Raw genomic sequence first — 61,093 nt, 5'->3', positions numbered from 1 at the left:
TGATATCTTTATCATTAAAAAAAATTACTCTTTCTAATTTCGGTTCACTAAAAAAAGTGGGCAACTTTAAGGATACTATTTTCTTCATCAATTGGTAAAAATCATCTCCGATAATATCTCACATCATAATTTCTCTTTTATTGTATATATTGTGAAGACTTTTTTGAAAGAAGACGAAGATTAATATGAACAAATACTAATTTTTTTGCACGTTTAGACTTCAACTTGTTTTTTTATAGAAAATGAATAAAGGAATAAGTACTCCAATTCCTTTCACAACAAGAAAATGAAGATGGTTGTTCTAGTAGTCTAAGAACAATTGGTTGAATAAATTTTACTTTATCATCATGAATTAGCCACCAAAATTTTGCATCGACTATGCCTCTATCATTCAAGGAATAATAATCATAAATTCGTAATCATCAAAGACATCACTACCGTCAGAAAAGTTTGCAAATTCAATATTTTACTTTTTTCCTCTCTTCTTCATCTAGAAAATACCTTTTCAAGCATTTAACTCTCTCGTTAGTGATTTCAATATTTTAATGAGAGATTTATGTAGGGTCTTCTCTCAATCATTGATGACTATAATACCTATATAATTAATGATTAAAAAAATTAGTAAAAATTTAATTATCTTTACTTATAAATAAAAATTATAAATTATAAAAGTAATTAAACGGTTAGGTTACCTTATAATTTTGGATCCAATGAATATGTTAAACAATGAAGGGTGTGTTGTTTTTTTTTCCATTCTTAAACTAATATTAAGTGCACAATATTGTAGAAGAATGATGACTCTTGTTCATCTTTTATTTTATAGAGATATATAGCACTTTTTACCTTCTTGTTCATTGAATTCCACATCTCATGAACTAAATGATGAAGAGTAAATGCATCCATGTCTGTACTTCTTAAAACATCGTAAATAGGATTTGTGAAAACAAGAATATAATCAATTTTTTCCACTAATTTTCACTCAATTTTTTTTTAGCTATAACAAACTCAACTTTGTCAATATTATCTTCCTTATATGAAGACTACTTCTCACTTATAACCATCTTTTTGAATCGTTGCTTTAACAACCTAAATCTTTTGAGCATCACAATGGTGGAGGCAAAATCGAGTAGGAACAACATTAAGTAACTTCAATGAAAAAAATTTATTGAAAATAGATAACTTCGCTCATAAGGTGATTAACAATGAGGTTTTTTTTTTTATAAAAGAAACATCTTCGGCAATTTGAGTAATTCATATGCATTCTTCATAAACAAAATGATTCTTCTCTATATTCTTGGACAAGACACATATGAACACGAAAGATACGCGTAATGGACGAATGTCTATCTGCGTCATGTCTGAAATGCGTCCAACACATCGACACAACAACTCAATAAAATGTCCGTGTTTCATAGATTGTCCTACATGAATATATGGCATTATATTTATTCATGTATGTGTTATTGGTCAACGCGTTATTATTTTATTGCATCTAATTAAAATTTGATTTGGTAAATTTTTAAAAATAGCTCATGAAAATTAATTTTTAAAAGATAATTTTGTTAAAGTTATAATATTTATATTTGATAAACTAAATTAAAAATAATTTTTAATAAATATAAGTAATAATATTAAAATAATTTTTAATAGATACAAGTAATAATATTAAAATTATTTTTAAATTTTAAAATATTATAATAAATATAAATATAAAAATTAAATTAAAAATTAATTAATATACGATGTTATTATTTTTTTAAAATATATAAATATAAGTATATGATCTTTTTAATTAACTAGGTATAAAGTGAGAGAGTTTATGCTTTTAAAAAGTACAAATATTTTTAAAAAAAATTTTACCAACTACGGTTAAATTATAATGTGTCATATGATATTAATAGTCTATATCATCAAATATATTATGTGGTTCTATGTAGTTAACCAAGCATATCAGAGAAAAACAAATTAGGAATTGACTTAAATTATGTTGATTAATCTCAATGATGTTTGTAAATCAGTATGTCATTAACGAAAAAAGAATTTACATTTTTTTATGTCATGACAATTAAAAATTTGATAACTATTTTATTGCATTCAATGAATTATGTGATAGAAACTATAAATTCAACTGTGATAAACTATTTATTTTAACAAGTTATTATCCATTTTCATTTTTGTGGGCTTTGAATTTCTAAAAGATCGAAACTTCTGAAATAATGGTGGGTGTGTTGATCTTGCATAACCTCCACTGTAGAATTTGATTTAGGGATATCTATATAATTTTGAAATCGAGACTAAGAATGAGAGAAAGAGACTAAGCAATAGAAATTGAACTAAGTTTAAATATTATATTTGGTATAAAGTGTATCAAATTAGATTATATTTCAGTATTCTATTTAGTTTAAGATGAAATTAGAGACTGAAATTATTGAAGTTACTAAAATATTCTTATTTATACTTTAATGTTAAAATAAAACCCAAATCCCTATGATTTAATTTTCCTCCATTCCTTTTCTCCTTTACTATGTCCTGAAAATGGTTGTGCAGTGAAGACCACCTCCAATCAATTTAGCCACCAGCAGCACCGTAAAAGTCGACGTCAAAAACGACCCCCTCCAGCACAGCACATTACAATGGTTGTAACGCTTCTCAATTGCGTCGCTAGGGACACTCGGGGATCGTGATTTTTTGTGCCGTTTCTTCTTACGTCGTTGGAAGTCGCCATCCTCTTCACTCTCCTTATCCTTCTCCCTTTTCTTCGCCATCGCACAACTCCTCGACGAGTCCAAAGGCCTCACCATTTTTAAATCCTATCATTGACAACTCCTCTCAAGTCTATATGTCGTCACAAGTAGCATTCGCTGCCTTTGACCCCGTCCCCTAGTACCCACATTGCAATCGCAGCAATCCGTGCCGTCGCATCTTCGACGTTGGTGGCTCCTCTTTTTGCGCCACTATCTCCTCCTCCTCCTTCCTTCCTCTCCTTTCTTATCTTCTCTTTTCTCTCTGTTTTGATTTTGAGATATGTTTATGATGTTGTTGTTGTTTTTGGTATTATTATTGTTGTTAGTGGTAATGGATTGCAAGGAGGAATGATGGTAGAAGTATGATAGTAGGGGTGAGAAATTAACTGGAGTTAGATGGTGAGAGGTGGTGGTCCTGACAGCAACAATAGGGCAGAGGAGGTGGTAGAAAAACTGAATAAGCCCTAATTAAATTTGTAAAAAGGATAAACTTAAAATTATTAATTTGAAATGAGGGTATTTAAAAAAAATATTTGTTAAAATTTCAGTCTCTATTCTTAAAATTTTAGTCTCTTGTGTCTCTATTTTTAGAGGTACTAAAGGGATTGAAATTCTATTTTTTAGAACTGAAATTTTAGTTCCAATTTTTAGTCATCAAGTATAATATTAAGTCTTAATTTTCTAATTTTAGTCTCAGAATCCCAAACCAAATGCTACCTATTGTCTTGCTTAGAAAGTGCACTAGATTTTTTATTATTATTATTATTTTGGATCATACACTGAGTTTAAATTCTAATTGTGATTAGAAAATAGTTATATAGAACTCGAAAAAAATATAGAGAATGTATGTTATGGTGTGACAACAACAAACAACAACAACAAAATCTTATCCCACTAGGTGGGATCGGCTACATGAATCAAACGATGTCATTGAGCTCTGTCATGTATCATGTCTATAGAGAAATCGTTTATGTTAGAGAATCATTAGCATCAATTAGGATCAATTAGTATCGTCTATATTTATGTAGTATATCTGTATATTAATTATAGGATTCTATGCCTTTATTACTCTGATTCATTTAGCACCTATAAATACCTCTTGTATATTGTACTTTTCATCACAACTCAATAATACACTTTTCATATTATTCTCTCAGTCTCTTGTTTCTAACATGGTATCAAGAGCTTAGGTCCTTTTTTTTTTTCAATGAATATTAGTTCATAGCCCATTGTTTTTCCTTTCCGGCAGTGTTCTTTGGCCTCCTTTTTCGTTCTCTTTTCGACGCTTTGGTTCGTCACCCTCATAACCATCTTGTTCGTCTTGTCTCCGTGATTCCAACGCAACCAGAACCACCGCCATCTGCCGTCAGACGCGCCTCCACGCGCCGTCGAAATACGCTGCCACGACCAGGTTGCTCTTCCTTCTAGCTACCACCCGTGCCTCTTTGCTCGCCTTTTTCGACCTGTTTCCGACGCTTTGGTTTGTCACCTCCGGCACCGTTGTGATCCTCTCGTCGTCAGCTTTCCAACGCCGTCAAGATCGCCGCCAGACGCCCCCGGACACGCCGCCACGCGCCGCTGGAAGATCGTTGTCCACCTCCATTGATCCTCCCCCGAGATGCTTCAGTAGCCGTTGGATCTCGCTGTTGATCACACGATCCTGAAGCCGCCACGTGTCACGCCACCAGCCTTCCCTGCGACCCGCGCACCCGCTCCTGACCCGACCCGGCCCGCGCGCTGACCCGGCCGCCACCTCGACGCCAGCTCGTCCTCCTCATCCTCTCACGGGCTGCCACGTGTCTCCGTTGCCCTGACGTGGCGCTGACGTGGCTGCTGACGTGGCGCTGACGTGGCAGACAAGTGGGACCCTCCCTAAGGTTTTTTGGTGAGCTCTTTCCGATTTTGCCATCCGTTTCCTCATTTTCTGCTCCGAAATTGCAGTTTTTCTCTCCTCTCCTTGTTCTCTATGACTACTTTTATGGAAAAGTCAGATGTTTTTGCTGTCACAGACAGAAAGGGGGCCTTCTGTCGCAACTGTAACCGTTTCGGGCACCCGTTCTCCAGCTGTCCCTCTGTTGAATGTCGCACATGCCACCAGAAAGGGCATATTAGCTACCATTGTTCACAGTTGTTCTGCCGTTATTGCAAGCTCTCGGGACATTTGCTTACTACCTGTCCTACTCGTCCACCACGTCCTGCGCCTGCTTCTGCTGTTGCTGCTACTACTGAACCTACCACTGTCTCTCTATCTGATATTGTATCTCTTCTACAGCGTCTTCTCTCTGTTTCTGGTAATACCCCTGCTGCTTTATCGAGCCCTCCAGGTACTTCTAAATGGTACTTTGACTCGGGTTGCTTTAATCACATGTCTCCGTTGCGTAATATTTTCTCGTCTATGTCTGCAACTACAAATGGACCTTCTGTCAATACTGCAAATGGCTCCCTCTTGCATGCAACACACAAGGGTTCTATATCTCAGTCATCTCTTAATCTTCCTGATACTTACTACATTCCCAAATTAAACTTCAATCTTATTTCTGTTGGTCAACTTGTTGATCTGGGTTTTGACGTCACCTTTTCTGTTTCTGGTTGTCGTGTACAGGATCCTCGGACGGGACAGATCATCGGGACTGGACGTAAGGTCGGAAGGTTGTTTGAACTCGAAAGTCTTCATATTCCTCCTGTACCAAATCTCTGTGCTGCTTCTTCTCCCTCTACCCTTCACTTATGGCATCAACGTCTTGCCCACACCTCCTTAGGAAAACTGCGTCCTCTTGTATCTCAGGGTGTTTTAGGTCAGGTTCCGAATGAATCTTTTGACTGCATTTCTTGCCAAACTGCCAAACAACCTGCTTTATCTTTTCACAATAATTCATCCCTTGCTTGCTCTCCTTTTGATCTCATTCACTCTGATGTTTGGGGCCCCGCTCCCACTGCCTCTATGGGCGGAGCTCGATACTTTGTTGTTTTCATTGATGATTATTCCCGTTTTACTTGGGTTTATTTGATGACTAATCGCCATGAGTTACCTCGGATCTATATCAACTTTGCTACTATGATTAAAACTCAGTTTTCCAAGGCCATTAAGGTTTTCCGACGTGATAATGCTATGGAATACCGTGATTCCAAACTCTTAGCCTTTCTTGCAGAACAGGGTACTCTGTCTGAGTTTTCTTGTCCTGGTACATCTCAACAAAATGGTAGAGCTGAACGCAAACACCGTCACATTCTTGACTCCGTCCGTGCAATGCTCCTTTCCTCTTCGTGTCCTGAGCGTACTTGGGGTGAAGCTGTTCTTACTGCTGTTCATGTTATCAATAGACTCCCTTCTTCTGTTCTTGGTAATGTTACTCCCTTTGAGCGTCTTTATCATACCCCCCCAGATTACAGTTCTCTTCGAGTTTTCGGTTGTGTATGTTTTGTTCTTCTTCAGCCTCATGAACATAGTAAACTTGAACCTCGGGCTCGTATGTGTTGTTTTCTTGGTTATGGCACTGAACACAAGGGTTATCGTTGTTGGGATCCTCTTTCTAAACGTATTCGTATATCTCGTCATGTTGTCTTTTGGGAGCACCACATGTTTTCTCGGTTCTCATCCTTTGAGTCGATTCCTACTACTCAGTCACCTTTGTTTACTAATCCCAATGTTGATCTTTTTCCTAGTGATGATTCTACAGGTTCTATCTCGAGTGACCCTCCACAGCCTCCTGTTCCTCTACCTTCTCCATCTCCCGATGACTCCAGACCGGACGATGATCCTGCTCCTACCGTCATGCCTCCTCCTCCTGCTCGTTCTTCTAGGGTAAGGAATCCACCTCCTCATCTTCTTGATTACCATTGTTTTTCTACTATTCTTCATCAACATGAACCTAAGACATTCAGAGAAGCCTCCTCAAACCCAAATTGGCAACAAGCAATGCAAGAAGAATTACAGGCACTTGAAAAAGCACATACTTGGGATCTGGTTGATCCTCCTTCTGATCAGGAAGTTGTGGGCAGTAGATGGGTATACAAGATCAAGACTCGCTCTGATGGCTCTATTGACTGTTATAAGGCCCGCTTGGTTGCTCAAGGTTGTACGCAAGAGTATGGTATTGATTATGAAGAGACTTTTGCCCCTGTCGCTCGCCTTACGTCTGTTCGAGCTCTTCTTGCCATTGCCGCGGTTAAAAAATGGTCTCTCAGTCAAATGGATGTGAAGAATGCATTTCTTAATGGGGATTTGAAAAAGACAGTCTATATGAAACCCCCTCCGGGATATCCTTGTCCTTCTGATAAGGTTTGTCTCCTTCGCAAGGCACTTTATGGACTTAAGCAAGCTCCTCGTGAATGGTTTGACAAGTTCAGCACTACCATATGCAGTCTTGGTTTTACTTCTAGCCCTCATGAGAATGTGCTCTTCATTCGTAAAAGCGAACGTGGAGTTGTTCTTCTACTTTTGTATGTTGATGACATGATAATCACTGGGGATGATGTTGATGGTATCTCTGCTCTCAAGGCCTCACTTCACCGTACCTTTGAGATGAAAGATCTTGGTTCTCTCAGCTATTTTCTTGGTCTCGAGGTCATCTCCACCGATGATGGCATCTATCTCTCTCAGGCTAAGTATGCTTCAGATCTTCTTGCTCGTGCTGGGATTACAGATAGTCGCACTGAGTCTACTCTTCTTGAGCCTAATGTTCGATTTACCCCTATGGATGGCACTGTTTTGGATAATCCGACTCTCTATCGACAGTTAGTTGGCGGTCTGGTCTACTTGACTGTCACCCGTCCAGACATCGCCTATCCGGTTCATGTACTTAGCCAGTTCTTGTCAGCTCCTCGTACTACTCACTATGCGGCAGTTCTACGCATTCTTCGCTACATCAAAGGCACTCTCTTTCATGGTCTTTATTTTTCTGCCCATTCCTCTTTATCTCTTCAGGCTTACTCCGATGCTGATTGGGCTGGTGATCCCACTGATCGTCGTTCTACTACTGGTTACTGTTTGTTTCTTGGCGACGCTCTCATTTCTTGGCGTGCTAAGAAGCAAACGTTCACTGCTCGCTCAAGCACAGAAGCTGAGTACCGTGCCCTCGCTGACACCACTGCTGAAGTTGTCTCGGTTCGTTGGCTTCTCGAAGATTTGGGTGCTCCTCAGTCGTCCCCTACTGATGTTTTTTGTGATAATCGCAGTGCTATTCAGATCGCCCATAATGATGTCTTTCATGAACGCACCAAACACATTGAGCTTGATTGTCACTTTGTTCGGCAACGTATCCTTATTGATGCTATTCGTCTCATTGCTGTTGGAACACTAGCTCAGACTGCTGATATCTTCACGAAAGCTCATCACCCGACTCGTTTCCGGACTTTGTTATCCAAACTCAAGTTGGTATCCTTAGCTCCCACTTGAGTTTGAGGGGGGATGTTAGAGAATCATTAGCATCAATTAGGATCAATTAGTATCGTCTATATTTATGTAGTATATCTGTATATTAATTATAGGATTCTATGCCTTTATTACTCTGATTCATTTAGCACCTATAAATACCTCTTGTATATTGTACTTTTCATCACAACTCAATAATACACTTTTCATATTATTCTCTCAGTCTCTTGTTTCTAACAGTTTACATGTAGATCTCGTTTGACCACCTCATGGATGGTCTTCTTAGGTCTTCCTCTGTCTTTCACTCCTTGTCCATTTTCCATCTCATCCACCCTCCTGACTGAATGTTCTGTCGGTCTTCTTCTCACATGTCCAAACCATCTGAGATGCAATTCTACCATCTTTTCCACAATAGGTGCTACTCCAACTCTCTCCCTTATATCTTCGTTACTTATTTTATCCAATCGCGTATGACTACTCATCCATCTTAATATCTTCATTTCTGCCATACTCAACTTATGTTTGTGCTCCCCTTTGAACGCCCAACTAGGGGTGTCCATGGATCGGATCGTATCCGCAGATCCGCGGTAAATATCCGCATCCGATCCGAAAATTGCGGATACGATCCGATCCGCAAATTGATCGGATCGGATACGATCCGTACCCTTTGCGGATCGGATCGCGGATATCTGCTCTACATCCGCGTATCCGATCCGCGGATCCGGAGATTCGCACTATAATAATTAAAAAATAAATAAATAAATATATGTTTGGTATTATATTTACTTGCTTGTATGTTTTAGTTAGTAATTATTATTCATATATTGTATTATTTTATTTTTGTTATTTAGAGAGAGTTTGATTAAAAATATTTTAGGAATAAATAAGTTTAAAAGTATGAAAGAAATATTTTTATCGAATTCTTTTACATAGAAATATGATTAAAAAGAGAAGGTTTAATTATGCGAATATATCCGATATCCGATCCGATCCGATTCGCAAATGTGCGGATCGGATCCGGCACTAAAAAGTGCGGATATCATATCCGATCCGATCCGATGAAAATTGTGCGGATCGGATCGAATTTTTGGCCATATCCGATCCGATCCGATCCGCGGACACCCCTACGCCCAACACTCCGTACCATAAAGTATAGCCGGTCTTATAGCAGTGTGATAGAATTTACCTTTAAGTTTTAAAAACACTTTTGTCGCATATAAAACCAGGTGCACTCCACCATTTTGACCAACCTGCTTGGATCCTATGATTTACATCATATTCAATCTCTCCATTATCCTGTATGATACACCCAAGATACTTAAAACTTTTAACTTTTCGTAGGATGTTTTCTCCAATCTTCACCTCTATATTAGAATTTTCTCCGTCTAGATTACACTTGCGATACATAACCGGTTCTAAGTTCAGATAAAGGAGAAAAATTATGTTAGATTTTTTACAACCAATATAAAAACATAGTCGAATTCCCGCCACATGTATGTTATGGTATAACTTGAAAAGAAAAATTCAATCTTTGCATAACCTTCGGTTTTTATGTCCCCAATCCATTGGTCTTGATTGAAACTTCGGAAGTGGGAAAGAAGTGAAACAGTACAGTGACAAAAAAAAAAAAGTGGAACAGTGTTTCTTTTATATGGGCTTTGTCGATTTGCATTGTTTGACTTTTTGTTTCCTGTATTTGGTTGTTCGTGTTTGGGTGTTATTTGGTTGTTGGAATTTGGGGATGGGCCAGTGGATTTGAGCAAAATCTACTTAATTATGCTAAGCATGTAAATACAATGTCAAAAAAAAAGCACGTAAATACCAAAAATAAAATGTTAAGCATGTAATCAATTTAAGTTTATCAAATAGTTTCTTTGTTATTGGTCAACGACAAACCCTTAAATGAAATTTAATATTATAGAAAATTAATCTTCAACCTGTTAAATTGAGAGATACCATAAAAAAACAAAAAAAATAATTCCTTCACTTATTTAAATAAATATCAAAAATTCAAATTTTTTGTACATATAATAATTCATCAGTCAATAATTTATAATGTACGAATACTAACATTAACATAGACACATCACACATCAACACACAAATTTTAATAAAACTTTCATTAGTAAAATTTACTAAAAATTTGTCAATTAAATAAATTTTAATATTTTATTTACTATATTTTGTATTAATAACTTAGATTTAGAATATAGAATCTAGTACTTAAGGTATAAGAATTAGAATATAAAATTTATAATTTATAATTTAGTATTTATAATTTAAGATTTAAAATTTAAAATTTAAATTCAAAATTTAAATTTAAAAATTCAAAAATTATATATTTTTTACTTATTTTAAAATACATTAGCATTCGTTCTATATTTTTATTTAGACGGTCATATGTATTTTTTTATTTTATTAAAATTAAATTTATAAAATATTTAACATACAATTTCAAGATAACTAAATTAAACATTTAATTAATGTAAATTAATTGAAAATTAACAAGAAGCATATAAGTTTCAGCATCCTAAATTTGATTTCCGTTTTTAGGAAAGTATGATAGCGTTTACTTCAATGTGAGAAACGTGTATTCGTTCTTCCAAATCAAACAAGACGAGAAGAACAAAAAAAGAAAAAAAAGAGAAGATATTCGATAAACGGCTGCAACAAAGAGAAATGAACTCTCTCCAAATTCTTTAACGAACCCACAAAAAAAAAACACACACACACACACACACTGAAACTGAAACCGAACTGCTTCACCGTTCAACTCTTTCTCTCTCCCAAAAAAAGAAAAAGAAAAAGAAATTCCAAAACAATCACTTCGTATGTTGTGGAATACATGGAATCTCGAGTTGAAGTGAAACAACCAACACTGAAGTAAGATCTGGGTACATCAAATTTCCTTATTATTATTTTATTTGACCTTTTTCTTAGTGTATTTTTTTAGAAAGGGAAAAAAAAAACTAATTTTTTTTGGTCAATTACAATTTTTTTTTGGTCTCTTTCTCTAATTTTCAGTCTCCGCATTGCAGTACATCCGGATTTTCAGATGACTTGCCTGAGACTCGCAAGGTGTGTTCTTTAATTCATTCTGATTACGCCTTTGATTCCTTTTCTTATTTTTAGGAATTGGGATTGTAATTTTTTCCCCAAAATAGAAAATGAAAGAAAACTTAATTTTGTGGATATATTTTATATGAATACGGGGTAATATTTTTTTTGTGTTAGATACAGTAAGATTTTTGGATTTGTACCTTTTTTTTTTTTTAATGTGAGTTGCATAAAACAATGTGGGAGATCTGCAATGTTCATCATTAGGAAAATGATGGCTTTTATAGTACAATGATTCAAGTGCCAAAAGCAACATAGATTTAGTCATCTTTTTTCTTTTCTTTTCTTTTTCCTTTTTCTATTATTAGTAAAATGTTTTTCAAAAGTCAAGTTCAGAATTCCAAACTAGTGTGCTACTGGAACTTCTTTGCTCACAAACTTAGTGTTCATATGCAACATTCTTTCGATAATCGATCTAAAACTTGATGATACATTGTCCGAGTACCAGATGAATTCTTCGAATGGAAGACCAACAAACAAGTTTGAGGATCAAGTTCCTTTTAGCCCTGAAATAGCTTATCACCAGCCAGAATCTACTATGGCTGCACGTGGATCACATCCCGGAGAATCGCTCACTGTTCGCAGCGAAACATTGGGGGGCATTATTTACAGGAGCATACGGCTTGTGGTTTTCTCGAACAGACTCAACTTGCTTATGCCTTTTGGGCCTCTTGCGATTCTTGTTCAGAAATTGACTGGTCATCATGTGAGCTGTAGTTCACTAAATTCTTTACTTACCTGCATTTTCGGGTAAATATCAAATATTGATTTGTTTAGGTCAATTGCAGGGCTGGGTCTTCGGTCTTAGTTTACTGGGGATAATGCCTTTGGCAGAGCGGCTCGGTTATGCCACAGAGTAATATTATATTGTGCTCTTTTTTTCTGAAGTTTTTCTTAAATTTTTTTACTTTTTATGGTTGCTAATGATATGCTTTTCTTGGTCTTATATAGGCAACTTGCATTTTACACTGGAGATACAGGTATGCAATTTTGTAAACAGTTCCGATAAATAACATTTTACCTTTGATCTTCTTCTAAAATCAACCCAGTTTTGATGCTGAAATAACTTAAAACTGCACTATGCAATAAAATTATGAAACATTCATAACTTAATCTTGATACAAATTATATCTAGATACCTTGAACTATTAATGTAACAAGTTTCCAAAGTTTTTTGGCAGATATTTTGTAACATAGGGAATAATTATTAGGACAAGTCTCTCTTAATCTTGATTTAAATGGTATATTACATTTGAAAGTACTGATTCCTGTTATTCACTTTAATCATACAATGTGCATTTATTTTCTCTCTGTGATATCTAAGTTGTGGTATTTTATTTCCCACTTATTCCATTTTATCTTGCAGTTGGGGGTCTTTTAAATGCTACATTTGGAAATGCAACAGAATTAATAATCTCGTTATATGCTCTGAAAAGTGGATTGACACGAGTAGTCCAGCTCTCGCTGCTGGGTTCAATTTTGTCAAACATGTTGCTTGTGCTTGGATGTGCATTCTTAAGTGGTGGTATTGTTTTCAGCAAGAAGGAACAAGTATTTAACAAGGTAGACATGTTAACTGTCTGCCTCTTTGATTTTCTTCCCGATTTTCATTTCATAAAAAAAAAAAAACTGTAGCTGATTCAAATTAGCATTCAGGCAGCTGCTACGGTGAATTCAGGATTGCTGCTTATGGCAGTTATGGGCCTACTTTTTCCAGCTGTTCTTCATTATACACGAACTGAGGTGCATTTTGGGAAGTCAGAACTGGCGCTTTCAAGATTCAGCAGCTGTGTCATGCTTGTGGCCTATGCTGCATACTTATTTTTCCAGTTGAGAAGTCAAAGTGGTCTCTATATCTCTGCGAACGAGGTTGGTAGAATTGTTTGGCTTTTGCTTCCTCGGTCACTCTATTATATGTGCATGTACAGTATATGCTAATGGAGTGCCATGTGGTAGATTTGTTTGAATTAAAGTACGGGATTATGAGACAGGGACTATTTAGGATAATAATATATATCTTGAACAGAATGCAGATTAGCAGAGTCTATATATATGTTGCAGACTAGTAGAATTTGATTTGTTCAAAATAACTGTCTCCGTTTATCAATTTTTCACACTATTTGTAATATGTCCCAATAGATATGTCTGCCATTTCTGATCCCCTTAGGGATTAAAATTCACACCAAGATTTTTAAGTTTGGTTCATGTTTTTATTCCTGAGGAATTATTTTGGAGAAGTTTTCATCCAGGTTTTCCAGGGATATTAATATCTGAAAGACCAAAGAAACCTGTGGATGATTGGCTAGCTAGGATTTTTTTTCCCCCCATCACTTACTTGTACAAGTAAAGAGATTTTTCAGTTTTGCGATTTTCTTAAATCTTCTGCACTCACCAAGAGCTTTTGTAATATGTTCAATGTTCATTATTGGGATACAAGTCATGGCTTGGCTGGGTTTTGCTTCTTGTACTGACATAATAACATCTTGGCTAACCAATTTAGGAAGAGAGAGAGACAGGCGACAACTCAACTGACGATGAATCTCCTGAAATTTCTAAATGGGAATCAATAATCTGGCTTTCGGTTATGACTGCTTGGATATCAATTCTTTCCGAATATTTGGTTGGCGCTATAGAGGTGGATAATGTTTCATGTTCCTCTTTCACATAGCATTTATCTGTTTGAGGTTCTTGTGTTTCTTTTTTATTGCTACCCGAAATATAACACTCATACCCTTTCAGAGGTAGAGAAACTCAAGTAGATTCTCATTTGAGTTTATATGTTTGATTGAAATATAATTATTACTTCCTTGTCAAAGAAAAAAAAAAGGAAGATAATATAATCATTACTTAGCATATCATGTTTTATGTATGCATGTTTGTTAGCATATGATGCCATTGCATTGCCATTCATAGGTTTGATGTTTTTGAAGTAAAATCTTTTTCTCTATTTTAAACTTGAGTTGTCCTTAATCCATTCAAATCACTCTAAATGCTTGATTTGATTTTAATTGAAATGTCATTTTGTCTTGAGAATATTTTACAAGAAAATGACTTTTCTTAGATACCAAGTATTTAAATGAATGAAAATTTTCAGTACTTTTCTCTTTAGAAATTTGAGAAAAGGACAAATAGGTCCCTGACCTTTTGCTCTGCGGACATTTTTGTCCCTGACCATTGAAAAATACTTTTAAGTCCCTGACCTTCACAAAACTTGGACGGATCAGTCCCTGACGGAGTCATTTGGACGGATCAGTCCCTGACGGAGGCATTTGGACGGAGGGACTGATCCGTCCAAATTTTGTGAAAGTCAGGGACTTAAAAGTGTTTTTCAATGGTCAGGAACAAAAATGTCCGCGAGACAAAAGGTCAGGGACCTATTTGTCCTTTTCTCTATAATTTTTTATGAAATTTACATTTCTGTTTGATCAACTGTGTAACAGGGAGCATCTAATTCATGGAACATACCTGTAACATTCATTAGTGTCATATTGCTTCCACTGGTGGGGAATGCAGCAGAACATGCTAGTGCTATCATGTTTGCCATGAAAGATAAATTAGTGAGCTTTCTTCACTTCTTCTGCTCTTCCTCTAACATTAATATAACTTTTCAATTTTATAATTTTACTCCTTTCAGGACATCTCCTTGGGAGTAGCGATAGGGTCGTCCACACAGATATCTATGTTCGTTGTAAGTATTATTGTTGAATTGTTTGTCAGGGTAGCAAACATACATTGCTTTCTCTAAACTTTTGCCTGTGTTTGTGTGCTTCTGTTTTGTGGAAGATGCTGCAAGTTTTGCACTTGGATTAGGGTATTTGGAGAAAGATCTTATGATGTTGAATTTCTGTATTAATATGATTTCGAATATTCTTATGTTGTTTGGTTCCTTGAAGTTTTTCTCTGTTTAATTGTGCAGATACCATTTTGTGTTGTTATGGGGTGGATAATGGGGCAACCATTGGACCTGAACTTTCAACTTTTTGAGACAGCAGCACTATTTCTAACTGTTATAGTTGTTGCCTTCATGTTACAGGTTATTTTCTTCCTTCCAAGAGAATTTAATTTGTAAACATTGTCAGCCTAAAAAAGTTTTACACACGTCCAATCATATATCGCCACATAGTTTTGACTCACAGCCACTATGTCAAATTTGTATAAATGAAAGCATCTGATTGGACGACAGTGGAAAACTCTTTTGACACTACCAATGTAGAGAAATAAAACTATTTATGTGGCGTATCGTTATGATGTTCGGAGCTTACAACGACACATGGTAAATCATTATTGATTTTGCAGGAAGGAACTGCAAATTACTTCAAGGGGGTAATGCTTGTGCTTTGCTATCTGATAGTAGCAGCTAGTTTTTATGTACATGTAGATTCCAATTCTGAAGACCAGCCTGTTCCCTAACGAGATAAATTCCATTTTATATTACCTTATTATTATGATTATTATTAGTATTATTTTTCTTCCTTTTTTTTTTTGTGGTTTGGGAAATTAGGTTGTAAAGGTTTTTGTTCTGTTAAACCTGATGCAAATGTAATGAGTTAATTCAGTTCCTCTTTCCACCTTTTGGTTTTACTAAATAAATGCATAGTATATGAAAGTACAGGAGTAATTAAGAAATGAAGGTAGCATACACCATAAGCATTTTCTTTTCTGAACTTTACCGGCAATGTTCCATCTCACAAAAAACTTCGAGTTTTAGCTCTATGCATCGAAGAAGAAAAACGTTTCACTTAATTGAGTTATGGACTTATGGTGAGGATATTTTACTAGAGGTTTCTATTGGGAGTCTGCATTTCGCAACTCTTGTGGAGTTTGGATTTTTGGGTTCATTTCAAGAACCTAGGTTTTAGAAAATTTGTTTTATTTATCATTTGTTTATTGTAGGATGCTCGATTCGATTCACACTAAAATTGTCGGATCGGATTAGCGGTGGATCAAATTGGATCAGATATCGAATATATCCATAAAATATAAAAATATTTTAAAAATTTTATTTTTATTAAAAAGTATCAATAAATTTTCTTTTTTTCACTCTTTTAAGTATGTTACTCTTAAAATATTATTAAATATATTTTTTTAAATAATAAAAATAAAATAATACAAAATATATAATAATTATTAATTGAAATAAAACATAAGAAGAATATTTATTTATTTATTTATTTATTTTTGCAAATATACAGATATGTGGATATCTATTTAAAATCTACAATCCAAACTTTTTAGCATGCGAAAAACCTTGTGAATTAGATCAATATTCTTAATTTTCAGATTGGATTTGAATAAATATCACAGATATGTGAATTGAATTCGATCCATAAACATCCTTATGGGTACATTAAATAAAGCGAAAAATAGTAAGTTTTGGCTAAAAATTTTTGTTTTGGCTAAAAATTTTTGTTTTCTAAGACTTCTCGCTAGAAAATATGATTTAGTTGAGACTAACTCAATTCAAGCATGTCAAGTTGCTAGTGAGTAGTGACTTCTTTCCGAAAAACATGCAAGAGCCGAATGAAGGTTCCAAAATTTTGGCTTTTATTGCACTGTCCATGAACTATTTCTCTATCGTGCGTACTTTGAACCACAAAGAGAGAGAAATGAAGAAAATTGCATTCCTAGCGTTTGCGTGGAAGTTATAATGCTGAAATACTCCGTTGTTCTCACACATTTTAAAATTTAAAAGTGGTCAAGTCTTCAATAATAATTCAACTTATACAATTTAAAAAAAAAATTTGGGATATGAAGAATATATATATATATATATATATATATATATATATATATATATATATATATATATTTTTTTTCTTTTTGTTTGTTTGTTTTTTCTTTTCAGTTAGCCTCGGTCGTTTTCATCCTCAATGAGTTATTGCATTTTGCTTAGAAGAAAACATAGGTGGAAACTCAGGTGTAGTTAACTTTAGATAAAGTTGATAGCTGAGAGCTATTAGACGAAAATTTAATCAAATCAGTCAAACTATCTAACGGTTCTCAATTATTAACTTCACGTGAAGTCGATTCCACCTAAGTTTCTACCTTATTTTATCATATATATTGAGAATTTCCATCAAGAAAGTCGCATCCCCTGAAAATTCAAATCCAACATCATTCCCATTATAATAAAAGGAAAGATGCTGACCAAAAGAAAAAATAATAATAATAAAAGTGCTGATAGGTCCATATATATATATATAGGCTATTTAATTTAAGTTGAATAAGGTTTTCCGTTTTTGGTTAAAGGATTTGTAGAAACAATAATGGTGGTGGAGGGAGCAATTGATGATGAATCTCCATTGATTCAAAGCTTTTGTTCTGGTGATGTTTTAGGAGGACCTTCAAAGAGAACTGGTAAGTGTTGCTACCTTCTTCTATATATTCATTCTTCTCGAAAAAGCATATATAATTAATAATTTAATATCAATCAATATTAAATTTTGAAGGGAGTGTATGGAGTGCAGTGTCACACATAATAACAGGTGTAATAGGGGCAGGAGTGTTGTCTCTAGCATGGGCAGTGGCACAGTTAGGGTGGATCGCAGGTCCATTGTTGCTCATGCTCTTTGCACCCATCACCTTTGTTTCTTCATACATTCTATGTGATTGCTACAGATTTCCTCACCCTCAACTTGGTTCTATTAGGAACTCTTCCTACATGCTTGCTGTCAAGATGTTTCTTGGTCAAATCTCTTTCTCTCTCTCTCAACAAATTTAATATATTACTAAATTAATTATTATATATTTATATATAAATATATTAGTTAATTAATTTTTAATATATATTTTATATTTTAACATATATAAATTATCTACTGTTCATCATATAAAACAAACTTTTCATAAATGAATACTTTGATAAAAATAACTATACAATAACTAACACATTTTGAATGTCTTGTATTAAAAAAAATGAATATGAATATTCTCATAAAAAACATTTTATATAAAGATGATATTATAATTGTTAGATGATTCAGTAAAATATGTTAAATTATCTAACAATTTGCAATATTATTTTTATGTGAAGATATCTTTATAGAAATATTCATCTAAAAAAATGATCCAAAGTAAAAAAAATTGTAAAGTAACAAAATAGAATTAACCACATTAAATTTATAATTTTATGTATGAATTTTATGATCTTAATTCAAAGATAATTAGATTCCTAATTTCTTATTTTACCAATTTCCTCGGCATACTAATTAACATACATTGTTTAGAAAGAACTTATTACTTTATTAGTAGCCTCAATCGTTTGTCTACAACATTGACTTTGTAGATTGCATATTATGATTGATTGTAATTACTAATTACCAATTACTAATTACTAATTAGGAGATACAAAGGAAAAGATATGTGGAGTGCTGGTTCATGGAGGCTTATTTGGCACAAATATTGCTTACATCATTACAACTTCTAACAGCATCAAGTAAGCTACGCACTAAATTTACTTCTCTTTTTTTTTTGTGGTTAAGCTTTCTTTACTGCGTGTTATTGACAAAGGAAAATAGTATTCATTATTATTATTATCTATCTAAAAATATGTGAGAAAAAAAATTAATCTGATTTAAATTTGTTTTTAGTAATAGTGCCCAATACTTAATTAATTTTGATTTCTCCGATGAATATGTAGCACCTACAACAACAAACTAAAAAAACTAGCCACACTTTAATCTAATCTAGCATAACTAAATCCAAAAAAATCGTACGCTTTTGAAAATCGAACCGGACCGGCTAAACTCCAAGTCATCGCAACTCAAAAGTCAAAACCCAATTTCCAATTGATCGGATGTGAATCATTTTATTCCTAAATTCGCTGAGATTTTAACGGTTAGAGTACTTGTTTGTAAAAATGAGGGCATAAACATCAACAAGTATGTATTTTGTTTTTGGTTGATTTCCGAAACGGAAATAGAAACAAGAAAACAAAGACAAATGCAATATACCTTCCAATAACGTCACAAGGACAAAAGGGACTTAATTGATTCGGTGTGTTGAGACTGAAGCTTCACATTTTGGGATAGTGGAAGATGAAAGAGGCTAATCAAATTAAGAGATAGATTAGTCATCAAATCCCAAGATTAGAAATTGTCACATTGTTACAAGAATGAAATACAATTAAGGATTTACAATAGAAGGAAGCGCTTCAAAAACATTTCCTTCCATAAGGTAAGGTAATTAACCAACGATATCAAAGTCTTTCAATTCTCATATATAGAACAAACCATTATTATTGTTAACTTTCTTTGGTAGCTTTATAGTACACTGCGAAACTTGTTTGCATTTACTTTTCTTAAAAAAGATTGAGGTATTCATAATCAAAGACCGTGATTAATTTCTATTTGTTTGTAAATATTTCGACATATAGATATAGGTAATCGAGATAGTTGAGCACTTGAGCCGTTGTTTTGTTATACGCATATTAAGAACTATAGATGATAAGCCATGCAATTAATGCAAATGTTTCCATGCAGAAACAACTCCTTTTCCTTTTCTCTGGTCCCTAGCTATTTAGTTCCTGCAATATTCCCAGTTCGTTCATCTTGCAATGATCTATGAAATATGGCACTTTGCTAACTGCATTTACGTGTTAAATATATTTTAGATACAACATTTGTTTGATACGTATATTTTTTGTTCTTAATCATCTTAATAAAAAATAAAAAAAAATTATATACACTTAGACCCACTTAATAAAAAAATGTATATCTAAATATATTTTTGAAATAAGCTTAAAAATAATATATATTATTATTTATTAAAATAAAAAATATTTTAAATATTTTATATAATTAAAAATTTATGTGTATTTATATTGTGTCCTATCCTGTGTAAGTCACTAGGATGCACCTTGTAATGGGGATAGATACATCAAATCATGTTTTGTCATCGTTATTGCACATGTGGGGGATAGATACATTATTGTTCATTGCATTTGTTATGGTCGTCAAACTCAAAATGGACACAACTAAAAAGTGCTTGTTGATAAGCCGAAATATAACAAAACACTAAGGATGAAACTGATAATACTTATTCGAAAGATATTTATACTTTTAAAATTATAAGATAACACTTTATGTTTAATAGGTTGACAAGTTCATGTAGTTGTGGCCAATGAATTATAACTTAAATGGCATAATCTTCCTATACTCAACTAAGAGGTTGCGGGTTCGAGTCTCTTATCTTTGTTAAAAAAAAAAATTCATGTAGTTGTGTTTTTTATTTTCAAATCTTAGGATTCAGAAGTACTTTAAAAGAACTTATGAAAATATTGTATAAAAGTAATTAGTTTATATTTTTAAAATTAAAAAATTTAATATAATATTAAACATTAAAAAATAGGAAAATTAAAAATTAATTATTATTATATTTATTTCTCTTATAATTATTTCAAACTTTAAAAAGAATTTTAACAAATACTATTATAACTTAATTTTCATATACTGATAATATAAATTTTATATAAACATCTAGTCGTACATTGTCATATATCATCAAAAGTAATTCACTTTTAAATTCACCAATTAAAAAATCATCTAAACATATGAATTTAATTTGGTGATTTAGTAAAATTCTTTATACCGTCAATTATTATATCAGACAAATTAGTATTGTTTTTAAAAAAAAAATTGGATCCCTAATCTTTTATATATTAGACAAAGTTCTTAATAAAATAAAATTAAAGAACATATTAGTCTCTAATTTTATTTTAAAAAATGACAAATAAGTTTTTTATATTTTTTTTTAAAATATAAGTACGGTTGAGAGATTAAATTGCATAAAACTTTTAAAAATCAAGGGGTTAATTAATCTGTTTATTTATTTTGTTAAAAGTTAATTTGTATAATTTTATAAAAGAATTAAATAGTCACTTTGTTAAACCTTTTTGTTAGGGATTAATTTATCCGGTATAAAGGTTAATTGTTTTAGATTAATTTAAAGTATTGCTCTAATATTATTTATTCCAAAAGAAAAAAATGCATTATTTTCAAATAAATGCGCTTTTAAATAAAGGGTAAGCTAAGTCAAGGTAATTTAAATTCGAAACTTCCATAGCTTTTTCTTTAACAATACCCAATTGGACATTTTAAAGTTTTAACTTCGTAATCAAAATGTTTATTAAACTACTTTTCTACCTTAGTCCATGACATAAATAAAAAAGTCTCGTGACCTATAAATTCAGTCCAACATAATACATAAATTTAATTACAAGTTTAGTCTTTATTATTTTATCTTATCTTATCTTTAGTTGTTCTTATCTTATCTTTATTTGCGTTTATCTTTCTTAGGCCAATGCTCTATATATATTAGTTTTACTTTCATAATACAATTCAATTCAATCAATCAAAAAATACAAAGTATAATATTCTTCCTCTCTTCTTTTCTTATTCTTTCACAATTTTATCAATTTTCTTTATTAAAAATCATTAAGTGCTCTTAGCATAATGCAAAATAAATAAAGAGTAATACCTCAATTGGTCCCACAATTTAATTTTTCTTGTTGGTTTCTTATTATCATAATCTTTTTGGTTCATCAGCATAATTGATAATTAGCTTAATGACAAACCACCCCCATCATAATCTTTTTGGTTTCTTTATAACTTGAAAATAGTTTTTTATTGTATGCCAAAAACAATATTGTTTTATTGAATTGTTGGTTTCTGAATCATACTATCAGGAACTCAAATAAGCTTGATCTAATTCAATTGAGGTCCCATGCCATGAAAGCCGTGGGAGTTTCTCTACGAAGATTTTTCAGTTTCTAGTTTCTACAGCCTGAAATTTGATGTTTCCAAGGTACTTAGTTAATTACTTTTCTTTTTGGTAGAATGACCAATCTGAAGCTTTTTTTTTTTGGTCAAGAATCTAAAGCTTTTAGTAATTTTGATATTTTTAGCCTTTTTTGGATCCAATCTTTCAATCTTAGATTGTCCATAAAAAACTCTTTTTTGTTTTGCTATGTGACATAACATAATATTTAAACTTGGAGTTTAAAAGCATGTGGGCCAGGTTAACCTAAAATGGCCCAATAACTGTTTAGTCAATAGTCATAACTTCTTTGTAGTTGGATATGTCCCAAAAAGATACAGAAAGAAAAATAAAAAAGAGTTGGCAATTGTTTGTCCATATCTTTTCCTTGGGCTCGCTAAGAGCACACTAATGAATAAAAAACTAGGAACGGAAAATAGAGGAAGAAGAAGAAACTGAGAGCAAGTAGCGACACTTGTGTCACGGAAAATTTTAAAAAATTAGATTTAACAGTATTTGTATAGTTTTTTAGAGTGTTTGAGAATATTTTAGGTGATTTCGAAACGTTTTAGAATGTTCTAGAAAGTCTCGGAATATCTTAAAAGATTCTAGAAGATTTTGGAATGTCATAGAGTATTCTGAAAGAGTGTGGATGTATATAAAAGTATGAAAAGTAGTATGGAATAATCTAGAAGTATTTAGAGAAATGTGGTAGGATAGATATTTATAACGAAGGTTCTAGATGATCAATCTAGACCATTGATTATATTTAGTCCTAACCATCAATTGCGGAGGTGGATGACTATAAATAAGGAGTGAGAGTTAGAATGTATCTGTGTGAGTCATTTATAATAAACACTTGAGTAATAAAATATTTTTTTCACTAAAATTTTATTTCTCTTGTATTCTTAGCTTTCTTGCTAAATATTGAGAGTTACACTAATTTGATCTTAATTTAAGGGGTTAAGTAAGTCCAAATATCGATACAGTAGAATTAAAATATGTCCAAAACTATGACACTTAACTGGATAAATCTTATACAAATACAAATAACAAAGATTAAAACAAAAATAATCCATAAAAAAACAACAACAAAAAGTGATCATGTGAATTTTTAAACATTTAATCCAATCCCAACCGTTTATGTATATAGTAATTTGTGTATGTTTACAAGAATTCAAAAATTACAAACTAAATTAATTTAGGCAAGTGATTAATTCACTGAACTAATCTAATTAAATAAGTATTATAAATTTAAATATTACTTTACATATACAACAACCTATAAATTAATTCTTGGCTTATCAGAATAAAAATATCGACAATTTAACTGTGCTCTCTAATTGTTGTTATTTTAAAAACCACAAAGATTTAAGCTTGTTGCCTAGTGTCAGATGCTCTCATATCTATGTGACTGATGATGTGTTATTATTTGTACCATAAAATGTGTTTAGTGTCCTTAATTAGGTTAAATGTATATAATTGTTGACTTTTCTCAAATCTGCCACAAAATAAGTTCAAACATAAAAAGCAAAAACAGGTATCTTTCGTTCTCAATTTTAACAAGTACAAAAAATAAAAATATAAGAATAAACTATAATTTTAGCCTCTAATTTTTTAAATGAGCTTTATTTTAGTCTTTAACATTTTAATCGTTTTATTTTTATCCTAAAACATTTAAAATGATATCAATGTTATCTCATCAGCAAATCTCTTACTAACTTAATGAAATTGTTATACTATTAATAATACTTTTATTAAAACTACGTTTGTTCAATCTCCTCTCTCATTTTTATTTTTCAACAAATTTAAACCTCATTCTTTTACTTTTTTTTTCTTCCTTCTCAAACTCCAAATCCCATATGATGCACCACATTTACTTAAAAGATATAAGTATTTTATATATATTTTTTATTAGTTTAAATTTAAAAAAAATATAATATATATTAGTTTAAATTTAAAAAAAAAAAAAACTTCATAATTCTTACAAAAGTGCATGATAAAATGCACATCTTAGTTATTAGCAGAGTGACAATTCTTTAATAAGACACCTATAAAAATTTGCCTAAAATCATAACTACTTTTACATTTTAAACAAAATCAATGATGGACATCTAATCAAGGTATAAAAGAAACTCTCCGACTCAACAATAATACAACCCTATGGTTCTAATTATACAGAGTTTGCATTTTGAATGGACAGACATAATTATTTGACATTACTATTTGTCTGATGTCTCTTCAAATGAAGATATGAACCTGACACAAACTAAATGTTTTCGATACTGACAAAGTCACGGATGAGATTGGAATCTATCACTTTAATAACGTATGTAAAACATTCACAAATGGGTTGTCATGCTGATGCTATTGATAAAACAAATGAAGTTTAAAATTATAAAAATATTCTAAATTAAAATTAGTTATTCTATGTTTGAGTTAGAAATTAAATAATCTCCTTTAATTTGTGATGTGTTTGATTGCATGAAGATCACTAGTCAACTTGTAAAAGGGCCATCAATAAACATTAATGAAAGTGAGAGGTGCAGAAATTTATGGACAAAAATACAAGGAGCTGAGTGTAGGGTTATTTTCTCGTCAAATCTAATGTAGAAGACACATGATGAAATGAAGGGACACCAATTAGCCAACCATGAAATGATTTGGCTATGTCATCATAATGACTCACAAATATGATCACATTGAAAGGACCATGTCTGATTTTATCATATTCAATAGAGGCCTATAAATAAATCTCTTTACTTTAACCCAAAAAAAATTATATGTTCTTAAAATAAATTACACTAAATTATTTGTGTTACTTTTTATAAGTATTAAAATTACTTACTTTTATTTACATTGTCTAAAAAATAAATAAAAAGAAAAACAATAGAGATAATTAGTAGTTATAAATATTTCTAAAACCATCCAGTAAAAAATGTGTTAATAAAAGAACACAGATATGCGTCTAATTCAACAATTTCACCAAGGTAACCTTGACTTTTGAGTATTATTGTGAAAGAACATTTATTGGGTTAAATTTTAAAGTAGTTCCTAAATTTACGCTCAAATCTTAAAGTGATACTTAAAATTAATAATTACTTAAATTCGCCCCTAAAATTATCCTTCGGGACTCATAGTAATTTCTAAAATAATTTTCGTCCATCTTTATTATTAAAAAAGACTGAAATGACGTCGTTTTATATTTATTAAAAAAAAAAAAACACCTCCTCTTCCTCAACCCTTCTTTCCCCTTTTCCTTTCCCTTTTCCGTCCATGTTTCCTTTCTTCTTCCCCAACACTTTCGCAGTTCCCTTTTTTCCTTTCTCAGTTCTCCTTCCCTTCTACGCTCTCCTTCCCCTTTTCCTTTCCCAACTCATTCCCAGTTTTTCTTGCCCTTTTCCTTCTCCTTTTTCTTTTCCAATCTAAGGCACTTTTTCTTTTCTCTGTCAGTGTCTTTCTTATCTTCTTATGTTGCCATGTCAGTTATGGCACAATGAGTATCATCATAGGGTTCGAAAAAGTTGAAGAATTCTCAACGTGAGGTGCTGGGAGGAAAAGGCAGATGCGACAGAAATTGGAGTATGTAATGCATAAAAGCGAGTTATCGTGAGTATGGTGGTTGAGATACTCATTGGGACGATTTACAATGATGAATAACTCTATTTAGCTATCGTCTATATCTTGTGTAACAGTCCAGACCACCCGCTAGCATGATATTGTCCGCTTTGACACACAAGGCCTCACGATTTTGTCTTTGACAATAGGGATGATAGCCAAAGCCCCCCACACTCACTCGTCAAAACGCGTCATGCTAGGGAGAGGTATCCACACCCTTATAAGGCATGCTTTGTTCCCCTCCCCAACCGATGTGGGACCTTACAATCCACCCCCTAAGGGAGTCCAGCGTCCTCGCTGGCACATCGATCCGGGTTCTGTCTCTGATACCATCTGTAACAGTCCAAACCATCCGCTAGCATGATATTGTCCGCTTTGGCACACAAGGCCTCACGATTTTGCCTTTGACGATAGGGATGATGGCCAAAGCCCCCCACACTCACTCGTTAAAATGCATCATGTTAGGGATAGGTATCCACACCCTTATAAGGCATGCTTCGTTCCCCTCCCCAACCGATGTGGGACCTTACATCTTGAGCATCTGATTCAGAATGAAAGAGGATGCATGATTCAGAATCATCGAAGAGGAAGAGGAGAATTTCTTGTTAGTAGTCTGACACCATTGCAGCTGTTGATTGGAGTTAGAGTGGAAGGGGAAGGTGAGGAGTAGTGTTGTTGGAAAAAAAAGACAATAGCAGAGGCAAGTGTTTTGAGGGAGTGCATGTGCACCATGTGGACATCGGAGAGGGCGTAGCTTTGAAAGAGTGCGTGAGCAAGTTATAGCCCATTGTCATTTACTTGGAAGGACTTAGGAGTGAATCGGTAAGGTGAAGAAGAAGAGAAAGGAATTCAGATTGGGAAAGGAAAAGGAAAAGGAGAACTGGGAATGGATTGAGGAAGGGGAAGGGGAGCGGGAAAGAGAAACCGAAGAAGGGTTGGGAAAAAAGAAAAGAAGCGTGGAAGGAATAGGAAAAGGGAAAGGAGAACTGGAGAAAGGTTGGGGAAGAGTAGGTATTTTTGTTTTTTAATAAATATAAAATGACGTCGTTTCAATCTTTTTTAATAATAAGGATAGACGGAAATTATTTTAGAGACTATTATGAGTAATAGAAAATAATTTTATTAGGGACGAATTTGAATAATTATTAATTTTAAAAATCACTTTAAAGTTTGAGTGCAAATTTACAGACTACTTTAAAATTTAACTCCACTTCATTAGTACATAAATTATTGGGGAAACTAAGAAGGGTCACCCTAATGTTGTTAATTATTTTTAAACTTGATGTAGTGTTACTCAAGTTCTGAAAAGCAGACTAAACCATAATGTATAATATTGACTTAAAAATTTATTACTTTAATCCTTTAAAGTTTAAGTGGAGTGTAATTAAATATATTAAAGAATATATATTCATATACATATATAATTACATATAATATTATATATATACCTAAAAAGTTAAAAAATTTGGAGCATTAATCTAGATTTTTTATATTATTTAAGTTGATTTTTTTTTTTATCTTAATACTACTATAAAAGATTCAGGTCACACAAGAGAATTATAAATATTAACGCATTACATTATTTCAGTTTTAGACTATTTCTGAAAAATTTATTTTCATGCATTATTGATATAAGAATTTTACACCACTATCCAATCATGTATTATTATATTAATAAAAAATAATTATTTTTTAAATTTATCATTTAAAAAGTAATCTAAACTTTGTATTACTTTATTTTAATAATATTTTTTATAATATTTACTCTGCTACTTTTTCATGTCAAAACCAAATTCTCTATATTTCAGAATTATGACAAGAATGCTTACTATGAAAATCAGCAAACGAATAAATAAATATCTTAAAGTAGCTTTTATTGTTGACTTGATAGAAAAAATCAAATAGATAGATTGACTTCATTTAATGTTGCCGCCTTCAAAGTATTTATTTGTTTTGGGTATGTGTGTACACACATCTTCACTCCTTAAAGATAAGTTAGTAATAATACGGGAATAAAAATAAATATATACATATATATACACTAACATTACATATGAATATATAATAGAAAAATAATAACCTTATTCCTATTTTTGATAATGTCATTTTAAATATAATTTTGTTGTATTATATGATTTCAAAGATTAAAGAACGATATTACTAAAATAGAAGCGGCACTATCCATTTTTTATATTATAACCCTAGATATTATCATGAATAAAATTTTTATAGGCTTTATAATTGAGAAAAAACATTTATTCTTTAAAATAATTTTTAAAATTAAATTAAACTTATACGGCTCTAATAAAACTACAGAAAATAAACAAAAAATAAAAAATAAATAAATAATTTATTTTGTTAACATGTATTTCAAGAATATGTTGTTAAATTAATTATTGAATTTATTTTTTATTTTAAATAAAAAATATATTAAAAACTTAAATTTATATCTTAGTATTAAAAAATTTTAATTAATAATCTTAATATATACTCTTAAAATAAAAGGACATAAATAAATAAATAAATAAATACCTGCCATATAGCTTTTATTGTTGACCTGAAAAGCAAAATACAAAAAATACATTGACTTCATTAAATGTTAGTACTTAATGGTTTTTGTTTTCTCTTATCTTTGTTTCTTCTAGCAACATCTTCTGGATTTTATAATGCCATCACTTTATTTGCAGACACTCAAACGCTATAAGTTATTCTTAATTTAAAATATTAAATTATCCTTAATTAAAAGTTGTTTTAATTTTTTATTATTACTTTTTTATTTTAAATTATATAATAATAATTATCTTAAATACTAATATATATTATTTTGAATTTGAGCTATTAAATCCAACTTATATGAATTAAATTATGATTGAGAATGTATATTTAATTATCTTAAGAAAAATAACTATTTGATTTTTTTTGTCTAGCATATTTATGTTTTCCCTAAAATTACTGTAGCAAACTTATCTAATCTAGATATAACTTTATTTATATATTATTTTTCATTTTTTTTTGAGTATATATAATCATGTTATAGCTAGAAAACTCTCAATAACTCCATAATGTTTTTAATTGAAATTCAATATCCAGTTAAAGTCGACACTTGATTCTGTGATATCCACTATCAATTTAAAACTACTGAGATACTTAAACGTGTAGCCCATAACTTGAAAGAAATGAAAATATTTAAATAATGTTTTTTAATATGAATTGATAATACCTCTTTTATTAAATGTTATATGAGAATATATTCCATTTTGTGGAAAATATTTTCAAGTTAAATGAAAAATGTTAATAAATATTATTTATGGGATATGATATGAATGAAAGACTAAGAGACATGCACAGACTTTTCCTAAAGATAGGAATATTCAATTCTTAACATCTTAATTTTCAATTAAAAATTGCCAATATATTTTTTAATTAATAGTTAAATAAACAATTTAAAAATATTGTGTTATAACAAAATGAGGTAGGTGACTTAGTTTAAACCATATAAGTTTGGTTTAGTTTTAGAGTTTAATTTTAATATCTCGGTAGTAGTATAAAGGATTTAATATAATTATTTAATTAAATTTATTTATTTAAATAATTTTTAAATAGTATTTAAGTTTGAAATTATTTTTTATATGTGATAATATAAGATTAGATGTTCGTGTAAAATTATTTTATATTATTAGTACATATTTAACATAAAAGTTAAATTCTTAGTTTTATTATAACTTTTTATTAGTGTTTAAATTAGTGTTGCAAGAATAATTAAATATAATTAAGAAATGAGATTCGATATATTAAGTTGTGTTTATTTTTTGGGATTGTGATTGAAATTAAGAAACTGAAACTGAGTAGTGTATTTGGTAATTAGAAATTAAAATTTTAGTTTTGAGATATAAAATTCCAATTCTTTTAAACTTTAGTATTTCTAAAAAATGAAAATACAAGAGATTAAAATTTTTATAATATTTTTTAAAAATATTTTATTTAATTTTTTAAATTTTAAATTTATTTTTTAATTTTTATATTTATCTTAAACCAGACATAATACTAAAATATAATCCAATTCAATATATTTTATACTAAATATAATACAAAAATTTAATTTAATTTCTATGTTTCAATGTCTCTGTCTCTCAATTTTAATCTTCTTTTTAATACATTCGTCTTAGAAATAATGCTATATTTTTATTTTCGTTTGTCACCTTGGCTAATTCAACTAAACGGAAAAAAATTTCTTTACCGTCCAACATTTTTGTAACATTTTAAAATATTTTGGATGTATTTTTAATTTTTATTGCGGGAAGTATTTTTTCTGTATTCTCAAAAATCAAAAACCATTTTATTAGTTTAATTTTTTTACAACTAAAAGGAAAATTTTGCGTAACAAGTAACAACACACGTGGAGGATATCAAATATTTGCTTATCATTTCTCACAAAACCACTACCGCAACATTCGAACCCTAAATAAATAAATAAAAAAAAAAATCATGGTTCCATTTTGATCGGTTCATGATATACACCAAAAGAAATTGTTTCTCATTTGCCACACAAGAAGAAAAAAAGGTCTAAAATCATTGCAAGAAAGCTTACGTTATCATAAGATAAATAAAATGAGTTCATTCCCTTGTTGTTATCCCTCACAAAAGCCACAGAAGTAGCATCACATATGCACCACTCGATCTTCAATTTTGGACATTATTGCATAAAACACACTTTTTTCCAGCTTTTCTCTCTTCACAGATTCCTGTTCTGTCATAACACAAAGCACAAACTGGACCGCTCCTTTAATTTTCTTTCTTCTTTCTTTTTTTTTTTTAAATTTATTTTTGGTTCTTAGTTGAATTTGAAAGTGGGATGGATTGTTAGCATTGATCAGTGACCACTAGGAGAGTGATATTTTTGTTCGGTATGGCCTATATCTATATGGATGCAAATTCTATGAATTTGTGTAGCCACTAGTTTTCGTTTTTCTAATGTTCAAATTTATTTTAAAATAATAAATTATTAAAAATGTATTTGAAAAGATAAGATTAAAATGATAAAAAAAATTTTAAAATGGACAAAAATGATCAATTGTAAAGACTTAATTAAGAATGTGAGATAGATGCATTTAGTGCTTGTTTAAGTGTTTTTTGCTAACAACATAAAACAGAACTAATAACCCTTGGTCAGTTTTTTAATATTTTCAATTTTTCATCATGAGCTTTTTTATTTTTCTTATTTTTATCAACGTTTAAATCTTTTAAATATGTTTTTGTTAATTTACTCTGTTGAAAAACTAAAATGAATCATTAATGATGTCTAAAATATTATAAGAGCAAATAATAACTTGTCTATGAGGTAGCTATAGTTATGCTTTTTAAGATTAGGTTTAGTAGTTGACATGTCACTAATGTGTTTTGAGTTTGAATAGATTAGCTATAGTTATGCTTTTTAAGATTATGTCTAAAATGTTGTTAAAATTAAAGTAATATTTTTTTATTATTTAACAATATTTTTAAAAAAAATGGTGCTAAAAAACGTGTTATCAAAATGTAAAAAAAAATGACTTTAATTTTAAAAATATTTGTATAACTATCATAATCACAATAAATATGGGTATATTAGAATCTACCTATTATTTAATCTGAGTTAAATTTTAAAATAGTCTCTAAATATTTACTCAAATTTCAAATTGATTTTTAATTTTTCAATCACACTACAATAATAAATATTTTTAGTGACCAATTTTTAGTGGTAATTAATAGCATAATGACTACTATATGTCTTATTTAATTTATGTTTTAGAGGTAATTATATATTTATTGTTATTACTATAGGTTATAGTAATAAATATATATTTTTTACGACCATTAAAAAGATTTTTTACTGATAATTGTATAATTACCACTAAAATTCTTTAGCAATAAAATATATGACAACTAATATAAAAAATTACCAATAAATATATTATTAATAGCTAGTTTTATTGTCACTAAAAATAAAATAAAAAACAGCTAAAAATAATTTTTCTCATAATGTCATCTCAATTTAAATCTTAAATTTTTATTTTGTAATTCACATTAATTTCTCAAATATTTTTTGTTAACAAAGTATTACCACATATCATAATATGATTCGACATATTACATGTCACTACTTGATATGTCATTACTTTTTTATAAGTGGTGGGAAGTATATTATGAGACAATTGAAAATTTAACTACTAATTTGAAGTTCAAGTGAAAATATTCATAGATCATTTTGAGACTTACTTAATTAACTTGATCATTCAATCCCTAATATTGAACCCTAGTGGACCGACCTTAGCTTCTACTACCTCCATTTCCATTGTGGCGAACATACACGAGACTTCTCCGTTGAGGTTTCGTCTCAAATGATGAATACTTGATTAGTGTTTGTCAATTTGTTGTTGTCTTTTGGCATCCCTTTCTTATTCTCGTTCTTTGTTCGGTTGTTCCTCTGTGGTCTTCTATGCTCTTCTTTCTCATCACATAGACAAAGACATGCATGGTGAAATGAACCTAACTAGCTAAAAGCCATTTATTTCTCAAATAAAACATGCCACATAAAATTTCAGAAATAAAAAAAATATAAAATGAACTCGCATTCATATTTATAATTAGAAAAATTACTCAAATCGGTCCGTAAAATTTTAATATCGAATATTTTAGTTCTTAGGTTTTAAAATATACAATACACACTCTTCAATTTAATTCGAACAATAAAATACAAAATAATCTACGAAGAGTTTAAAAAATCTCAAAACAGGTTTTGAAAAATTTTAAAAATTTTAAAATTGATTATTTCGATAAACTAGTTAAATTAGAGAAGAACTGTATTATCTAACAGGTATAAATGTTAAGAATTATTTTGTGTATTTTAAAACCTGAAAAATTAAAGTGTCGAATATTAAAAACCTCAGGAAGTAATTTAGATAAGTATTCTTATAGTTAAATTTTACCAACAATATAATTTATATTTATAACTAAATTTCATAAATAATATAATAAATTTTACGTAAATTTATAAACAAAAAAAAAATAAAAGATATAGTAATAATTGATTTTTATTATTTATATAATGTTTGATTATTTATTATTGTTATAAAAAATTAGTTATATTCTATTAGAAATTTTCTTTTTATTTTATTATAACAATTTTGATTATTTTAATAATTAATTATTTTTTTATTAAAAATATGTAAAAGAATATATAAATATACATAAAATATACAAGTTAAGATTGGTTTCTTTTGCTACCAGGACATTGTTGTTTATTTTCTATTTTCTTATCTACTTCCTTAACAGTTCTTATATTTTCTATTTCAAAACAGAGTACTTCCGTTGTATGGGTAGTTATCTTAAGCTCTTGCTCTCCTATCTAGTACCTTTTCTAGGACTAAAATTCATCATATTCTCCTCCAATTATGTCACGTTTTTGTTGATATATTGGAATTTTAATTATTTAAATTATTTACTTTTAATATCTAAATTTAGGGTTAACAAACAGAAGGTCTACTATTGGAATACTCTTTATGATGAAGAAACCCTATATTCCAAAATAAAAATTATGTCTTTGTTTTAAAGAAACAATCATGCTAGATATATATAAAAAATTAGGTGAATTCTACCTAACTCCTTTTAAAATAACATGTAAGTTATTTTTTTATGATGTGTCATATTTTAATTTGTCATTATTTTAATCATAGTCGAGTTATTTTTGTAATTTATTATTTACGATGGGTAATGGTATAATTTTTTAAAATATCAAAATCTCACTCCCCTTAATTGAAGCACATTTTCACTCCTCCATTCTTTTTTCATCACGTAGTTTCGATCCTTCCAAGTATTGACATCGCGACGTCGTCGCTATCTACTGCCCTCTCTTTCTTCAGTGCATCATCCCTTACTAACATCGTTGAATTCCCGTCATTCGTAACTTCGCTGTCCTTTCCCAACATAACCAGCGTTGGCATCATCGCTATCTTCTATCATCTCACTCAATAAGTTACGGGGGCTGGCTATACTGGGAATAACCACGAAGTAGATAGTAACGACGTCGATGTTTCTTGAAACGACCGAAGCTACGTGACGGAAAAAAAAAAAGGAAATAGTGGAAATGCGCTTTAATTAATCGGAGCGGGGTTTTGATATTTTAAAAAATTATACTATTACCATGTCAAATAATAAATTATAAAATAACTCAACTATGATTAAGATAATAACCAATTAAAATATGACACATCATAAATGATAATTTACATATTATTTTAGAAGTGGTTAAGTAGAATTTATCAAAAAATTAATTACAAAATTAATTACTTATATAAAATACATATTAAAAATAATAAATGTCTTTGTTTTCTTTCATTTATTTAAGAATACTGTAGGAATGATTAAAGATAAAAATTGGTCAGATCAAGTCAAATTTTATCGTTAAAAGACCAGATCTATATTGTAGTTATTTAACTTGAGTCCGTTTATGTTCTATTAAATACTTGTTTAGATGTCTGAGTTTGGCTTGTTCAAAAGTCTGATCCAATTTGAGGCTTGTTAACGAGCCTACTAACAAATAAAAAGTTTAAATTAGACTAAAATTTTAAATGAGTTTAAGATCTAATAAGATACCGACAAAATTATTTTATATAATTAAAAAAATTTGGTAAATAGATAAATAATAAAGTTTTTAAATTAAAAATTTAGAATTCAAACCTCAAGTAAAAGTGTAAAACACTTTTAAAAAATAACATATATGCATAATAATTTTAAATATGTTCTAACTTTACCTGATTTTCAATAAGCCACCTCTTAAGATTAAAAAAGAAAAAACTTTACGTTTGAGTTTGAATTTTTTTTCTTTTTACCGAACTAGATCAGGTTAGACCAATTACAAGTGAGTACTAAAAGAGATATTTATGAAATACAAACATTTTGCTGAGTTATGTTTTTGTGTCTAACACATTTCGAACATGATATTTATCTAACACGCATGTCTACTGTATTCAACTGTGTTTTAATAAAAGATAAAAAATTCTTCTTCAAATACGGTTAGACATATTAAAATACCATCACATATTAATTTATTCAACCTTATTTTTAATATGTATTTTTAAAATTAATTTAAAAATAATATATATTATTATTTATCTAAATAATATATATATATATATATATATCGTAACGTATTTGGTGTCTATATAAATGTCTATGCATAACAGAGAGATACATAAGTGGAAGGTTTTGATCATGTGAACCAACCCTTCAAAAAGGTATTAGATTTATTAACAAAATAACAAATTGGCTCTGTTTTCCTTCATTTGTTTGGTTTCTGTCTATTATATTAGCGCAATTAATTTATTAATAGGAATTGTGTCACGAGCCCAGAGATGCTAACTGATAAACCAACATTTTCTTAGTAAGTAGTGTACAGATTTTGGAACTACATAGGCTCAAATTCGAATTTTTCTTAGAATTAATTAAAAAAGAAAAATCATAGACCACAAATATAGACCCAAACGTGGTGCAAGCCTATTAAAATTTTTAAATAAAATTCACTCTGAGTTTTGTACTTAGCCAGATTATTATCACTATATAGGATGGTCCCAAATTTTGGAGTAGCCACAAAATTTTTTAAATAAAATTATAATAAATAATAGTTCATACACAAAATTTGAAGTTTCCGTATATTTTTAGTAGGAATCAATATCTAACTCCCTTTTACATCACGTTACTCAGTCTGGCTTATACTAGTGACCTAGCATAGTCCAATATGAATATGATTTCCTTTAGGGTCCAAACTTAAAAAAAAACGTTCTAGATCAATATCTTCTATCTCGTGAAACAATTTTTCTGGATAAAATTAAAAAAAAAAAAAAATTCCTCTTAGACCAAACCATGGCATCAATTCCTTACATCTTGAGCTAATAAATTATTAGGGTTCATTGAGTCTAACTTAATATCAAAAGCTATGTTACGACGAAAGAGGAATTTAAACATAAATGTTATCTAAACCTTATCTTTAGGCAATAATATCATACCAAACTCCCTTCATGGCTAGGATTGGTGGTAGTTCTTGATTTTATCAATAAATAATCGACCCAAAATTGTGGGTAACTTATTGGGTTTGTGCTAAATTGGGTTAGCAAGATTCTTTTTTATGTTCTTGATTGATAGTCTTTGCAGGTCGGTTTAGAGCAAAGAATCAACTTACATAATTGAATGGATGTGCGGTTAGAATTAGGTTGGATTTTTTAGTTTTGATTTTAAAAATTATAAATTTATAAGAAAATAAAAGTCTTGGAGGGATCAAATCAAGTCAATATATAGATCAGTTTTGTGGGTTAATTATTTTTTTTTTCTTACTGAATTTGAAATATGAAATATTAAATGAACTGTTTACATATACGTTAAGAATTAATTATTAAATTAATTATGTATATAAAATATATATTAAATATAAAATACATATTAAAATTATATAAAATAATATATAAAAATTTGAATAATGCTTTTAAAATAACTATTGTTTAAATTCTTATAAAGACTATTTGAATCTTATTTATCTAAATTAGGACTCTAATAAAAAATAAAAAATGAAGTAACTTATCTATTTTTGCAACTTGTTAATTCTAGAAAACCAGAATTGAGCACAATCATTAGCTATTAGGATAAGTTATATTCCAATCAAACTGGGGTTCAACTTTTAGTGTTGAACATAAGATGTGACTCAAATTGAAGGAAGATGCTTCTTTATCTCCAATAAATTTGTTCTCTCTAGATATTCTAGCTTTTATGTAATGTAAATTACAAATTTTCCTTGAGATGAAAGATGCTAGACGTAAAGGACTCTTCTGAAGAAATTGCCACTACAGCATAAGACAATATTGATGTAAAAAGTGTGAACTTCTTTTAACCAGTTTTGGTGCTTTCTTTCAATGGTCAAAATTAGGAACATATGATTTTCAGTTACCAAGTTCTTTGAAGACATACCAACAACCCATACTCTTAAATTTGATCCACTGATACTGAATCTTCTTTCAACTATTCCTCCATAAAGTAATAAAAGAAGAGAGAAATAAAAAGCTAGATTTGTTTTATTTTCCTGTTTTCTTCGTGGGGGTAGTTATTATTATTATCGGAAAATAGACCGATTTTTGTTTTGGGTTCTTTCCATGTGATTTTAAAATAATGGATTGTTTGACAAAACTATGAAATTAGATACTAGTCAAATTAATAAGTTACCTACATTATACTCTTTAGATTTTTTGACTCTTGTGTTAATGTAAAATATTAAACTACTCTTCCACCTTAGCCCATGAAAATAATAAAGAAGTTTCGTGATTCACAAATTCAACCCAATAGAATACATAAATTCAATTATAATTTTAGTCTTTATTATCTTATCTTATCTTTTTTTTTTATCTTATATTTATTTGCTTTTATCTTTCTTAACCCAATACTCTATATATATTTAGTTTTACTTTCATAATTTTTAATTCAATTCAATCAATCAACAATTAATAAAATTTCTTCATCTATTCTTTTCCTATTCTTTGGATAAAATTTTCCACTAATCCCACACCATTAAAATCATCATTGATGGCTATTTGATGACTACAGATCACAAAAGTTATTGTCCCTAACACTCCTCATAATAAAATTCTGTGATGAAAATCACTGTAGATTCTGGCTTAAAAAATTTTAAAATAGAAAAACAATAAATCTAATCTCAGATTTATATATTTAAAAAACTTTAAAATTTAAAGTAACAATTAAAAAGCGGCAGATTCTTCCATTATTTGGAAGGTCTATATAATATTGAGTTCATAAACGAACTCAAACATCATATAGCTTTCTCCAAATACTGTTCTATCCTTTTCTCTCCTCTCCTCTCTCTCTCTCTCTCTCTCTCCTACCCACAATAATTATATTGGACTTAAGAGCATTAGCATTTGGTCAAGTTCAACTCTTCAAGTACAAAGAAAATCTCCTTACATCTTTTTCCTGTCAAGTAATCTGGTAAGCTACTCTGTTTTCTTATACTTGTAGTTTAGTCAATCAAAGACATTACTGATTCCAAAAAGTTTAGAAGTTCGTCACTTGTTCATCAGTTTCTGCATCATGGGGCCATTCATTAATCATATTTTACCTAATAAACCTACCAAAGCACATGTTTCATCAGCAATAATCTAATCTAATCAAATCTCTGAGTATATGATAGGAATAGCTTAGCTTAGTGTATTTATGTGGTTGGTGAGTTCTTACGCATGTGATTAGTGTGATTGGCATTGGAAACATAAGGAGGATAAGGAAATAGTAGCAAATTAGAGATTTTTTTCCCACCCTTTACCCTTCGAACTATACATGTATTAATTTTTCTATAGACTGCATACAATGCTTGCTGGGATGGTATAAGAAAATATCAACAACTCCTCCATTGGGATATTTTTTGGGTATCACTTTTAATTTTTACAGTAACTGAATTGATTTAAAATTGAAACTTGTATTGGATATAATTTTTAAAATAATATTAATATCAGTAAGGAGATACTGTATTATTTTAAAGAAAAACTACTAAATTAAACTAAAACTAAATATTGGACGTGCTTTTAAGGTATTCAGCCAAACATATTGTTCACATATGTGTTAGGCTTTGTTTGGTATGCGTCCTTTCACACAAATTCAAGAGCACTTTCGTAGTGTTTGACTGTTTTGAACCTCCAAAAAGACAAATACAAAAACAATAAATGCAGCTACTTATTTGTTACTAATTTTGAAGGGAGAGCCTTGGAAAAAAAATAGTTTAGTTGTCTTCAAGTAGTAAAAACATATTGTATCTACATTTTTCTAGAAATTCAAAAGCAGAGTTGTCCAATATCATAGAAAGCTTAGCAATAGAATCCATTTTTCAAGTGCATGGTATAGTTTTGTCTTTGATTTGAAGTTGCAGAAGCTTAGTCCCTTTTCCTTTTCCTTCTATGGGATCATTGAATGCAGTAAACTTCATGTTATTGCACTGAGTTGGATAAAAACATGGAACTAAAAGACTCTTTCCAAGTATCAAGAATCGGTGATGCCTACGACGACGATGGCCATCCCAAGAGAACCGGAACCGTGAAGAGCGCGGTGGCTCATATTATTACGGCGGTGATTGGATCCGGCGTTCTGTCTCTTGCTTGGAGCACTGCACAGTTAGGATGGATCGGAGGGCCGGTTGCGTTGCTCTGCCTCGCAATCGTCACATATATTTCGTCGTTTCTTTTATCCGATTGTTACAGGACACCGGACCCAGTAACTGGGAAAAGAAACTACTCTTACATGGATGCTGTTACAAACAATCTTGGTAAAAATAACCCTCACACCAAACTATATTTCATGAATTAGTAATAATTGTAGATTCTAATCGGGTGTAGTATTATAATAAGTTCAGGTAAAAAAAGGACGGTGGTGGCTGGTTTCCTTCAATTTGTGATCTTGTATGGAACTTGTGTCGCATATGTTATTACCACAGCAACCAGTATGAGGTAGTTACGTTTTATTTTTTATTTTTTATTATATTTATTTTTAAATCTCTCTCTATTCTTCTGTGTCTTTGTTTGGTTATGGTACTTCATCACTAGAGAGGGATTGGCTGATTGTTTCTTATTATTTATTTATTGCAGGGCGATTCTGAAATCAAATTGTTACCACAAGGAAGGGCATGATGCTCCATGCAACTATGGAGATAATCTGTATATGGTGATATTTGGAGCAATTCAGATAGTAATGTCATTCATACCAGATCTTCACAACTTAGCATGGGTTTCAATTGTTGCAGCAGTTATGTCCTTCACATATTCATTCATAGGACTTGGACTTGGCATAGCAACAGTCATAGGTAAAAAAAAAAATGTTCATTTTATTTACTTTTCTAATTTTAACAATATTCTAAACTCTATATCACTCTGCTACATTGTTAGCACAACAAAACAATTGAAAGATGAAACTATTAAATAGTGCCCCAAAAAATTGAAGATATTACTTTATGGACCATTCAGAAAACATTTCAAGTGTGGCTGTTTTATTGGTTTATAGTAATATATTTTAGTATAAAGATATTACTTTATGGTAGCAAGAATGGTATGACAAAAGAAAAATAAGAATAATTGATTGGAATTTGGATGCAGAAAATGGAAGCATTATGGGTAGGGTAACAGGAATATCAACTAGAACTGCTGCAGACAAAATATGGTTGGTGTTTCAAGCACTTGGCGACATTGCATTCGCTTATCCCTACTCTGTTCTCCTCCTTGAGATTGAGGTACTCATCTTGTGACCTTTTCTTTCTTCTTTTCATCATTTCCTTTCTTTTTAAGCAATTCACAAACAAAAGGTATCTTGTGACCTTTCATATTCATATTATTATTTTTAGGTGGTTAAAGATTTGGTGCATGAAAAAAAAAAAAGGTAATAATAATGAAGTAGTACTAAATTTTGCTTTTTTTTTTGAGTAAAGGACACATTAAAGTCTTCTCCACCGGAAAACCAAAGCATGAAGAGGGCATCCATGATTGCAATCTTCATCACAACATTCTTCTATCTCTGTTGCGGATGCTTTGGATACGCTGCGTTCGGAGATTCTACGCCGGGAAACCTGCTCACTGGGTTTGGATTCTATGAGCCTTTCTGGCTTGTTGACATTGCTAATGTTTGCATTATTGTTCATTTGGTTGGAGGATATCAGGTACTATACATTCTGAATTTCTCATTATTTCTACTGTGGTGCCTTTTGAATTCCTTTCTAAGTTGAATTTCTATGCATCTTTCTCCTTAGCTCTGTTTCGTTTCCTGCTAAAGGCTCAAACCAAAAAGCCAAAATTTCTTACAAGACATGTCATATATGCACTGTGATCATTTTTAGCAATACAATGTTATGTAAACAACTCTTTTCAAAAACTATATAAAAGTAAGGGTAGGTGTTTGAATTATGATTGAGAGTATAAATAGTTCGGCAATCCTTGTCAATTGAAAAATCATTGCAATAAAACCAGTATTTTGATTAGCCACACATTAACTTTATTGTCATATGATAATCTTAAAAACATTATTTTATATTTGTACCTAATGATGTATATATGATCTTAACAGATTTACAGTCAACCAATATATGGTGCAGTTGAGAGATGGTGCTCAAGAAAATACCCCAACAGTGGGTTTGTGGCAAAATTCCACAAAGTGAAACTACCCCTATTGCCCCGTTTTGAGATCAACCTCTTCAGGTTCTTTTTCAGAACAATCTTTGTGATCACAACAACTGTACTTGCAATCCTTTTCCCTTACTTCAACGAAGTTCTTGGAGTGTTAGGAGCAGTAAACTTTTGGCCATTGGCCATTTACTTCCCAGTGGAGATGTACTTCAAGCAGAACAAAATTGAAGCATGGAGTAATAAATGGATTGTTCTAAACATATTCAGCTTTGCTTGCTTTCTTGTCACTGCTGTGGGACTTGTGGGGTCCATTCAAGGAATTGTACAAGCCAAGCTTAGTTCAAGTTAAACACTATGCTTACTTTTCTTTGTTTTAATTAGTTTGGTGTTATTGCTGTAAGAATATGTGGCTAAGAGTGAATAAGATAAGATAATAGTAAGTTAGTACAATAATAGTTAATGAAATATTTATGTAGGTTTTATTTGTTTGTAGAACAATCACCCTCCAAAGAAAAGCAGGGTTCTAACAAATATATATAATTGCTTGGCAATTTCATTGTATTTTATTAGAACAAGAAATTATAGTTTCTTTCTAAATAATTATCAATGAGTATTATTACCATGCATGCTTTATTATTACCAAACCTCATCACACATTAGATATTATGTTCCAAAACATTTAGTTTGAAACTCATAAAAAATCGGGTAAATGACATGAACAAATAAAATGGGCTTCAATATAATATGATAGTCCTAAAAAAAAATATGTTACATGCATATTCGGTTTTGACCAAAAAAAAAAAAAAAAAAAAACTATGAAAATGGAAGTTAATGAATTTGATTTACCTTTCTTTCATATAAATCGAATTAAATAGTGATGTTGCGTGTATAAATCGAAGTAAATAGGTTTAATTTACTAAATAGGACACAACATTATATAAATTGAAGCTAATGAATTCAATATATATATGGCCAATGCTATAAATCAAAATGAGAATAGTTTTTTAATTCTTATGCACTATAGAGGGACAATTAAGAAAAAACGCAAGAGAGAATAAAATTTATTGATAAAAATCTGTTAAGCGTCTTTATCAAACCTTCTACAAGTTTTGTTGAGTTTCAGAATACTATAATTCAAAAACTGGGACTGCATGGCATAAAATGGATGGAGAAGTTATTTTATAGAATTCCAATTCTGTTGTACGAGATTGTGTGAAGTACGACTCTTTTGTGATAGATAATGATAAAAATTTGCAAGTTTTGTTTCACTAACATCATCAATTTCTCAAGGTGAGGACCCATGAGCTATTGATCAAGTTTGAAGATGTGGTCTGTAATATAGGAGGATCGAACTAGAATCCTCAATCTTTAGCAATGCCCGAAACCTCTAGTTCAATGTCCATTGGTACCTCTTCATCTATGTCTGTCATTGCATCTGAGGCAGTTTTGGTGGCATCTTCGTCCTTCACAGCTTATTTAAAACCGCGATGGTGATGGACAAATAGGTGATAATCGAACATTAAATAATGCATGCCCTTTTGGACAAAATACCCTAAACCCAAACAAATAAACTTACAATATTCATATCCCCAACAAATTCAAAAAAAAAAAAAAATCAAATCTAAGCTAAATCTACAGTCACCTAAAACGAAAAATTCTAATAAAAAAAATTTAATGTAAAATATATTACAACTCCAAATCACTATTATCACATACACTTTTAACTTAAATTAAATTCTAACTCAAATTTTAGTTCCTAGTTAATCTAACATCTAAAACTTACAAATTCTAACAGAACCTCTAATCACTAGTCTAACTAACAGTTATTTATATCAATATTCTAACTTGCAGTTGTAGTTTCAAAATTCTAACAAAATTCTAAATCACTACTCTAACTACCATTTGTAATTTAAAAATTCTAACTAACGCTTATAATCAAATACTCTAAGCGACTTAATATTACTAACAATTTTGATTTATCTTGAAGAAAATAAATTTCATTCACTAACTTTTTTGTTAATTCTTAACACTATCAGCAATATGGACAACTTCGTCTAATCGGTAAATACGACTTGGGTCGTCCTTGATGTCTGTAATTTTGAATCTTGTGGTGTTGTTACCTAACTTTCTTTTCTTGGATGTGGCTTGGGGCGAAAGAAGTTGTAAATTATAATTCGAAATAATCACTACAAGAAATAAGGGGTTTAGCCACGAAAAAAATTGTAGCTAAACTCTAAGATAAGCGTAGCAACTTAGCCACAAAAGAATATTTGTGGCTAATCGGGGGTTGCATTTTCAATTTGCCACGATTTTAACGTTATTAGCCACAATTTTAAACATCGTGGAGACCTTCAAAGAGCCACAATTTATATATCATTGTCCACGTATAATGCCGTGGCTAAATAATTTGTGCAGGCCGGATTTTTCTAGCTAACTCACTCTATTTTTCACATACAATCAGTGGCTAATTTCTGCTAATTTGTTCTAATTGAACAATTTTATTAAATTAAAATTATATTTATATATATAACATTAATAATAAAAATCAAACTTTTTAAATATATTATATCTAACATTTTTTCATAAAAAAAAATAAAATAATAATAATAATAATAATAATAATAATACAAATCTAAACTTATATATAATAAGAAATAATTTTTTTTAACATAAATAAAATAAATTCTAATCCCTTCTAGAATAAATATATTTAAAATTTTAACTATTACTTATTAAATACATAAATTAAATGTCTGGCATATCACTGGATAAACTAGGTACTTTATCACTGTATTTTAATAACAAAAATTTATACAGAGCTGCCAACTGAATCTTGCATTGGTTTCTTCGTATCCATAGCTTTTTCTCTGAAGTTTCAACCAGCTTCTCTAAATTTATCACACGTCTACATTTTCAGCACCAAAGACTTTTCCAATACACCCAGAAACCTACCAATAAATTTGCGTCATTATCTCGACTTTGTCCATGCCCATCAAGTTCCATAATGTCTTTTTCATCATTCTTCAAATGCCAAACTTGAATTGTTGTCCTTATTCTTCAAATGCCAAACTTGAATTGTTGTCCTTTTGCCAGTTGTGATTTCTCCCGTAGAAGTGTCTACTACTGAATACAAAATTGAATAAAAGAAATAAATTAAATATTAGAACTCAAAAAATCACTTAAAAAAAATTAAAATTTCATATACCTTTGACATTCACGACTAAAGGGTTATTATAATTTTTCTGGTAGGTACAGTTGCTTGAAATTTATTTCGTCCAAATCTTCTGCAAATTCTTCATTGTTTTTGATCTGTGGTGATCGTAGTTCTGCTAAAAGGGTCTCTCCTAAGTTATTAGGTTTTTGCTCCACGAAAAAATCTGCTAAAAAATACCAACAAATAACACCAAAAATTAAGAAAGAAAAAAATCGGTATTTTGAGTTTGGAGGATACCTTATCATATGATAGGTTCATATAGTATGGTTAAAGAAAGTGTTTTCAGGTGCTGCACAAAAATAGGAGTTGAAAGACAACGTGAATGATGGGAAGTTATATTGGAATTTGTCCGTGATTAGTGATTACTTTAACTTTCCGCCAAAAACTACCTCAGGTTACACATTAAAATTTTAAATCTTAAAAATTTAGCTTGGTTATTGTTGTTTAGATCGTCTTTTAACTTTTTTAATCTTAAGAATATTTCTTTTCATTCTACTCTTTATTATCTACTAAATATACTTTAAATTATTTTATTTTTAATACAATAGTTATTTATTTATTTATTTATTTTTTAATGGTTAAATATGATTAAAAATTTAAATTTAAATTTAAATTTTGAGTCTGTAATATTTTTATCTTTAATTTTATTATAATAACAATAAATAACCAACAAACTACTTTAATAAATATATGACTCTCACAATCTCTCATTTTATGCAGTTGATAGTTGACGATTTAAACAATGCACTATTATTTAATTATTTATCTATTATACACGAAACAATATAATAAGAGTTATACATTAAGTAAGTTTTGCAAATATTTTTACCTAACAAATTTAATGTTTAATAAATTTTAATTACTAAATTAGTTACTAAAATTTTATTACATTAGACAAACTAATTATCACATAAAATTGTTATAAGAAATTTTACAAATCAATTTCTTTGTTACTTAACAAAATTGCAAATTTTTATATAAGTGACTCATAAATTAATTAGTATTAATTTTTGTATAACGTAAAATCATTATAAAATAATTAATTAATGAAATATACCAATTAAATAATAATATAAATAAAAATTTAATTCATAATTTTACAAAATAATTTTTAAAAAGATAATTATGCATATAATAAGAGTACAGTACTCACAAAAATATATAGTGAGTACTAAACTATGTAAATAAAAACTAAATTTTTTTTATTTATCCTCATTTTTTTTAAATTTAAAAAATAATAAAATAATTTATTTAAAAAAAAAACTAAATTTTTTGTTATACTTAAAAATTATTGAAATTTTTATTATCTATTCAAATTATATTATTTTAATAAATTTTATCTTTATAATTAACTCAAATATTAGAATATTATCTTTATTTTTATAATTTTTTGTTTTATCTAAATTTATTTTTTATATTTTTAAATTTAATTTCATAAATATGTATTAATGCCAGAATATTTAAAAAAATGATACTATACATTAATAAACTTACTTAAGAAATTAATTTATTCAAAACAGGATAGTCTTAATGTAAGCAGAAAGTACATGCGTACAGCTACGAAAAATATTGTGTGTGGCAAAAGGTTAAATTTTAGCCACGTAACAATGTTTCGTGATAAATAGAAGATACGGTCATTTATTTTTATCACGATTTAGTGTTAGTAGTTAAAATTTGGTGGCTAAACCCCGTTTTTGTGGTAGTGAATTGAATTTAAATTATATATATAGACACACAACTAATAAATTGAATCTACTTTATTCAATTTATCTAGTACGTCATTTTCTATAAATCGAACCTAATCAATTCGATTTACTATAGTCTATAAATCGAAGCATTTTGATTCGATTTACTTATTAGACTACTTTTTAAAACGATTTTTCATAATAAATCAAAGCTAATAAATTTGATTTATTAGTATATCTACTAATTCGAATTTAATTGATTTGATTTACATTAAAAAAAATGTAAATTGATTCGATTTATATAAATTATATAGATATGCAAATGATTTCGTTTGATTCATATAGATGATTTCATCTAGTGGGATAAGACTTTATTATTATTATCATTATATAAATATGTAAATGAGACATATATGTAATATATTTATATTTAAAAAATTCATGTAATATTGATTTCCATTTCATTTATTTAGATGAATTACTCTAAAAAATTCCTAATACATTTCTCACCTTTTCTCTCTTTCCAATATACGTACTTGAGTACTATTATACCAATTTCTAAATTCATATAACGGAATCACTATCCTTCAATTTCTAAATTCATAAGTAAAAACTAAAAATAACATTACATAATAAAAAACAACACTAAGCACATCTCAAGTCATGAATTAATAGTTCCATAGTTATAGTGTTAGAAATAACTCAAATAAAACAACAAATATATATGCGCTAAATTTGTTCTTAAAATTAACACAACTTTTTCTCAAAATAAACAAAATATCCAATTTTTCTATTATTATAGATCCTACATTTGAATTTGAAGATTTCCATATAAATTGAGAAGGAGGGAATTGAATCAATTTAAATTTGAATAAATAAGTTATGTAAAATTTTGTTTTTAGGAGATTATTTATAATTTTGTCTCTTGATTATGTAAAACAAAAAATACAAAAAATACAAAAAGAGAAGAATGAGGCCTTAATATATTCTAGCTCGACAACAAAGTGTAATATGATTTACGTTTAGTCTCTACTATATATAATAATAGTAAAATTTACACTACACTACAGCAGAGGCGAAACCTAGTGGCGGCTAAACAGCGGCCGTGGCCACAAACGCTGCTAATTGAATAGATCCCCGCAGAGGTCAGCTGCGGTCTAGAGAGAAGCCGCAAAACGACCCTGGGTAGCGGCCATGCACTCAGAACCGCTGCCAATTTTGGGCTCTATATAACTTCAATCCTCTTTATTTTACCCATCCTCTTGGCACGAAGACAAACACGATCAGAGGCGCGAAGAGCACTCAACCTTTCCGCGAGAACACCCAGAAATCCCGCTAGGTGAGTTCCAATTCATTAATTCAATTCCCCCTTTTAATTACCCTACAACTATTAATTGATTCCCCCTCCCCCCCAATTTTGCAAAACCCATCAGTTGATTTTGGTAGCGCGCCAAACACGAGCGGGAGCAGAGCCGCGCAATATCAGCACAAGAACCCACCCAGGTGAGGATCCTATAATAAATGAATTTTTCAATTCCCCAGTGTCATCATACAACCAATAATCGACTCCCCCAATTTTGTAGAAACCCCTTGCCAAATCCCTGACCTCTGCTCCACCCGCCGCTTCTGTCTTGGCTGTCGAATCGCGCAGCTGCCAACCGTGGTCCTATAACCGGCGAAGAAGTTAAGCATCCCATCGATCATGCGTGAAACAGCTACAACGTCCTCCACTCTGCGCCAATCTTAGCTATTGCGGCATCTCCCCTTTCACTGGTTTGTTCTTCCACATTGATCCTTTCTTCTGGTTTTTCATTATTGGTTCAGAGATATGAACAAGTATTTGTGTATATCTTTTATATCTGATTTAATTTTACATATTCTGTGATTCTCAATTGATTGTTCATTGTTGCTTTTTTCCTCCCCTTTTTCTTACGATTGATCATCAATGCCAAAACTGAAGAAGTGAATGATGATGAGAAACTGTGTTGTTGTTTGATCATGTGTGTGTTTTTATTTTCACTTTGAAGAATCAACAGTGGTAATAAAAGAAGAAAAGTAGATAGTTGTTTGCTGCATGTATATGTACAGATTAGCAATAGAGATTTTCAATTGATGTTTAATCTCCTGAAGAACCTCTGCATAAACAGAAGAACATAGCTAATAACAATGTCATTAAAAATAGAAATAAATAGTATAATTATAGATTTATGATGTTACAGTAACAAAATTGGAGACACCTCAATGAATTGCAGCAAAATGTATATGTGTAATGTGTAATGAGTAATCCATATTAATTATGAGAAGTGTGAAGTGGGAGAGATAATAAGAGAAAATTGTTACAGGACAAACACTTTGTTTGTTCTAAAGTTTGATTTGAAGTGGTCTTTCAATCAAGTAACTGGAAATTTATTTTAAGATTTAAAAAAGTTATAGGTAAATACAGTTTTATCAAACTTTTTATAGAAAATCTTTGTAGTTTACAATACCTTAATTATATTCTCATGTTATATAAATTTTCTATTAGATTCCTAACAAGTGCCAATAGGTGCTGTTAAAGAGAAAAATGCAACATTCGTAGAAAATGTAAGATAAGATAGTAGAAGAAATATTCGTATCCATGTTATTTTCAAAACAGTTTAATTTTCAGTGCAATGGCAAGGTATGGGAGTTAAACTCTGCCAAGTAGCCAACACTTTAATATAGTAGTAGAGAAGTTGAGTTAAAATACTTAATAGCTCCCTTTCTGCAATTCACCTCTTTTGATGCACCATTTTCTTAAACCTCTGTTGACTCATTTGATCTGAGCAGTAGTCATAACGCAATTCTTGTGTAACTCTACATATCTAATTCAATATACGTGCTGGTTACAGAAGGCAGAGAGTATTGATTCAACTTTGTTAGCATTCATTCTATAACAAGTAAATGGTCATGATTGGATTGGGTATTTAGTATACCAATGCTTGTGCTATTGTAACCTTCATTGCATAAGAATGCAATGTAAGAGTCCAAATTAATGTCATAGATTAAGCCTGGGTCCAATGCTCCTCTAGGGTTGATTCTTCCTAAACCAGTTCCTAACTCAGTTGAATAGTCTTTCATGGGAGTAGCTGAATCATAGAGGTCAAAGTAGATTAGCAAAATCAGCATGAAAATTTAAGGTTTAATTATCCATGTTAGAATATATTACCTTTCTAACAATTCAGATGGTTCTTTTAGTTTCATCAAATTTTCAATTAGGTCCTTATAGTTTAAAAGTGTAATTGAGTCTTTATATTCGATAAAAACTTTTAATTTGGTCATTTCTAACAATTTTTGGTTGAAATATTCATTTTTGTGTTTGATGTAGGATAAGTTATGAAATATTCTAAAAGCAAATATTTTAGTATCAATGTATTTTTTTTTTTTTTGCGAAAAATAACAAATAGTGAAGATCTAATAACAAATTCTTAAACGGTAAGGACCTAATTAAAAAATATTAATAAAATTATAAGGAATAATATAGAGTAATTAAACCAAAATTTAATATCTCAATTCCTTAGTTCTAAACCCATATTTCATTTTTTTCCCAAATATAATCAGCATTTTGTGGTGATGAATTTTTTCCATTAAAAAGGTTCTCACCGGTGGTCATGAGAGCAGACTTGACTGCAGCCGGAGACTATTCACGGTGGAATCCTAAACTAATCTAGTTTTAATTAGGATGCTTGTTCTTGGACATTGTCGATAATTAGTTCTGGGCTAATCTAGTTTTAATTATTAGGATGCAAGTTCTTGGACCTTGTGTATAATAATTTCCTGATTACATTGACTATGGCTATCTAGAAGGAATGCTACTTTCAAGTTGATCTTTTCAAACGGTCACATCTCAGGTTGATAAGATCTAGTCGTAAATGCATTTTATATTGAGAATAATATCTCCTAAATAATGTGACATTATCAATATGAAAGTAACACAAATTAATTTAATAGGAGATTAAGCATTGAATCTTGCTGGCGTAACAAAAGGCAATAGAGACAATGAATAAAGTGGCTATACTCAATGTACATAATACTTTCATGCTGGTCCATCACAAATTTGTTTGGCTAATTGGATTTGGTCATGCTCTTATATTGTAAGATCAATAATTGCAACTGGATTCGAAGTAAATTCATCGACAAACTTTCTGTGCTCGAATACGAGGCATAATATATATACAATTTTAAGATCCTATCCTCTATCTGTTATAATTCTTAATTTAGATTTTTTTTAATTGTCTTTTAATTATAACTTTCAACCCTGTTTTAAGATATTTTGAAGATTCTATTCACTGTACGCTATGATTTTTAGTTATATTTATTGACTTATTCATTTTTTAAATTTAACGGTTAGTCTTGTTTTCTTTTTCAAATTTTAAGAAGCTTTTCTTTGTCTTTTCATTTTTTGGACTTGGAACCAGCAATTCTCTCTACCAGTATTCTTTTCTGAAAGCACAGAATTTTGTAATGAGTAAGCCTCCTTCCCAATACCTTTCGTGTGCTTCATGTTATCCGGGATGCAAGTAACTTTGTTTATGTTTCCCTTTTGAGTTATCCCGTCGCTCCCTACATGGTTTTGCTTGTATATATTGTCGAGTTTATTATGTACGATACTCTCCCATATCATAATTGTGATACACTGTTATTGGTTCTCCTAACACACACCCCATTTTTTAAAATTTTTTTTAGCTCCATGGCTTTTTTTACCAAGTATCTATTTGTATGTGCTATTTCATTTTTTAGACATTGATAAAAGCTGGATTACAAAGCCACGAGGTAGTGTAGAATATAGGGATGGACTGAATAGATTCCTTGACTTCGCATTTGCCAATGCATCATCCGATGGGATGATACATTGTCCATGTCCTTTGTGTGGGTTCCGATTTTTTCAAACTAGAGAAGCTGCATACGATCATCTTCTGATGAAACCATTTCCCCCTAACTATACCCTTTGGTTACATCACGGTGAGAGGATTGTAGACGAGAGACCCAGCGGTAGGGAAGAACTAGATCCCAATTTAAATTCAGGAGATCAAATGCGTGACATGGTCCACGACGCATTCAATTTGCCGGGACTGCAGAGTGAGGACGAAGATTCCATGGATGGGCATGATGGAGACGTTGCGGATGGGTTCCCGTACTTATCTGATGAACCTAGTCACTCTGCTCGTGCCTTTCAAGACTTGCTTAAGGACGGCGAGCAGGAATTATATCCGGGATGTTCAAGATTCTCGAAGCTGTCTTTCCTGGTGAGGCTGTACCATATAAAGTGCATGTGCAGAGTGAGCAACAAGGCTTTCGGATTGATTTTAGAGCTATTGGGGGATGCCTTTGAGCATGCACAGATTCCAAAGACCTTGCACGATGCCAAGAGGATCATAAGGAAGCTGGGTATTGAGTACAAGAAGATAGATGCATGTCCGAATGACTGCATGCTATACCAGGGTGACGACCACGACCTGTCTAGATGCAAACGGTGTGGAGCATCCAGGTGGAAGCAGAAGATCAGGAAGAATTCTGTAGTAAGGATCAACGCTGTTGTCAAGAAGAATGGTAAACCTCAGGCGGTGAAAGTTCTTCGTTATTTTTCTCTGATTCCACGGTTGCAGCAGTTATTCATGTCCAGCAAGACTGCTGTGGACATGTTGTGGCACAAGAGAGGCACCAACCCTGACGGTTTCTTGAGGCATCCCAGAGATGGCGAGGGTTGGAAAGCATTTGACATGAGATATACTGACTTTTCTTGCGATCCGCGCAGTGTTCGCTTAGCCTTGGCCAGTGATGGCTTCAATCCTTATGGAAACCTCAGTTCAAAGTACTCAATATGGCCAGTGATTCTTATTCCATACAACTTACCCCCCTGGATTTGCATGAAACAATCCAACTTCATACTCTCTGATTATTTCCGGTCCTAAAATGCCTGACAATGACATAGATGTATACCTGCAGCCCCTGATCGATGAGTTGAAGCACTTGTGGGCCGATCTTGATACCTACGACGCCAATGAGAAGGAAACATTCAAGATGCGTGCTGCGTTGATGTGGACTATCAGTGACTTTCCTGGCTTGGGCAATTTATCTGGTTGGAATACGTACGGCGGGAGAGCCTGCCCCACGTGTAACTTGGACGCCGAGACTATGCGACTCACCTTCAGTCAGAAATGGTGTTATATGGGTCATCGGCGCTTCTTGAATCGCGATCACAGATATAGACAAGACCGGATTAGATTTGATGGTAAAGTAGAGGATAGATTCCCACCTACCAAATTGACTGGCAGGGATGTCCTGAGACAATTGGAGGGTGTGCCCGTCTCACAGGGCAAGGTGCATGCGGTGGGCGGTAAAAGAAGACATGGCCAGCAGACCGTGGTGCAAGACAAGTTACCCTGGAAGAAGAGGAGTGTATTCTTTGATCTGTCATACTGGGAGAACAACGAATTACGTCACAACCTTGACGTCATGCACATAGAGAAGAATGTGTGTGATAATATTGTATTCACCATGTTGAACGAGAGCGGTAAATTCAAAGACCACCTGAAAGCTCGTAAAGATCTCCAGTTGATGGGAGTCAGGCATGATATGTGGCCACTTGAAGGTGGAAAGTATCCCACTGCAGTCTTTACGATGTTGAACTCACAGAAGGATGTCTTTCTTAGGACCATCAAGAATGTGGTCTTTCCAGACGAGTACTCTAGCAACATCTCTCGCTGTGTTGACTTAAAACAGCGCAAGTTATTTGGTTTGAAGAGTCATGACAGCCATGTCCTAATGGAACATCTATTGCCAATTGCGTCAAAACACGTATTGCCCACCCAAGTGTCCGCCGTATTGGCTGATTTATCAGCCTTTTTCCGACTAATATGCAGTAAATGCATAGATCCTCAACAACTTCCTCTCCTTCAGGATCGTGTGGTCCATACTCTGTGACACATGGAGATGATATTTCCACCTTCCTTCTTCACAGTCATGGTTCATCTAATGGTGCATTTGGTCGAGGAGGTACGTCTTGGTGGCCCAGTGCACTACCGGTGGATGTACCCAATCGAGAGGTAAAGTTCTACTTAAGCTTTCTCGGCCTGTTTTATTAGGAAATCCGTCACCTAGTAATTTATATGTTACATTCTCGAAGGTACCTATGTCGTCTCAAGCAGTACGTGCGTAACAGGGCACAACCGGAAGGATCGATAGCCGAGGGCTACCTATCCGAGGAGATTCTCACATTCTGTTCAAGATACTTAGATAACGTCGAGACTAGGATCAATCGACCGACGCGCGTTGACGACTGGTCGAGCGATGCTCCGCCGAGCGAGATTGCCAATATGTTCCCATAGAATGGGCCCAAAGAATGGTTCCATCACCGAAAGTTTTGAAGCATTTTTTCCTCTGTGTCTAACTAGAATAAAAAGTGCTAATAAATATCAAAAATGGAAACAAAAGGTGCAACAATAATGCAAGGCAGAGGACTTTGGAATTTTTATTCGATACATAAAAATCGAATTCTAACACACAGTTATAGTTTGAGCATCTTCTTTTCTGTTGCGACACGAAATTCCACACATTGAAGACACTAGCTATATCAGTTTGGTTTTGCAAGTATTGGGTGTAAGCACAATATAATCCTGTCCATTGTGCTTTTGTTTACTAGGCTTTATATTTTGTTTATTTTGGTTTCACTTGGTGCTATTACTTCTTCTTGGCCTTAAAGTTTCATGTTTTGCTTTTGTAATGATGAACCTCGCTTATAAAGAACAATTTGATTATTCTAGCTTATAACCATGTCTTGTGCTGAGTAACTCATCGCATTGGATACAAGTAATTTTTTTGGGTTCTAGTATATAATAACAAAAATTACCCGCATTATGTGTTGTTGGAGTTAATGTGATGATTTTTTGCCTGCATCATGTTATTATGAATTTAAGATGGCTAGGAAAGGCCAGTTTACAAAAAAAGCTAGATCAGGACCAGCATGCCAGCAGTCTCAAAAGGCACCGGCTCCGGCCCCGTCTCCGACTTCGGCTCTCCACCAAGATGACTCTAAAATTCCCCCAGCAAGCTGTGGTAGTGTCCAAACAACCGTACGCCCGTTCTGTCCACCGCGTAGTGAACCAAGGCCTGCTCCACAGACGCGCATTTATAGCAGTCAGAACTCAGAGCTGGGACACGTAGACTTGGACGAAAATGCTCATGAGGCGGATTCTATTGATCAAGAAGTTGATGACCGCTTTGCTGCTTCTAGAGCTCAGAATCGCAGAGGACGGAAGACCACAGAGTATTGGACGGTTAAGACCATCGGTAACTATCTATTAGATTTAACCTGCTCAATTTACGCTAGAGTATGTGTTATTTATTTTTCTTCGTGCAAACGGTCTACAACGGAGACATATATAAAGGTTTATAATTGGCTTGTAGATTCCGATGGCATAATCAAGCCGGCTAAAGTGAGTGTGAGGGAGGCTATGGAACGGCCCAATGGTAGAAGGATCATGCTTAGGTTCAACAATGAAAAGCAGCCAGTTGGAGACGAAGCTGGACTGTTGAGTGGCGTTCTTGGTATGCTGGGGTCTGACTACGGAAAATTTCCTATCTGTGAGGAAAGTTGGCGTCACGTTACCACTAAAGACAAAGTCTATAATAAATGTGTCAAGGTAAGAGTTTATATCCGATCCAAGTTAGATCTGCTTATTCATGATCAGAAATGATTTTTTTAGGAATAGTAATTTATTCTTTAGTTATAAATAACCTAACTATAACACAATGTGTTTGTATATGAAGTGTTCATGAATGCACCCTTTTAATTCACAAACTTGTGTGTACTCTTAAGATATGGGTTGGCATTTTTTTTTAACATGTTGGCTTATGGATTGCTGTTAATGACATTATACAAATTTCGGTTCTTTGTGCGTTTTTTAAATTAGTATTATATTTCAGTCAATAGACATCTTTTACTCTATTTTTTTGGGTTCACGTCAGTTGGTGCAGCTTCTTCGATTTATTCTTTATTGCTAAAAGATGTGTTTGTAATGTATGGCTACCTTTGACCAGCTCCCTGACCAAGGAGTATTCCAGCAAATATTTTTAACGAATCGTGTCATTCATGCAGCAAATCTTTCAGTTTGAAGAAGATAGTGAAGGAATAATAAGAAAAAATATTTTGAAAAGTATGGGGAAGTCCTGGAAAGATACAAGGCTGAGATTGTATGATGATTACTACGAGCCAACTTTGTTGACTGAAGAAAATATCGAGAACCGTCTGCCGGGAATTGATCGAGACCACTGGAGATGGTATCTTGATTATCGCGCCAAACCTAAGACGAAGGTAAAAATGTTATTTATATTAGTATAATATAGTACAATCACCTTTGCATTGTGTCTTTTATAAAACAGTTTCTAATCCCCGTTTATCTCTGATGGACCAACAGGAGAAGTGCAGGAAAATGCGGTAAATCGATCAAAACAGATGTATACCCACACTGGCGGTTCGAAAAGCCTGGCTCGGCGGAGGGAAGAAGAGGTAGTGTAATTTTTTATTCACTCTATGATTTTGTACTGCTCTGCTTAATTCAATCCTTGGACTATCTTTGTGTCTACATTCTCCCTAATTGCGTGGTTATCGGTGATGGATTGAACTTTGTTATTTCAGTCAGAACAAGAGGGAAGGATAATTGGTAGAGGAGAGTTGTGGATCAAGGTTCACAAAAGAAGGGATGGCTCTTATATTAATGATGAGGCAAGAGAAATTGTTGTAAGTACAACTTCATATGATTAGTCATCAAAATTATGATTTCTAATGCATCCATGGTTCATTGCTGCTTTTTGGTTGCCCATTCCTTGTGTGCTGGGCTGAAAATAAGTTGTGGGTTTCTTTTCTTTCAATGTCTACAAATAAAATTGTTACATGTGAAGGAGTTAATTAATTTACAAAATATCTGTATGACCGAAAAGGTTCTTTATTTGGGCAGAAATTTTGTTAATTGCTTTATGAATAATGATGTTTTAACAGCTCTAATTAGTTGTTTCAAAATAAATACGTAACACATGATTAGGAGCAATTAGTCAAAATTACTAGAATACTAGTATCGATTTATTTCTTTGCCCATTTTATTTGTTTATTTATTTATGTATTTATACATTTACTTAAATGAGCGATATTCTGAGAGCGTGTAATAGGTATTAAGTTTAGTAGAAGTTGTAATATAGCGAGAACAGTAGAATTTTGTAATCCAAGTTTAGTAATAGAGTAAGAACAGTAAAAGTCTTGGAATCCTGGGAGTTCTGAATGATGAAAACGATAGCGTACTTGAGTGTCTTGTGGTTGCTCATATTGATTTTGTGACAGAACTGGAATCCAATCCCTATGCATGCTTATGCTTATCGTGTGCCTCAAATATAAACTCAGTTTAAGTTTAATTAAGTTGAATGTACTTGAATTTGTTTCATATTGTTGTTTTATGTCTGTAGGAAAGACTTCTAGAGATTGAGCAATAAGATGAGTCCTCCAGAGAGTTGTCCCAAAATGATTCCATTGCTCAGGTTTTTGGAAGAGAGAAACCGGGTAGAGTGCTTGGAGTGGGTTTTGGACCAAATCCTAGTCAACTCTTTGGTACAAATTTGCAACCGTTAGTAAACAGAGTCCAAGTAGAGGAAACGCAAAGGAAGCTGAATGAACTACAGACAGAACTAGAAGCCGAGAAATTGAAAAGGAAGGCGATGGAAGATGAAGCAGCAGCAGACAAGAAAAGGATAAAGGTAATGGAGAGTGCTTTGATTTATCTTTTTTAACGGCAAGGTGAGGAGCTGCCACCAGAGCTTGCTGCAGGGATGTGTTCAATGGAATGATACAGTAATTATTTTGGATTGATGCATACTTTTTTTTAAGTAGACTACACAACTCTTAGCAAGAGATTATATTTTGTTGATATTTTGATAAATACATTTTGGTTTGTGGATATTTTTCTGATTTTGTTACAAGTTTAGATTCTATCCATGAATATAATCACTTCTAAAATAATTAGAAATCCAAGGAACAAAACTTGATAATATTTAAGAAAATTTTATGTGATTTTATTTATGAAAACCCAAATTCTGCGTTTCTATTTTTTTTTCTTAACTTGGCGACGGTTTTAAACCGCCAAAAAGTCTAAAAAAAATAGGACACTCGTATCGGAGATTGCGGCGGTTTGCAACTGCCTGCAAATATGTAGACAACCCGTCCTATACTGCGGCGGTTTTAACAGAGCCGCAAAATTCATTCCAAATTACAAAAATTGAGTTGATTGGCGGCGGTTTTAGAACCGCTGATAAACAAAATGCCAATCGTGGCAAACAGGTTTTGCGGCGGTTTTTTCAACACCTGCTGCGAAATACGTATTTAGCGGCGGTTATACCAGCGGTTGCTAGAAACCGCCGCGGAACTCACTCCCAGCGCTCATAACCAGGGTGGTCTCGGTAGCCGCCGGTAAACTATTTTGCGGCGGTTTAAAACCGCCGCTAAAGGGAGAAAAAACCGCCGCTAAGTTTCGCCTCTGCTGTAGTGAAGATTTTCATATAAATTGAGAAGGAGGGAATTGAATCAATTTAAATTTGAATAAATAAGTTATGTAAAATTTTGTTTTTAGGAGATTATTTATAATTTTTTCTCTTGATTAGTAAAACAAAAAATACAAAAAATACAAAAAGAGAAGAATGAGGCCTTAATATATTCTAGCTCGACAACAAAGTGTAATATAATCTACGTCTAGTCTCTACTATATATAATAATAGTAAAATTTACACTATAATAACTAAAATAGATTACAATTACCAATTTTAAGAGACTCACACTCTTGTAACTCATCTAAATTATCTCAAACTTAATAAATCACCTAAATGCTAATCCAACCTAGTTAAGAGAAAACTAAATGCACTCTAATCTAATATATTTTCGAAATCAAAACACTCAAATAAATATTAAATGGATTTAGTATATACTACTCTTTTTATCTTTTGTATCTCTCAAAATAAACTTGAATCTAAACTAAAAAAAAAAAAGTAAAAACACACTCAAAAAAAAAAGTGACTGTTTTTGTGATCTTCAATATACATGAATATAGTTGTCTTTTTTCTTAATCATATCTCTTCTTTAATATAAAAATAATTTTCTTTTTACATCAACTAGCCATTGCATCATTTATGTTTGAAACCATTAATATTAATTGAGAAAATCTTTCCTTCTTTAGTTTCATCTAATGTGCAACAGCTTTTTTTTAATATATGAATTAATTTTTATTTATAAAAAATTAATTATGTGCTATTTTTGTTTGAATCATAAATTACTTAATTGTAATCTTTAATTGTTATATATATATATATATATATAGAAACCAAATCAATTCTTGATTCAATAAAATTCTTGTTAATGCTATGTTTTCTTAATTTATATTATTATTTACTTAGTTAGATAATGAATTCTCTTTTTCCTATTAGTTTTATCCCACTAGGCTTTTCTTTTAGAAGGCTTTTTAAATGCCTTTTCAACATTGCTGAATATGTTTATAAATAGGTAAGGTGGATTCTTTTTGCTTTATACTTGCGTTTATATATGATATTGTAATTATTGTGAAAAAAAAAATATCAACTTGGATTAAAAGCTACCAGCCTACCACAAATTACATCAATTCTAAATTTTTTAATGAAATTTTCCCCCAAACCAACCATCAGTTAAATGCTTTCATACAGAGGTCAATTAGGTTCATATTTTGTCAGTTTAAAATTTTGGGTAAAGTATTATTTTCGATCTTAATGTTTAGACTAAATTGTCTTTAATATTTTAAATATTTTATTTTAATTTATTTTATTAACAATAATATTTATTAAAAAATTTAGATATTCAATAATATATCTCGTTGGATTAAAATTTTATTAATATATATATATATATATATATATATATATATATTATCGTGTAATTTAATTACATGTATAATCTTATAATAACCTATAATAAATATATTGGGATATAATTTAGTCGTCCAATAATATATATATATATATAAAGGAATAATCATGGTATACAAATATATGTTAATAGCTGAAATTTATAACTATAATTAATATATTAAATTAATTTAATATTAATTAAAAGTTTTTTTTTATCTTCAAACATATTAATTCTATTATTATTGCTATTAAATAAATGTACAATTATAATTAACATTATTTTACATAATCATAATACTATTCATAATTTTATTATTCTTATTATACCATTATTTTCATATAAATTTATGCTTTTAATAACTATTTATGAAGATTACCATAATTTGTAAATATTATATGTACAAAAATATTAATAATAAGGAATAATTTTTTTTGTATGATTGTAGGCTAAAAAATAATTATATATGTATATAAAGAAATAATTGTAATCAAGAAATAAATATATCCTGTATATAAAAAAATTATTAATTATAAAAAAATAATTATAATCAAGAAATAATTAATATATATAACTTAAATATATTTACTTACAATTAATATGATACATATACAAAAATAATAAAATATTTAAAATTATTTAAATAAAAAATATATTATGAGAATAAAAAAATTATTAATTACACAATTAATGTATGTATATATAAATAAAGAAATTATTATAATTTATAAAAATTATTACACATATGATCATATTAATAAAATAAAAAAATCATTAAATGATTATAGACTAAAAAAAATAATCATAATAAGAAAATAATTAATTTATGTGACTTAAATATATTTATGTATAATTAATATAAAAAATATTTGGTAACAAAAAAATTAGCCAAAACAACAAGAACTTACCTTATTTAACATTTATTAATTATTGCAACAATTAATGAATGCTAAATAAAGTAAATTCTGACTTTTAATTTTGTCTCCATAACATTACCAAATTAATATATACATATATATAAATAAGAAAATATTTAGAAAACAAAATAAGTATATCCTAAGAACAAGGACATTATTAATTAATTAATTAATATATACATATATATAAATAAAGAAATTATTAATTAAAAAGAAATTATATATTTTTTATTTTAGGAATCAAATGTACATAATTATAACTATTTGTTCTGAAATAGATAATCAAATTAATTCCGTATTAATTGAATATTTCTATTTCTAATTTAGAGTAGATTAATCTTATACTATATAATATATATGTCCTTTTAATATATTATGTGATTTTAAATTTTTATATCTGAGGTTTATATTTTTCTTAACAACTGTTATGGTTATTAGATTATGTTCTAACGTTATGTTTAATATAATGTTAAATATAATTTTTTAATTAACTTTTTACTTATATTATTTTGTTCTTTTATTTTATTTTTATTTTTTTACAAGTATGATTTTAATAAAAATCTCAAGAAAACATTTGGATATACAATTTGAAAACTTAAAGTTAGAATAATTCGATTATGGAAGGTGAAATAATTTGAAATATATACACAAAAAACTCTAATTAAAGTTGTTTTACTTGATAAAGAGATAATATAGAATTGTATATCATTTTTAAATTAATTTATTATTTTTTATTATTTTTAATTCTTTTTATTGTGATATTATTTTTCAAGGGTTTTGTATACAATGCATAATAAAAATTTCAAAAGTATTTCTATTTGAAAAAAAGATATTTAAAGGAAGTGATGTTATGACCAACTTTAACATAGGTCAAATAAAATAATATTAGGTTCAAGCCAACCAGGCATGAATATAGGGTTTACTTAAGAAAGGATACTATTTTGCAGTTGGTCGAAGACTTCTCGATTCTGATAAATTCGTTTTGCTTTAAACCGTACGAAAAAATACTTAAAAAAAAAAAAGAAGACATGTACTTGATAGGTAAGAGTTGTATAATTCGTATTAAAATTGTTTGTATCAATTTATTTTAAAATTTTTTGAAGTAAATAACACATATTTTTAAAATTGCAGATATAATAGGTCTTTTAACTGAAAAAAAAAATCTAGAGATCTCTAATAAATTTGGAAGTCTTGTTTCTTTTGGTGTGTTAGAACTTGATGAGATATGATAACTTAAAAAAATTGTTATAGTTTTATTAATTTTATTTTTTAAAATTTTGCAAGTTAATTTATTGAGTACATGCAAAATCACTCAAATAGACAGTAAATTAGTATATTACAATTTAAAAAGCTTAAGAATTTTGTCCGTAAGTATTTATTTCTTTTTTATAGTACTTATTGCTATATGTATATAATTATAAATTCTAAATAATATATTATTTTGTAATTTTTTTCAGGAATAATGAGAATTTTGACTGTAACTACATATTTCTTTTCTATAATATTTTGTAATTTTTATGCACGGACATTTATATGTAATACTTTTAAGAGTTAAGAGC

General features: G+C 30.7%; 5 protein-coding genes across 8 annotated transcripts; all 5 read left to right on the top strand.

Annotated features, from left to right (window-relative positions):
• The first annotated feature begins 10,660 nt into the window (after positions 1 to 10,660).
• On the top strand, positions 10,661 to 15,800 carry LOC107613165 (vacuolar cation/proton exchanger 5). Of its 4 annotated transcripts, none has more exons than XM_016315069.3 (12): positions 10,661 to 10,998; positions 11,154 to 11,193; positions 11,681 to 11,938; positions 12,021 to 12,088; positions 12,184 to 12,212; positions 12,599 to 12,795; positions 12,889 to 13,101; positions 13,733 to 13,867; positions 14,673 to 14,789; positions 14,867 to 14,920; positions 15,149 to 15,265; positions 15,529 to 15,800. In XM_016315069.3, exons 1-12 carry the CDS (start codon positions 10,961 to 10,963, stop codon positions 15,640 to 15,642), a joined length of 1,380 nt encoding a protein of 459 aa, XP_016170555.1. In that variant the 5' UTR covers positions 10,661 to 10,960; the 3' UTR covers positions 15,643 to 15,800. The 4 variants fall into 4 exon arrangements, with proteins under 4 accessions (XP_016170555.1, XP_016170625.1, XP_016170699.1 ...); XM_016315139.3 differs by having other exon boundaries at positions 11,140 to 11,193; XM_016315213.3 differs by having other exon boundaries at positions 10,661 to 11,009; positions 11,140 to 11,193.
• A 1,652-nt stretch (positions 15,801 to 17,452) lies between these two features.
• On the top strand, positions 17,453 to 22,011 carry LOC107616362 (putative amino acid permease 7). Its single transcript, XM_016318330.2, has 4 exons — positions 17,453 to 17,589; positions 17,682 to 17,918; positions 18,574 to 18,667; positions 21,917 to 22,011. The coding sequence occupies exons 1-4, from the start codon at positions 17,499 to 17,501 to the stop codon at positions 22,002 to 22,004; spliced, it is 510 nt and encodes a 169-aa protein (XP_016173816.2). The 5' UTR covers positions 17,453 to 17,498; the 3' UTR covers positions 22,005 to 22,011.
• Positions 22,012 to 37,372: 15,361 nt separating this feature from the next.
• LOC107613082 (putative amino acid permease 7) lies at positions 37,373 to 41,412 on the top strand. The gene is made up of 7 exons (XM_016314965.3): positions 37,373 to 37,623; positions 38,602 to 38,947; positions 39,035 to 39,128; positions 39,267 to 39,481; positions 39,771 to 39,904; positions 40,100 to 40,327; positions 40,732 to 41,412. The coding sequence occupies exons 2-7, from the start codon at positions 38,638 to 38,640 to the stop codon at positions 41,137 to 41,139; spliced, it is 1,389 nt and encodes a 462-aa protein (XP_016170451.1). The 5' UTR covers positions 37,373 to 37,623; positions 38,602 to 38,637; the 3' UTR covers positions 41,140 to 41,412.
• An 8,862-nt stretch (positions 41,413 to 50,274) lies between these two features.
• LOC148575627 (uncharacterized) lies at positions 50,275 to 51,619 on the top strand. Its single transcript, XM_088502456.1, has 2 exons — positions 50,275 to 50,335; positions 50,448 to 51,619. The coding sequence occupies exons 1-2, from the start codon at positions 50,275 to 50,277 to the stop codon at positions 51,617 to 51,619; spliced, it is 1,233 nt and encodes a 410-aa protein (XP_088358582.1).
• A 2,004-nt stretch (positions 51,620 to 53,623) lies between these two features.
• Positions 53,624 to 55,147, top strand: LOC107612955 (uncharacterized). Its single transcript, XM_016314786.3, has 4 exons — positions 53,624 to 53,996; positions 54,114 to 54,349; positions 54,805 to 55,020; positions 55,124 to 55,147. The coding sequence occupies exons 1-4, from the start codon at positions 53,624 to 53,626 to the stop codon at positions 55,145 to 55,147; spliced, it is 849 nt and encodes a 282-aa protein (XP_016170272.1).
• The last annotated feature ends 5,946 nt before the right edge of the window (positions 55,148 to 61,093 follow it).

This window comes from Arachis ipaensis, chromosome B1, assembly GCF_059453495.1.
Source record: "Arachis ipaensis isolate K30076 ecotype BB chromosome B1, ASM5945349v1, whole genome shotgun sequence".
In the NCBI taxonomy this organism is placed as follows: domain Eukaryota; kingdom Viridiplantae; phylum Streptophyta; class Magnoliopsida; order Fabales; family Fabaceae; genus Arachis; species Arachis ipaensis.
Note: the sequence above shows the minus strand (reverse complement) of the source record. Positions and strands in the feature narration are given on the sequence as shown.

Bases quoted from the DNA above. Each gene is read 5' to 3' on its own strand.
- LOC107613165 (XM_016315069.3), top strand. From the start codon at position 10,961: ATGGAATCTCGAGTTGAAGTGAAACAACCAACACTGAA. The intron at 12,213-12,598 runs GTATGCAATTTT...TTTATCTTGCAG, and splicing joins ATTTTACACTGGAGATACAG to TTGGGGGTCTTTTAAATGCT. The intron at 12,796-12,888 runs GTAGACATGTTA...ATTAGCATTCAG, and splicing joins AGGAACAAGTATTTAACAAG to GCAGCTGCTACGGTGAATTC.
- LOC107616362 (XM_016318330.2), top strand. From the start codon at position 17,499: ATGGTGGTGGAGGGAGCAATTGATGATGAATCTCCATTGATTCAAAGC. The intron at 17,919-18,573 runs GTCAAATCTCTT...ATTACTAATTAG, and splicing joins TGCTGTCAAGATGTTTCTTG to GAGATACAAAGGAAAAGATA. The intron at 18,668-21,916 runs GTAAGCTACGCA...TCATACTATCAG, and splicing joins ACAACTTCTAACAGCATCAA to GAACTCAAATAAGCTTGATC.
- LOC107613082 (XM_016314965.3), top strand. From the start codon at position 38,638: ATGGAACTAAAAGACTCTTTCCAAGTATCAAGAATCGGTGATGCCTAC. The intron at 38,948-39,034 runs GTAAAAATAACC...TAATAAGTTCAG, and splicing joins TGCTGTTACAAACAATCTTG to GTAAAAAAAGGACGGTGGTG. The intron at 39,129-39,266 runs GTAGTTACGTTT...TATTTATTGCAG, and splicing joins ACCACAGCAACCAGTATGAG to GGCGATTCTGAAATCAAATT.
- LOC148575627 (XM_088502456.1), top strand. From the start codon at position 50,275: ATGGTTTTGCTTGTATATATTGTCGAGTTTATTATGTACGATACTCTC. The intron at 50,336-50,447 runs GTGATACACTGT...TTCATTTTTTAG, and splicing joins TACTCTCCCATATCATAATT to ACATTGATAAAAGCTGGATT.
- LOC107612955 (XM_016314786.3), top strand. From the start codon at position 53,624: ATGGCTAGGAAAGGCCAGTTTACAAAAAAAGCTAGATCAGGACCAGCA. The intron at 53,997-54,113 runs GTAACTATCTAT...ATTGGCTTGTAG, and splicing joins TTGGACGGTTAAGACCATCG to ATTCCGATGGCATAATCAAG. The intron at 54,350-54,804 runs GTAAGAGTTTAT...TCATTCATGCAG, and splicing joins TCTATAATAAATGTGTCAAG to CAAATCTTTCAGTTTGAAGA.